Source organism: Kogia breviceps, chromosome 8 (assembly GCF_026419965.1).
Source record: "Kogia breviceps isolate mKogBre1 chromosome 8, mKogBre1 haplotype 1, whole genome shotgun sequence".
Lineage (NCBI taxonomy): Eukaryota > Metazoa > Chordata > Mammalia > Artiodactyla > Physeteridae > Kogia > Kogia breviceps.
The window spans coordinates 111,551,502-111,623,590 of NC_081317.1; the positions used below are offsets into that span (position 1 = coordinate 111,551,502).

General features: G+C 37.2%; 1 pseudogene; it reads right to left on the bottom strand.

Moving 5' to 3' along the window:
* Positions 1-555: 555 nt before the first annotated feature.
* Positions 556-27,478, bottom strand: LOC131760879 (DNA-directed RNA polymerases I, II, and III subunit RPABC4 pseudogene; annotated as a pseudogene).
* Positions 27,479-72,089: the final 44,611 nt, after the last annotated feature.

The following is a 72,089-nucleotide window of genomic DNA, read 5'->3' on the forward strand; positions in this document are numbered from 1 at the left end:
CTTGATCAGACCTTTAGAGGCCCTAGAAACCTTTAATTTTAACAAGGGCCCCAGATGATTATAGGTTTCAATCAAAAGTGTGGTTTGGCAATTCAATTTTAACCTTCATTGTGTGTTAGATTACATATATAATAAAATTAAATTACAAATCATGTAGTTGAACAAAAAGTAATTTTCTTTTTTTTTGTGGTACGCAGGCCTCTCACTGTTCTGGCCTCTGCCATTGCGGAGCACAGGCTCCGGACGCGCAGGCTCAGCGGCCATGGCTCACGGGCCTAGCCGCTCCGCGGCATGTGGGATCTTCCCAGACTGGGGCATGAACCTGTGTCCCCTGCATCGGCAGGCGGATTCTCAACCACTGCGCCACCAGGGAAGCCCAAAAGTAATTTTCTTATATAAGCTATTAATTGATACTTAAATATAATATGCCTCTTAAAATGAAATAATGTTGGTAGTTGTATTCCTAAAGTTAAGGATGCTAATAAAAAAGCCATACAGCAAAGAAACATTGACAGCAAATCAAAATACAAATGATGTTCCTCGGAATTCCATGTTTCATCCAGCATCAAAAACCACCAGTCTTTTAGTCCTTCTCTCTTACATTATTCTGTATCCCTATGCTCTGCATCTGATTGCATCCCTGGATTTTATTTTATTTTCTGTGACATATTTTCTACAGATGTATATCATTGTCTGTTGCTTTGGGGGTTGAACGTCCTTCTGGATGTCCACTGTTAGTCTCCATGTAGCATGGAGAAACTTCTCACTCTGCACTTCCAAACAGATTCTGGCTCACTGCTTTGTCGCTAAGATATTTTATTTTTATCAATATTGCAAAATTATCTGCCCAACACCTTTCTCATACAAACACAATTCCAGACATTCTCTCCATAACTTTTTTTATATTAATGCAATTCCACACAATAAAGAATACAAAAATAAATCATGTATTTCAGTATAATGTTGAACATCCAGTGAAATTCTCTGGTTTTATTTATGTTTCTTATAGACTTACGCTAAATAATGGATGCAGAGACATTTGTATTTAAATGATTTTTACATGCTGATAAAATCCCATGACTTTTGGACATTGAGGTAGTGAAAAAACCCTACATCAGATACTACTCTGTATGGAGTCTATAAAAGTAACTCACAGAGCAGCATATAGTTCAGAGGAGACAAAAAAAAAATCCTTTTCTTTTTAATGTCAGTTGGCTAGTTGGTAAGGAAACTGGTTTAACATTATTCATTTATTTTCCTTTATCTCATAGATTCTGATTTTCTACAGTAAGTTAACATTATCAATTCTTTGTGTTTTCTAAAGACTGCCTACCTTTCTATATACACAAAACAAAGTCAGTTATTTGTGTATTTGGTTACAGTAGACTGTTTAAGTTGAAATAAACATTTGGATTGTGACACTTTCTGTTTTTTTTTCCCTCTTGATGTTGAACAATTTTGACTGCTTTTAAAGGGCATACAGCCCTAGCTGTCTTCATTTCTGCTCTGTCAAAATCATCACTGTCAGGGATAGACAGGTCACCAGTACATTTTATGTGTTGGAATTGTTTGTTCTGCAGATTTGGTACTATGTGGAACACAGACTTGGAGTTCTAATTCTGATAAAAACTATGTGCTATGAACATCCAAACCCAGAAAGGACAAAATGTGATTTGGCGTCTGGTAACATGCTGAAAAAACAGCATTCACACATTTGTGTCTTATATCAAACATTGAAAAGATGGCTTTTGATATAAAATTTAAAATGATTGAAATTGAAAATATGTTTAATATTATTAAATGATTAAAAACTTTATTCTTTAAACTCAGGTAGGTGGTAGCCTCCAGTTAAGATGATACTTTTAATGTATGAAATTACCTTCTGACACATGTCACATTTATATAATCGAATCCCTTTTTACAGGAAATAGAATACTAAGCAAGAATTTTAGCTGTCAGCAAAAAATTTCACTATGATACTTGTATCTCTAGGAGTAAAAGAAGATGTAAGAATAATAAATCAAGAATATTCCCATAAGGAAGACCTTCAAGTTGGCAGAAGAGTAAGACGTGGAGAACACCTTTCTCCCCACAAATACATCAGAAATACAGCTACATGTAGAGCAACTCCTACAGAACACCTACTGAATGCCGGCAGAAGACCTCAGACCTCCCAAAAGGCAAGAAACTCCCCACGTACCTGGGTAGGGCAAAAGAAAAAAGAAAAAACAGAGACAAAAGAATAGGGATGGGACCTGCCCCTCTGGGAGGGAGCTGTAAAGGAGGAAAAGCTTCTACACACTAGGAAGCCCCTTCACTGGCAGGGACGGGGTTTGGCAGCGGGGGAAGCTTCGGAGCCACGGAGGAGAGCGCAGCAACAGGGGTGTGGAGGGCAAAGTGGAGAGATTCCTGCACAGAGGATCAGTGCCGACCGGCACTCACCAGCCCCAACGGCTTGTCTGCTCACCTGCCGCGGTGGGCGGGGGCTGGGAGCTGAGGCTCGGGCTTCGGAGGTCAGATCCCAGGGAGAGGACTGGGGTTGGCTGCGTGATCACAGCCTGAAGGAGCTAGTGCACCACAGCTAGCCAGGAGAGAGTCTGGGAAAAAGTCTGGACCTGCCTAAGAGGCAGAGACCATTGTTTTGGGGTGTGCAAGGAGAGGGGATTCAGAGCACCACCTAAATGAGCTCCAGAGATGGGCGTGAGCTGCGGCTATCAGCGCGGACCCCAGAGACAGGCATGAGACGCTAAGGCTCTTGCTGCAGCCACCAAGAAGCTTGTACGCAAGCACAGGTCACTATCCACACCTCCGCTTCTGGGAGCCTTTGCAGCCCACCACTGCCAGGGTTCCATGATCCAGGGACAGCTTCCCCGGGAGAACACACGGCGCACCTCAGGCTAGTGCAACTTCATGCCAGCCTCTGCCACCGCAGGCTCTCTCGACATTCCAATTATAACCACCATACCCCTCCCTCCCCCTGGCCTGAGTGAGCCAGAGCCCCTGAATCAGCTACTACTTTAACCATGACCTGTCTGGGTGGGGAAAAGATGCCCCCAGGCGACCTACAAGCAGAGGCAGGGCCAAATCTAAAGCTAAACCCCAGGAGCTGTGCGAACAAAGAAGAGAAAGGGAAATCTCTCCCAGCAGCCTCAGGAGCAGCCGATTAAATCCCCACAATCAACTTGATGTACCTGCATCTGTAGAATAGACAATGATCATCCCAAAATTGAGGCAGTGGACTTTGGGAGCCACTGTAGACTGGGGGTTTGCTTTCTGCATCTGATTTCTTTTGGTTTTATGTTTATCTTAGTTTCGTATTTAGAGTTTATTATCATTGGTAGATTTGTTTATTGATTTGCTCGCTCTCTTTCTTTTTAAAAAATATATAGATACATTTTTTCTTTTTCTCTTTTTGTGAGTGTATACGCTTCTTTGTGTGATTTTGTCTGTATAGCTTTGCTTTTACCATTTGTCCTAGGGTTTTGTCTGTCTGTTTTTTTTTTTTTTTAATATAGTTTTTGGCGCTTGTTATTATTGGTGGAATGTTTTTTGGTTTGGTTGCTCTCTTCTTTCTTTTTTTATTACTTCTTAATTTTTTAATAATTAAAATTCTTTTAATAACTTTATTTCTTTTTCTTTCCTTTCTTCTTTCGTTCTTTCTTTCATTCTTTCTTTTTTTCTCCTTTTTCTTCTGAGCCGTGTGGCTGACAGGGTCTTGGTGCTCCGTCTGGGTGTCAGGCCTGTGCCTCTGAGGTGGGAGAGCCGAGTTCAGGACATTGGTTCACCAGAGACCTCCCAGCTCCACGTAATATCAAACGGTGAAAGCTCTCCCAGAGATCTCCATCTCAATGCCAAGATCCAGCTCCACTCAATGACCAGCAAACTACAGTGCTGGACACCATATGCCAAACAACTAGCAAGACAGGAACACAACCCCACGCATTAGCAGAGAGGCTGCCTAAAATCATAATAAGGTCACAGACACCCCAAAACACACCACTGGATGCAGTCCTGCCCAACAGAGGACAAGATCCAGCCTCACCCACCAGAACACAGGCACTAGTCCAGGAAACCTACACAACCCACCGAAGCAACCTTGGCCACGGGGGGCAGACACCAAAAACAACGGGAACTATGAATGTGCAGCCTGTGAAAATGAGACCCCAAACACAGTAAGTTAAGCAAAATGAGAAGACAGAGAAACACGCAGCAGATGAAGGAGCAAGGTAAAAACTGACCAGATCTAACAAATGAAGAGGAAATAGGCAGTCTACCTGAAAAAGAATTCAGAGTAATGATAATAAAAGTGATGCAAAATCTTGGAAATAGAATGGAGAAAATACAAGAAATGATTAACAAAGACCTAGAAGAACTAAAGAGCAAACAAATAATGATGAACAACACAATAAATGAAATTAAAAATTCTCTAGAAGGAATGAATAGCAGAATAACTGAGGCAGAAGTACAGATAAGTGACCTGGAAGATAAAATAGTGGAAATAACTACTGCAGAGCAGAATAAAGAGGAAAGAATGAAAAGAATTGAGGACAGTCTTAGAGACCTCTGGGACAACAATAAATGCACCAACATTCAAATTATAGGGGTCCCTGAAGAAGAAGAGAAAAAGAAAGGGACTAAGAAAATATTTGAAGAGATTATAGTTGAAAACTTCCCTAATATGGGAAAGGAAATAGTCAAGTCCAGGAAGTGCAGAGAGTCCCATACAGGATAAATTCAAGGAGAAACACACCAAGACACATATTAGTCAAACTATCAAAAATTAAATACAAAGACACATTATTAAAAGCAGCAAGGGAAAAACAACAAATAACATACAAGGGAATCCCCATAAGGTTAACAGCTGATCTTTCTGCAGAAACTCTGCAAGCCAGAAGGGAGTGGCAAGACATATTTAAAGTGATGAAAGGGGAAAACCTACAAACAAGATTACTCTACCCAGCAAGGATCTCATTCAGATTTGACGGAGAAGTTATAACCTTAACAGACAAGCAAAAGCTAAGAGAATTCAGCACCACCAAACCAGCTTTACAACAAATGCTAAAGGAACTGCTCTACACAGGAAACAAGAGAAGGAAAAGACCTGCAATATCAAGCCCAAAACAATAAGATGGTAATAGGAACATACATGTCGATAATTGTAAATGGATTAAATGCTGCAACCAAAAGACATAGACTGGCTGAATGGATACAAAAACAAGACCCATATATATGCTATCTACAAGAGACCCACTTCAGACCTAGGGACACATACAGACTGAAAGTGAGGGGATGGAAAAAGATATTCCATGCAAACGGAAATCAAAAGAATGCTGGATTAACAATTCTTGTATCAGACAAAATAGACTTTAAAATAAAGACTATTACAAGAGACAAGGTAGGACACTACATAATGATCAAGGGATCAATCCAAGAAGAAGATATAACAATTGTAAATATTTTTGCACCCAACATAGGAGCACCTCAATACATATGGCAAATGCTAACAGCCATAAAAGGGGAAATCGACAGTAACACAATCATAGTAGGGGACTTTAACACCCCACTTTCACCAATGGACAGATCATCCAAATTGAAAATAAATAAGGAAACACAAACTTTAAATGATACATTAAACAATGTGGACTTAATTGATATTTATAGGACATTCCATCCAAAAACAAGAGAAGTGGGAGAGTGGCATGGACTTATATATACTACCAAATGTAAAATAGATAGCTAGTGGGAAGCCGCCACATAGCACAGGGAGATCAGCTTGGTGCTTTGTGACCACCTAGAGGAGTGGGATAGTGAGGGTGGGAGGGAGACATAAGAGGGAGGAGATATGTGTATATGTATAGCTGATTCACTTTGTTATAAAGCAGAAATTAACACACCATTGTAAAGCAATTATACTCCAATAAAGATGTTAAAAAAAGAATGTCCCCATAACTGAATTATAAAAGTGTGATAAAGTAAATGAATTTTAAAGTAGTTTTTATGTTTTAAAAATATACTGATGTATTATTATCTTTAAAAAATCATGTAAGTTTACTCCTAGGTATTTTATTCTTTTTGATGTAATTGTTTCCTTGATTTCTCTTTCTGATCTTTTATTGTTAGTGTATAGAAACACAAAAGATTTCTGTGTATTAATTTTGTATCCTGTGACTTTACCGAATTCATTGATGAGCTCTAGTGGTTTTCTGGTAGCGTCTTTAGGATTGTCTATGTATGGTATCATACATCTGCAAACAGTGACAGTTTTTCTTCTTTTCCAATTTGGGTTCCTTTTATATCTTTTTCTTCTCTGATTGCTGTGGCTAGGACTTCCAAAACTGTGTTGAATAAAAGTGGCAAGAGTGGACATCCTTGTCTTGTTTCTGATCTTAAAAGAAAGGTTTTCAGCTTTTCACTGTTGAGTATGATGTTAGCTGTTTTTCATGCACAGCCTTTATGGTATTGAGGTATGTTCCCTCTATGCCCACTTTCTGGATATTTTTGTTAAAATGATTATAGTACCCAAGGCAATGTACAGATTCAATGCAATCCCTGTCAAATTACAAATGGCATTTTTCACAGAACTAGAACAAACATTTTAAAAAAATTTGTATGGAAACACAGAAGACCCCAAATAGCCAAAGCAATTTTGAGAAAGAAAAATGGAGCTGGAGGAATCAGGCTCCCTGTCATCAGACTATACTACAAAGCTACAGTAATCAAAACAGTATGGTGCTGGCAGAAAAACAGAAATATAGATCAATGGAACAGTATAGAAAGCCCTAAAATAAACCCATGCACTACGGTCAATTAATTTACGACAAAAGAGGCAAGAATATATAGTGGAGAAGAGACAGTCTCTTCAATAAGTGGTGCTGGGAAAACTGAACAGCTACATGTAAAAGAATGAAATTAGAACATTCTCTGACACCACACACAAAAATAAACTCAAAATGGATTAAAGGTCTAAATGTAAGACTGGATACTTTAAAACTCCTAAAGGAAAACATAGGCAGAATGCTCTTTGACATAAATTGCAGCAATATCTTTTGGATCTGTCTCCTAGAGTAATGGAAATAAAAACAAAAGTAAACAAATGGGAACTATTGAAACTTAAAAGCTTGTGCACAGCAAAGGAAACCATAAACAGACTGAAAAGACAACCTATGGCATGGGAGAAAATATTTGCAAAAGATGCGGCCAACAAGGGATTAATCTCCAAAATATACAAACAGCTCATACAGCTCAAGATCAAAAAACAAAGAGCCCAATCAAAAAATGGGCAGAAGATCTAAATAGACATTTCTCCAAAGAATGCATGCAGATGGCCAAAAGGCACAAGAACAGATGCTAAACATCATTAATTATTAGAGAAATGCAAATCAAAACTACAATGAGGTATCACTTCACACTGGTCAAAATGGCCATCATCAAAAAGTCTACAAGTAATAAATGCTGGAGAGGGTGTGGAGAAAAAGGAACCCTCCTACAGTGTTGGTGGGAATGTAAATTGATACAGCCACTATGGAGAACAGTATGGAGGTTCCTTAAAAAACTACAAATAGAACTACCATACGACACCTCAATCCCACTACCAGGCATATACCCTGAGAAAACCATCATTCAAAAAGAGTCATGTACCACAATGTTCATTGAAGCTCTATTTACGATAGCCAGGACATGGAAGCAACCATAGCAGCACTATTTACAATAGCCAGGACATGGAAGAAACCTAAACATCCATTGACAGATAAATGGATAAATTTATCTGTGGTACATTTACACAATGGAATATTACCCAGCCACAAAAAAGGACGGAATAAATGCCATTTGCAGCAACATGGGTGGACCTGGAGATTATTATGCTGACTGAAATAAGACAGACAAAGACAAATATCACACAACATTGCTTTGTGGGATCTAAAAAAAATAATACAAATGAATTTATGCACAAAACAGAAATAGATCCACAGACATAGAAAACAAACTTATGGTTACCAAAGAAGAAAGAGGTGGGGATGGGTAAATCAGGAGTTTGGGATTAACATATATAAACTACTATATATAAAATAGATGACCAACAAGGACCTACTGTGTAGCACAGGGAACTATATTCAATATTTTGTAATGACCTATAAGGGAATAAAGAATCTGAAAAAAATACGTATGTATAACAGAATCACTTTGCTGTACAGCAGAAAATAACACAACATTGTAAATCAACTATACTTCAATTAAGAAAAGAATAAATAAAAAAAATTTAAAAATCATGTAATGATGTCAACTAAACCCATCAGAGGCAAAATTTGCTTTTCCTGCATCTACATTAGAATTGATTGGCCTAATAGCCTTATGCTAGTGAAAGCCTTTTATTTCCTTGGTAGGCATAAAAGCTCCTATATGTAAGTCACTTGTGTGATCATATAACTTTTAAAAACACAATAATTCTAAATATACTTATTCTATAAAAATCAAATTCACTTAATTTATGAAGGGTAAAGAGTCATTTAATGATAGAGCAAAGTCCTATTTTATATTTGAAAAAAATGCTGACTGTTGGGTTTGAAGTTCTTGATCAAAGTTTATATGATGATGTGTTTGTTTTTAGGGGATAGGAGTGGAAGGCTTTGCTAATTGTGATACTAGTACAGTGTTTCAGAAGTTCTTGGAATCACAGAAAGCACTTTTTTACAATTTGTTTTTTCTTCTTTTGTAGTATTCAAAAGGAAGAAATGACCTAAATGTGAGTTCCATTTCATGTCTACCTTTAAATGCTATATCATAGTTTCTTTATAAATATTTCTGTTTATTTAAAAATACCACCAAATTTAAAAAATATATGGAAGCTGATAATGTTTATATGAATTATCAAATGCAACTTAGCATATAATGGCACAGAAGTGCAATGAAAAAAGGGGCTAAGGATAAGTCAGTTATCCTTAATAACAGACTGTCTAAGGTTACCCCAATTATTACAAGGGTAATATTATTATCAGAGTATATGTGAAACTAAGGAAGTCAGGCTTCTTGGAAAAACAAGAGTAGACACAAATTGGTCCTAATGAGTAAAAAAGGAACTTCAATGCAACCTTATTATAAAAATTAGGATGTAACTGCCGTCTAGTCAACAAGATTTAATTTGTACGTACTGTATTATTTAGCATTCCCTAGAGAAACAGAACCAATATAATGTGCATATGTACAGAGAGAATTCATTATAAGAAACTGGCTCACACAATTATGGAAGGGGACAAGTCCCAAGATCCACAACATGAGCTGGCAAGCTAGAGGCCCAGGAGAGCAGATAGTTTAGTTCCAGTCCAAGTCCAAAGGCCTGAGGAGCAGGAAAGCCAATGGTGTGGTTCTTGTCTCAGGGCTGGCCGACTTGAGACCCAGGGAGAGCTGATGTTTCAGCCTGAGTTTGAAGGCAGGAAAAAGCTGGTGTCTCAGTTTGAAAGCAGTGAGGGAGGAAGAATCGCCCAAGGTAATCGTCTTTATCATCCAGGCTCCATGATTTCTTTATTTCTTACTGAGAAAAGCTTAATAAGACAAATACCTTAAAATACTACCTTAGTTTTATGACATAAAAATTTCTTAGAATTCTTCTCTGTTTCCAGACTGTATAAGCAATGGTCTTGAAGGTCAAATTATTAGTACATAGAAAAAGGATTAGTAGATTCTATAATTTAGAATAGAACTCACCTATCTAACCATGTTAAATTCACTTTTGCTTCTAAACAAGTACAGTGGAAATTAATAATAGAGGGACGTTTCTATTTTAGATGATTTGTAGCTTTAGGAATTTATATTGTATGAGTCATCTATTTCGGGGAGGTCCTGTGTCTAAGTATTAAGCTTCAGTTGCTTATTACCTGACAAATACGCTAAGTGTGTTTATATAGACTCATCGCACTTAATAACCATGATAATTTTATGAGATAGATATTATGATTGTCCTTATTGTACAGAGGATGAAATTGGGCAAGAAATGTTTAATACGTTGCTCAACTTCCTGTACCTAACTAGTGCTACTAAAAACTGACAGTCTTATGTCCTGTACTCTCATACTTCTTACCCACTGTAACATATTGGGCAAGTGACTTCTCTGAGTCAGTTTTCTTAGTGTAATAGTATAAAAAATGAGATAACATGTTCAAAGCACTTAGTAGAGTACCTAGTAAATTAATTAAAAACAGGTGGTTGTATAGATAGTGAATGATAGGATTCAATTCTGATCCAACAGAGGTCATTGCTTACAGAATTGAAGGGAATATTTATAAAGATGGTAACTACTTGGCTAAATTATTTGTTCAGTTTGATGGATTAATTTTGCTTCAACTCTTGTTGAAGATAATTCTTAAAAAAATCCCTTGTCATCACAATGTTAATTATTTGCCTTTTCTCTTAAGAACTGAGTGGTGGTATTGGAGAAAGCTAGGGTAGGTAGATAAAAGAGGAAATGGAGAAAGGGGACAGAGAAATGTAAAAGGCTCTCTAGTTAATTTGTTTCCATTTATTTTTATAATAAAAGATAATTCCATTGAAAATAACAAAAAATATATTCTGTTACAAAAGAAGTTGTCACTTTAATATATTGTACATATGTATCTTTCTACATAAATGAGATAAAAGATAACATTCGAGGATATTACTGTCTTTATTAGGAATGTGTATTTCTGTGTGAGATAAAAATGGATAAGAAAGTGGAGTTTGGTAAAATCAATAATCTGAGACAGAAATATAATATATAAAATAATTTTTTTGACCAGAATAACTAACTTTCAATAACCAAGAGTGGCTGATTTTGCCTACTGGTGTTGCATGATTCATCACCGATGGCTTTAAACATTTCATTTTATTGACATACCTGTTAAATAGTAAAATCTATCTTCAATTATAGTTCAAGAGAGCACACTTTTGAGAAGAAATAGCATTTCAAACACACATTTCACTGCTTTCAACTTTCAGCAGAAGTTCTATTAGTTCCTGTCAAGTGTGTTTTTATAAGTATCATAGATTAGGTGTTTACATAGTTGATAACATCCATTGCACAGAATTTTTGGTTTTGGGAAGTAGAATGGCCATAACACAACTTGCATGAAAACTAAAGTCTACAAGTGCTTCGTGTCTTGCAGTATATTTTATTGTGACTTGTTTGTTTGAGTCTCAAGAAAATATTTTTCGTTTGTAGATAAAAACATCAAGCCTCACAGAATGTGATTCAATTGAGCAAATATATATTGCTAGTAAATGTCAGTGAGAACTTAAAATCTGGTGTTCAAATGATAAATTCTGCCTTTTCCCATAGATATTGTCTTTTGCCAATAAATGCTAAGTTAGAAGTAATGTAAACAAAATATAAAACATTATTTTCTTGGGTTACTTAAAAAATTTTTAATAAGATTTTTTAAACATTATTTTTCATATTTAAAAAATTAGATAGATTTGCTTTGTGTCACAAGTGGAATGGTAGTTACATATTACTTATGAAGGAGTTTACATTATGAGTTCATGAAGAAAGCCAGGTTAAATGATTTATGAGAATCTTATGAGAAATGATTAATCAGGGTCAGATTAAAAACAATACTGAATTTCAATCAGTCCATCTGTCCTTGGATTCCAGTGGTTGTTATTCTTTTTCTTAGATCTGACCTTTGAATACTAGAATTTTGGGAACACTTTGAAAAATTAAAAGTATCTAAAGGATATGAAATGTAGGCTACAGTGATATTAATCACTGTTACAGTATATGAATATCTCTAGGCCATATAAATTTATTTATAGCACCATTTACTTGAGTGCTTGATTTTTTTTCTCTTACTGCTTTCAAGATATTCTCTTTGTTGTTGGCTTCCAGCATTTTTATTATATGTTTGGTATGGTCTTTTCCCTTTTATCCTTTTAGAGTTTGTTGGGCTCCTTGGATGTGTAGGTTAACGTTTTTCATAAAATTTTTAAGTTTTTAGTCTTTATTTGTTTGAATATATTTTCTCCCCTCTTTCTCTCTCTTCTGGCATTCCTCTTGTGCATATATTGATACACTTGTTTGTGTCCCACCTTACTCTGCAGCACTATTTATTTTTCTTTAATCTTTTTTATTTCTCTGTTTCAGATTACATATCAATAATCCATATCAATCTGTCTCCAAGTTCACTGATTCTTTTGCCATTTCAGGTCTACTGATGAGCCATTTTAGTAATTTTTTTCTTTTCAGTTATTGTACTTTTCAACTCTAGAATTTCTATCTGAATATTTTTTATAATTTCTCTTTATTGATATTCTCTAGTCGACAAGACATTGTCATCATGCTTTCCTTTACTTCTTCAAGCACTCATTTAGTTCTTTGAACATACTTTTAATGGCTTTGAAATCAGTTAAGTCTGACATCTGAGTCCCCTTGAAGGCAGCTTCTGTTGCCTTTTTCCCTGTGTATGGGTCAGACTTTCCTGTTTCTTTTCATGACTTGTCATTTTTTGTTGGAGACTAGACATGGTTAGATAAGGCACTGTATCAAATCTGGATACTGATTCTCCCACCAGGTTTCTGTAGTTTTTCCCCTGCCTCCTCTCTTGTCTCTATGTGAGCATGAAAACTCAAGCCCCAGGTTCCTGTTTTAATATGCCCTCTGCCCTCAGGGCAGCTGGAGTGTCAGCAAAAAGATATACTGCTTTGGTTTGTGCTAGCTTTGGTGTATCCTTAAAAATTTTGATTCTGTCAATTATTTAAATATAAAAAACCATAAGGTTTTTGTTCCAGCAATATTATAAACAAATTCAGGCAGGCAAGGGTATGTATTCTCCAACTAAACATTCTTTAAAGTCAGGTGTCTAGAATAATTAAATGGAAAACTAAGCAAATAACAAAAATAGCAACTGATAAGAAGAATTATATCACAGTTAATGTTGTCCTTTAATTCCATTAATGTTGTCTTTTAACAAAGATTTAGTTCCAAGGAGAATGTGTTGGAAAAGTAAGTCCTTTCTCATCCTATCAACCTTAAAATCACACTTGGTAGTCACGTGATGGCAGATGCCACAGTGAGCCTATTCTCCTGTCCTACCAGTGTGTTTGTACAGAGAAATTTATCAGTTGTCTAACATTGGCAAATCTGTGAAGATTGGTGAGGTGTTTTTTTTTTTTTTTTTTTTTGTGGTACGCGGGCCTCTCACTGCTGTGGCCTCTCCCGTTGCAGAGCACAGGCTCCGGACGTGTAGGCTCAGCGGCCACGGCTCACGGGCCCAGCCGCTCCGCGGCACGTGGGATCCCCCCTGGACTGGGGCACAAACCCATGTCCCCCGCATCGGCAGGCGGACTCCCAACCACTGCACCACCAGGGAAGCCCGATTGGTAAGAATTTTGAAAGATGGTAGAAATTGCCATTTATATGATTTTTAGAGCATATCTACAAGCTTGTTGAATAATACAAATCTGAGTATTTGCCATGAAAAGCCTTACTGTATATTTTAAGTAGGTAAGGATTATATAATTTATGTCGTTTTATCTTACATTTATAAAGAGGATTTTGTAATATTACATTTACATTATTTTACATTTTATATTACATTTGTAATAGAGGAGCAGCAAAAGTTGGATCACAGCAAATCTTTCATAGTTTTGATCTATATAATGCTTGAAGGCATTAGTAAGGATGTCATGATATTTCAAAAGGGAAAAATTTCTTGCCACTTGCAAAAATATGGGTTTAAGTATTTATATTCTCATTTAAAAAAATGTAATAGATGCACATCTGGAATGTATTTCCCCAGTATAACTACTGTAAAGTTTCTATTTGATTTTCAGAATTTGGCTTATCTTTTTATTTTTATCCTTCTACTAAATCTTTTCTGCTCCTGATTAGTAGATATAAAACCTGAATATGACTCATATAACTATAAACAACGTTTCCAAAACTCAGACAGATACATATTTCCAGGAAACCCAAGACAAAAATCAAGAAAATATGGCTACTAAATATAGTTGACATATCTGACATTAAATTATATTAATTTTTGTGTACAAGATTCAGGACTACAGGGGAAGTATTCCCAGATTTGACATCAGAAACTTGACTGGTACGAGCTTTTAAACTCTGAATTTCAATATAGCCTTTGTGAACCACAGAAACACAGAGCTTTTCTTCCAGGGTTATTGGGAAGATTATAGGCAAGATCGTTCATGTGAATATTCTTTGGTTTTTATTTAGGATAGTCCTAGGGGTTGAATATTATTTCCCCAAGGAGAAATGTTGAATTACTACTAACTCCTGGTACCTGTGAATATAACTTTATTTGGAAATGGGGTCTTTGCAGATGTTATCAAATTAAAATGAGGGAATTAGGGTGGGCCTTAATGCAGTATGGCTGGTGTCCTTACACAAAGACTGAGTGAAGGCGGAGTGTGGAGATTTTTAGCTACAGCAAATGTTAAGTCCCTGATATGACTTCCCTGGCCCCCCCCTTGTAAGCAATAAAACAACAGTCTCCCCCAGCTCCCAGGGCCTTACAGTCTGTATCCCCTAGATAAGCCCTCTGCTGAGCTTACCAAAACCCTGCTCTTTCTGGTTTGACTTAGCCTGGGAACCCCAAAGCATGGTACCCACAGACCCTAATAAAAGCATGTGCCCCAGGTCCTGTCTCTCTGCCTGCCCTGCCTTGACCTCCCAAAATGGTCCCTCAAGTCATGCTGTGCACCTCCTCCAGGACGTGAGACTAATAAAGGTCTCTAATTCACTCTCACTTGCAGTCTTTCGTTGAACAGTGGCTCACCAGCTGATCTGGGAGCACTTAATAAATGTTAATCCAACACAGCCACAGCACAGAGGGAAGAAACCAGGTGGAGATGGAGGCAGAGGCTGGCCAGGGTGCCCCTGGGTCCACCACAGGCTCTAGAGGCAGGAAGGGTTTCCCTCCTGGGGACTTTGAATTCAGTTTTACAGGGTCCAGAACTCTGAGAGGATAAATTTGTTGTTTTAAGCCACCCAGTTTATGATGCCTTGTTATGTCAGCCCAGCCTGTAGGTAGGTTACTCTTGGTTTTGACAAGCTTGGGAACCACTGCTTGATCTTATATTATACTTTAATTTTGGCCACCCTGTAGGATGTTGACAAAGTGACATTGCCCAGAAAATAAGATTTATAGAATTTACAGATTATAAGGACTTAAAAGTAACTTTGAACCTTAATATCAAACCATTCACAGACCAAAGGGAGGAAAAACCTTTTCATAAAACTGGTGTTTCTGTTCATGTTTCACAGTAGGAGATTGATTGAGACAAACATTGCTTTGTTGTGTAAAGCTAGGAGAGATATTTTCAGTTTTTAGACCTTGGACAGTAAAAATCTATCAATCGAAATATGCTGCATATCTGTGAACAAACAATTTCTGTAGATAAGAAAAACATATCTCTATAAGACATCGTGTTGCTTTGTTAAGAAATGACCAATGATTCTTCCTGTGCTCATTCTAATCTAAAATATTCACTTCTACACAATTGTTTTCCTATTACGTTATTTAAAAGACATTTAGCATTCTAGAACTATTGTTCAAAATATAGATATTTGAAGAGCAATAAGTATCTACTCAGGTTAATGATTTCTTGAATCATATATTTAAACCCTTTGTACGTCTAATTAGATTAACCAAAACAGACTGAAATTTAAAAAGCCACTCCACCTTTTACTGACCAGCTAAAATGGATCAAGGCAGAAAAAGGGAAGGGCCCAGTCATGATAAATAGGAGCAGGTCATACCCCTGAGACAAATCCTTCCTCCTTCTTGAAGACTTTAAACATCACAAATTTCTGCTAAAATTAGCTCAGGAGCTCAAGGTATCCTTTGGATGTTACTTCCTTTTGAGTTAAAATGAGGGATCACATAGCAATACCTACAGTCCTACACTAGCCTTCCTTTGCTGTCCTTCTTTTGTTTTCATCCTGAGCAGGTTCACCATGTCCCTTTCTGGCAGAAGATGTGAACTTGACATAAATATAATGTAAAGAAGTTCTGACGTAGGGAAGAACTTCCTAATTTGGTATTTTTAAAATTACCATTCCATAGATTGTAATATTCTCCCCAACTTCTCCAAGTATTTAGATTTTAGTAAGATTTTCTGGAGAGGCTCTGAAAGCATGGCCCAGTGATATAAAGCACTTGTTAAAATCAATTGAGTAAGCAAGGTATTCAGGCTTCATTTTCCTTCAAATACAGAAGCCATTGGGAATACCCATCTGTAAGAGGTACATGTTTTCATTTCCTCTGGTTCAAAAACCCTAATTGCTTATTAAATTGCTTATTAAATGTGATATAATAAAGAATGGACTTTGCAGCACTGTAATTCTCTGCCATAAAAAAGCAATCAAATGAGTGTAGCTAACACTTGTGCCTGAACAGTACAAGCTGTCATGTAAAATTGGAAGGCAGTGTATGATGAATTATGCACCACGTACTTGTGCTTGCTACAGGCAAAAACTCTTTCACTCTGTTTCCTTTTGAAGTTAGCTTGCGCATGGCTGCAGCTTTCCTTATGCACTTTCCTTTCTGCATGCATGTAATCTCAAGTATTGTGTGTGTGTGTGTGCGTGGCTGGATAGATAGATAGATAGAGATCGATAGATAGTATGAAACCACCTAATCCAGGAATACAAGTTTAGAAATAATGCCACCACTATTACACCATACACCAAAGTAAAAACAAAAAAATTCTTAGTGTAGAGTTCTTCAAAAGTGCTTGTGAATGCTTTTGTACATTATTTTTTCTGTCAAATTGTATTCAGTGAAGGTTGTACCAATTTATATTGTCACCAAAAGTGCCCAAGAGTGCCTACTTCATGGAACTATTTTTGATAGTTTTAAAAACTTTGACAGTTTGATAACATGTAAGTAGTACTTTATTGTTGTTTTAGTTTGTGCTTCTTTGATAATGTTTCATTATTTTGGTGCATATTCAATAGTCATTTGTGTACCTTTTGGGGGGTAACTTTGTTAGCTACCTTTTACATTTTAAAGTTGTGTTTAAAAAATTTTTCTTTAACTGATTTTGTAGAATACTCCAATAAATATTTTTTTGTATCTATTTTAAACAAATATTGAGTTTTCAAGTTACTTTTTCATTATTTTTGTGATTTCTGCAATGTTGACTCATAACTTTTTATATTTAATATATAAAATCATCCATTTCTTATTTTTTATGTATAGAAAAAATACCCAACTCAAGATGAGACAAGTGTCCATGTAAAATTTTTCAGTTCTTTTATTAAAAAATTAGCTATTAAATCTTTTTGTAATTCACTGTAGACATAAGAATATTTTATTTTTTTAAAAAAATAAATTTATTTATTTTATTTATTTATTTTTGGCTGTGTTGGGTCTTCGTTGCTGGGTGCGGACTTTCTCTAGTTGAGGCGCGCAGGGGCTACTGTCTGTTGTGGTGCACGGGCTTCTCATTGCGGTGGCTTCTCTTGTTGCAGAGCACAAGCTCTAGGCACACGGGCTTCAGTAGTTGTGGCAACTGGGCTCAGTAGTTGTGGCTCGCGGGCTCTAGAGCGCAGGCTCAGTAGTTGTGGCACTCGGGCTTAGTTCCTCTGCGGCATGTGGGATCTTCCTGGACCAGGGCTCGAACCCTTGTCCCCTGCATTGGCAGGCAGAGTCTTAACCACTGCGCTACCAAGGAAGCCCAAGAATATTTTCTAATAAATATTTGTCCATTTACTAAATAATCCTCTTACCATTGATTGAAATCTCATCATTGAACATATTTCATTCTGATAAGGTTAATTTTGTCACTTTCTATTATGTTACAATGATTTATATAATCTAATTATAGAACATTACTAATTATGTGTTTCATAATAACTGGTGGTAAAATCAATCTCTATTATTCTTCCAAATCAAAACATTCTTAAATATTGTTAAAATATAATATAAAATTAGTTTTTCAAGTTCAAAAACATGTGTTGGGTAATTATTTGAAATTGCTTTATGTTTATTGATTCATTTCACTAATATGGTTTCATAGCATGATGTTAAGAGCCCAGAGTCAGGAGCCAGGAGGCAGACTGCTCAGGTTCAAATCCTGGTGTTGCTACTTCCTGTCTTTGTGATCTGGAGAAAGTTACTTAGCTTCTCTGCACCTCAGTTTTTTTCATCTATAAAAGCCAGAGTAATAATTGTATCTGCCTCCTTGGGCAGTAGTCAGAATTAAATAAAGTAATATTTATAGATAGATTATTGTCTGGTACATAGTAAGTGTTATTTAAGAATTTCTTATTCAAGTCTATTTTTGTATCTTTCAGTAGGACATTTCTACTGGATTCATAGAAATACTGTACTTTTCTTGTTACACTGAATTCTAATTTCACCCCCTACCTCCTAGTTCCTGACAGCTTTATTTCCTTCGTTTTATTTCTTTGCTTTAGCTTTATATAGTTATTTTTCATTTTTTAAAATTGAAAATTGGTCAAGTTCTTATTGTTACTTTTTACATGAACTGTTGTGGATGTGAATTTCTCTCTGAGTGCAACTTTGGCTATATTTGTTAAATGTTATTTATAGTAATCACATTCTTATTTTTCTTTTTTTTAATGTTTTTATTTTTTTTGGCCACGTCAGGTCTTAGCTGAGGCACGCAGGATCTTTGTTGAGCCATGCAGCATCTTTCGTCGTGGTGCGCAAGCTTCTCTCTAGTTGTGGTGGCAGGTTTTCTCTTCTCTAGTTGTGGCACGCAAGCTTCAGGGTGCGTGGGCTCTGCAGTTGTGGCAAGCGGGTCCCAGGGTTCCAGAGTGCATGGGCTCTGTAGTTTGCAGCATGCAGGCTCTCTTGTTGAGGCGTGGGAGCTCAGTAGTTGTGGTACACGGGCTTAGTTGCCCCGCGGCGTGTGGGATCTTAGTTCCCTGACCAGGCATGCAACCCACGTCCCCTGCATTGCAAGGCGGATTCTTTACCACTGGACCACCAGGGAAGTCCCTCTTACTTTTCTTTAGCCTATAATTTTGTTGGCCAGTCTGTAGTTTCTAAGTTCAAATTCACTCAAACTTAAATATGTGCATTTGTAAATATGTAAATTTTTAATGCTAATTTGAATTCTGCTGTGAGAATTTAATTGACATATCACATTCCCATTCTGTATCCAGTTTCTTTTTTTTTCTTTTTCACATATTACTTATTTTCATCCACAGTGTTTGCTTACCATTTCACTTTTCATTTCTCATTTCCCAAAGGCTAAATTCTTTGAATTTTATGGTAACAAATTTATTCTATTTTTAAATTTATTTTGGCTGCGCTGGGTCTTAGCTGCGCACCCAGACTTCTTAGGTGCAGCACGCAAACTCTTTAGTTATGGCATGTGGGATCTAGTTCCCCGACCAGGGATCGAACCTGGGCCCCCTGCATTGGGAGTGCGTAGTCTTACCCACTGGACCACCAGGAAAGTCCCAACAAATTTATATTTTAATAAATATTTTTATTTTTCAAATGTGTGTATTTCTTCTAAAAGTTGAATCTTGTGCTCTTTTTTAAAAAAAAAGAATTACTCTATATTTTCACAGACCTGTTAGTCTTTGAATTCATCTGACCAATCAGAGATCTGTCCAATTCTACTTTTGTATTGAAGGGAGAGGAGAGGAGTCATCTCAGTTTCTCTCAGTTGCTACCTTCCATTGTTAACATTATCTTCCAAGGAATTAAACCCAAGGCCTGGCTGATATGCATAGGCTCTAGCCAGCTTCTTGATATTTTATTGCCATTTAGTAACTATTGGTCTGAAAATATATCTCTTGATCCTAACAATTAATTCTCTTGCTATGGATTGTAAAATTTATTCCTAGAGAGTTTGAAGCAGTTTGTCACATTTCCTTCACCAGAAAGTGTAATTAAAATACAAAATTTCCGGGCTTCCCTGGTGGCGCAGTGGTTGAGAATCCGCCTGCCGATGCAGGGGACACGGGTTCGTGCCCTGGTCCGGGAGGATCCCACATGCCGCGGAGCAACTAAGCCCGTGAGCCATGGCCGCTGGGCCTGCGCGTCCGGAGCCTGTGCTCCGCAACGGGAGAGGCCACAGCAGTGAGAGGCCCGCATACCGCAAAAAAAAAAAAAAAAAAAAAAAAAAAAAAATACAAAATTTCCATGGTGATTTGCCCAGGTACTGCTTCTTCTACTGCCTACATTTCTTTTTTCTTATAACAAAGCATCAGCTCCTGTCTTCAATATAAAAGTTATTGGAAATGTAGCCTTTTTTTTTTTTTTTTTTGCGGTATGCGGGCCTCTCACTGTTGTGGCCTCTCCCGTTGAGGAGCACAGGCTCCGGACGCGCAGGCCCAGCGGCCATGGCTCATGGGCCCAGCCGCTCCGCGGCATGCGGGATCCTCCCGGACCAGGGCACGAACCCGTGTCCCCTGCATCGGCAGGAGGACTCTCAACCACTGCGCCACCAGGGAAACCCTATAGCCTTATAAGGAATATACAAACGTGAGGTATCAAACAGGAAAATGAAGAAGTGAAAGAGCCCTGGCTGCCTGGGAAATCAGCCCCCAGATGGATGATAGCTCTCTTTCCTCTGGTCCGAGGAAGGACTGGCTGCCACAGTGCATGGGCTTGGTGCATTGGGTTAGGTAGTATAGCATGGAATATACTTTTAATTGCCCACCTAATAGTCATTTCCCATTTCTCAGTATAATCCAGCCCCTGGCCATAGATCATGATTTGCCTAAGTCAGTCACAACTATCCTCTTGTCCTTTGTCAGACTGTCCGCAACTTATCCAATGACATTTTAGGGTAAGTGTGATGGGGAGTTTCTGGGAAGGCTTTTGCCTGACTGATAAAAGAAACAAATGTAGCTGACACTTCCCTTTTCTTTGCTCTTTTTTTTTTTTTTTTTTTTTTTGGCCTGAACTCAGTCCTGATACTGTGGTGTAGCAGGCTGCTTATGACTATGAGGTGACTAATGTGATTATGAATGGAAACCATAGGCGAGAATATAAAAAGCTCCCAGCTCTGGGTCTTAATGACATTGTTGGGTAATGAACTACAACAACTGTCAACATCAGACTTCACTTTATATTTAAAAAAATAAGTAAAATTTTAAAGCCACTGACAGTTGGACATTTTACTTGAATTTGAAAGCATTCCTGCTCAGACAGATATGTGCTACCATTTTCTCCATCATTTTATCTCAAGGTTACCTTAGTATTTGGGTAATACAAATTCATGATAAATTCTAGTAAATTTTTGACTTATATTACATTTTCCAGATTGAGAAAACTTTATTTTGCAAATATATTTATAGATTTTTGTAACCAAAAGCTAAAGGAAGGAAAATTAGTTGTCCATAGTTTATAAGCAGTGTAATTCCAAGTTGAGTTGTAAGCAAATAACTCATGTGACTAAAATTTCCACTCTGCAAGGGTATCACAGTTTAGGATTTTAATCTGGAACACATGTATTTAATTTTATATCCCCACATCCCATTGCCACTTCTCTTATGGGGAGAAAATTCTAAAAACCATGTTTGAGTATAAAACTCTATTGTCAATTTACATAATCCACTCTAGATTTAGCCATCATGTGTGATATTGTGATAGTTTTCCTTTCATGGAGAGGGATAATTTCAAAGAACTGCTGCAGAAATACAAAAATAGACTCCCTGACTTCAGACTATACTACAAATATACAATAATCAAAACTGTATGGTACTGGAACAAAGACATATGGATCAGTGCAACAAGGTAGAGAGCCCAGAAATAAACCCATGCACTTATGATCAATTAATTTATAACAAAAGTGGCAAGAATATACAATGGAGAAAAGACAATGTGTTGAGTAGGGGATGCTGGGAAAACTGGATAGCTACATGTAACATTCTTTAACAGCATATACAAAAAATAAACTAAAAATGGACTAAAGACTTAAATGTAAGGCCGGATTCTATTAAACTCCTAAAGAAAAACATAGGCAGAACATTTTTTTGACATAAATCGCAGCAAGATGTTTTTGGATCTGTCTCCTAGACAATGGAAATAAAAAAACAAAAGTAAACAAATAGGGCTTAATTAAACTTAAAAGCAAAGTTCTTCTTTGCTGTGTAGCAAAGGAAACCATAAACAAAACAAAAGACAGCCTACAGAATGGAAGAAAATATTTGCAAATGATGCTACTGACAAGGGATTAATTTCCAAAATATACGAACAGCTCATACAGCTTAATATATGAAAAACAACACACAACCCAATCAAAAGCTGGACAGAAGATCGAAATAGACATTTTTCCAAAGAAGACATTCAGATGGCCAGCAGGCACATGAAAAGATGCTCAACATCACTTAATTATTAGAGAAATGCAAATCAAAACTACAATGAGGTATCACTTCATACCAGTCAGAATGGTCTCCATCGAAAAGTCTACAAATAATAAATGGTGGAGAGGGTGTGGAGAAAAGGGAACCCTCTAACACTGTTGCTGGGAATGTAAATTGGTGCAGCCACTATGGAGAACAATATGGAGGTTCCTTAAAAAACTAAAAATAGAGTTGCCATATGATCCTGCAATCCCACTCCTGTTCATATATCCAGAGCAAACCATAATTTGAAAAGATACATGCACCCCAATGTTCACTGTGGCACTATTTACAATAGCCAAAATAGCAACATGGATGGACCTAGAGATTATCATACTAAGTGAAGTAAGTCAGACAAAGACAAATATCATATGTTATCACTTATACGTGGAATCTAAAAAAAAGATACAAATGAACTTATTTACAAAACAGAAATAGACTCACAGACCTAGAACACAAACTTATGGTTACCAAAGGGGAAAGGTGGTGGGGGAGGGATAAATCAGGAGTCTGGGATTAACATACACACACTACTATATATAAAACAGATGAATAACAAGGACCTACTGTATAGCACAGGGAACTATACTCAATGTCTTGTAATAACCTATAATGGAAAAGAATCTGAAAAAGAATATAGATATGTGTATAACTGAATTACTTTTCTGTACACCTGAAACTAACACAACATTGTAAGTTAACTATATCTCAATTAAAAAAAGCAATAGAAAAAAGATATCTCTGGATTTAACCACATAACTTTGAATCTTTATGGTTATGGATTTTGGAGACTGTCTTCTGTAAAATATATCATTTTTTAATGTAATAATAACTACACAGTTCATCATTTGGTTTATTGTTTTTTCCCCCTGCTCTACAGTATCAGTTACAAGGCAGGGGTCATTGTACCTGGCACATAGTACATACTCTCTAAAGGCATTCATGCTGAATAAGTGAATAAACTAGACAGTCTTCAGGGTGTTTTTTAAAGGTAAGCTTTATTTTTTAGGGTACTTTTAGGTTCAGAGCAAAATTGAGCAGCAGGTACAGAGATTCCCTTTATACCTCTGCCACCACATGCACTACCTGTCCCACAATCAACATCTTGTACAAGATGGTACATTTGTTACAACTGATGAACCTACATAGGCACACCATTATCACCCAAAGTCCATAGTTTACATTACGGTTCACTCTTGGTGTTGTACATTCTAGGGTTTTGACAAATGTATCCACTATTATAATAGCCTAAGAATTATTTTACTGCCCTAAAAATCCTCTGTGCTCCACTGATTCACCCCTCCCTCTCCTCTGACTCCTGACACCCACTTATCCTTTTAATGTCTCTATAGTTTTTTCTTTTCCAGAATGTCATTTAGTTGGGAGTCATACACCGTGTAGCCCTTTCAGGTTGTCTTCTTTCACTTTTTTTTGGAAAGAAAAAAGTTTGCAATTCTTTTGGGTAAATACCAGGAGTTCAGTTGCTGGGTTGACTGGTAAGAGTGTGTTTATAGTTTTGTAAGAAACTGTCAAACTGTCTTTCAAAGTGGCTGCACCATTTTGCATCCCCACCAGAAGTGAATAAGAATTCTTGTTGCTCTACATCCTTGCTAGCACTTGGTGCTGTCAGTGTTTTGGATTCTGGCCATCCTAATAGGTGTAAAAGAATATGTTTTCAATCTGTGAACTCCTGGGAATGATTATCACTCAAGATTTTCTTTCTTTACTTTTCTAGAAGACTGGAAAATGGAAGATGAAATTCTTAAATTTTTCTTGATTATTTTTAACCTTGAGACAGATTTCAAAAACATTAAGAGGCTGTTGATCTTTGCACGTGAATTTTCCTAATCTATTTTTTATCATATTTGTTCCTCTTAAAAATTAACAGATATTGAATATATTTGGCTCACTATGAATTGTAAATTAAAAGATAACTTTTCACAGGTCTGATGAGTTTTTAACATCTATATTTATTTATATGATCCTGAAAGCAAACATAAAGTTTTCTGGATATGAGACTTATTATTACTTAAAGCAAGAAGTACTAGGATCTGTACTGTGGTAGAGGAACCCTGAAATTATAAACCTGCTAGTTCATATCGGCTACTTGCTGCCCTTTTTCCCTCCTGAGGGAGGGAGAGAAACCCTTGTACCCTAGTCCTTTACAATCCTTTGTTATGTAAACGACCAATTCTGCAGATCAAAGTTCCATTCCCCATTTGAAAGGTAAATAAATAAGACTCCAAATCTCTCCCATTGTCTATGGCTATTCAGTTATCTTTAAATTTCAAGGCTTGTCCTTTCAGCCAAGTTCCAGTGTTCTTTCCTCAGAAAACAGAAAGATGAAAATATTTTCTCTAGATTACTACAAGGTCAGTAGCCAAAATAATGTTATGTTTCATTAAAGTTTTTATTTTCTTCCCTGAGGGGAAAAAAAGATAATTGATCTGAGAATAGTTAGACTCAAAATGCCCTGCCAGAGTTTTCAGAAGAAATAAGCCAGTGACTACCCCAAATCTGAAGTAGCATCCACATGAGTAAGGCATCGTCTAGAAGCTTGACAAAACTGGTGGGAAACAGCAGAGAAAATCATGCGAAGCCAAATCACAGCAGACCTTCACCTTACCTTGAACTTCTGACCATAACCTCACTTATTTAGCCATGATATGGGAGTCATGAAAACATCAGAGCTATAACTTTATGTAGCCTTTCAGACCACATTCATCAAAGTGTCCTACTCTCCATCCAGGATGACAGAACGGAAGCGTTGGGTCAGACGTACCATTTTGTTTTTTTAGTTTTTTGTGCCAACACCCAATGAATAGTCTTTATGTATTTAAAAGTACGTTCCCTTCAAGTACTTATGTATTAAAAAATGTTATCTTCAAGTACATGTTAATACATGAGTACATTAGTACAATCTTATTTGTACATTATGTCGACAAAAAAAATTAACCAGTCTAAAAACGAAATGGAAAATTTTATTTGAGCCAGACTGAGGATTATTAGAGGTCAAAGCACAATTATATAAGTTATATAAGTTTTTGAGACAGAGGGTTATACCTTAAATGACATATTATTGACAGGTTATACAATCCAGATCTACACGTACAAAGCGAATAGTGGGCCCCTTACGAGATTAAAAAGGAAGTTACCTCCTAAGAAGTTGTGACCCTTGATGAAATTAAGAAAGAATATTATCTCCTAAGGAGGTTTGATTAACGCAGATGCACAGTATACACTAAAGGGGAGGGAGGAGGCCTGAACAGGCAAAGAAAAATTTTATGTTTAAATTTTTCTCATCTTGCCCTAAAATGTGAATTTTATTCCATCAATTATAAGATATAAAATAGTCTGTTGAAAATTACAGATATGAGCTCATAGCCATCTGTACTGGACAGCTCACTATTTATATTACATTTTTGTGGTTTTACACTAGCAGCTTCTAGTAGCGTTCAAGTGACATAAAGCTACTAGTCAAGGGAAATGAGCTCTGAAAAAAATGCTGTCTTATGGAATGAGTGAGTTGTGGATATTTTTTCAGGCAGATTTTTAATTAAAGGAATGAGTTAAGTTTCCTTACAAGAGAGTATGAGGCATTGAGAAAACATGATTAAAGACAACTGGTTAAGATAGTGATGAGTGGAAGCAAAAATGTGAGTATGAAATAGAAAGGAAATAAAAATGAGCAAACAATAAAAGGCAATGCTGAGTATAAAGTCCAATGTTACATCTTTTCCTATTCTGACCTTGCTGCATACAGGGAAAATGCACACTGAAGTAAAGCAGGAAATAATAAGGAAAAACAATTTAGAAGCTTATTCTTTAGCAGGATATGTTGAAGAAAGAAAAGATCAGTGTGGGCTAATGAAGTTTAATACGATGCCCCTGCTGTCAGTTTATTTTAAGAAAATCTAGATGACAAAGCAAATAAATCAAGGCTCTCTCCAAATGCAGATTCACTTCTGCAATGTGTAGTACTTGGATGGTCCCACGGCTTGTGTTACTAGGCCCAGGGGCTGCCCAGCGCACAGCAGCCTGAGGCCGCTAAAGAGGACCTCTGCCTTCCAATCCCCCAGGATGCTGTGGTCTGAGCACTGCTGCCCTGGGATATAGCGTTATACAGCCTCCTGCTCTGACAGCCAACGCACGAACACCATCTAAGGAGAAATCTTAAGAGTGTCAGAGTGCCAAATGAAAATGAGGCTAAGAAAGTAGAGCAACAGGCCATTTTACTACAGCTTCATTAACACGTTTATAAATCCATACTTTTGTAAGCCCATTTATTTTTTCACAGTCCCTTGTTAAGGTCACAGTTGCTCAGAAACTGCTCGTGGCACCCTGGAAGAACAAGAGAAACAGAAGCAACTAAAATGTATGAACAAGAACGGAACAGTTGGTTTTTGAATCTACAGCCCCGCTGAGTAGTTACTGTGGAAGGAATCTAGGAGAAACGAGAAGAGTTTCTTAGACATACATGTCCTCTCATCGGAAGAACTAAAAGTATATGCCTTTGCGCCGGAGAGTAATCTGGAATAATATTCATTGCAGAATTACAAGAAATGGAGGACTGTTATCGATATATGATTCTTTTGCCTTATGAATAACCACAATGAAAAACAAGTGACGTATTTCTCTTTTGATATTTTATGATCCGGGGCTTGAACCCCTCAGTCTCTGGGGAGAGCATCTGCAGTTACAGCCATTCGCCCATGTGTGGGCTCCTGACCCAGGGGTGTAGGTCTTGACTGTGCCACCTCTCTGCCCCTCCTATCTGTCTCCTTGTGGGCCCTTCTTTTTATTTTATTTTATTATTATTATTTTTTTGGTGGTACGCGGGCCTCTCACTGTTGTGGCCTCTCCCGTTGCGGAGCGCAGGCTCCGGACGCGCAGGCTCAGCGGCTACGGCTCACGGGCCCAGCCGCTGTGCAGCACGTGGGATCCTCCCGGACCGGGGCACGAACCCGTGTCCCCCACATCGGCAGGCGGACTCTCAACCACTGCGCCACCAGGGAAGCCCTGGGCCCTTCTTTATATCTTTAGTTTTGGAAAGTTACTCCTGCTGTCTTCAGGTTGTTCTCACAGTTACTTGTGAACCGTTGTAGTCTTGGTGTACCGGTAGGAGGTGGTGAGCTCAGGGCCTTCCCACTCGCCCATCTTGGCCCTGCCTCTCTGTAGGCAGCTTTATAAGTGGAAACACAGGTCGCTTCACTTTCCTATTCAGAGCTCTTCATTCATATCAGATGCATTTAAAAGTAATCAGGTTTCTCATTTAAGCTCTGCATTATCTCCTCCATCCTATTCCTTGGGCTGACTTTCTGCTACTGCCACAATTATTATTTTTTTTAACTTTTGCCACACTTATTTTTAATACAGCTATAATGAAATACTAGCAGTTCCCCAAATGTATAATGCTTTTTTCTCTCTATCATTATCCGTGGTATTTCTTCTGGTTGGAAGGCTGTTCCCTTTTCACCTCATTTATTACGTTTATTCTTTCTCAAATTTCAGTTTAAGTATTGCCTCTTTCAGAGAGCATTCTGGATTTTTGCCAGACCCCCTTTCTCTACTTTTAGCCTTTCCGTCACAATGCATTGCAGTTTAGTTAACACCAGTTACTTGTCTCTTTTTCCTCAGGAAACTCTAGCTCTTTGAGGGCAAAAGCACATCTTCTCCTGGTCTGATTTTAGCTTCTGGTATCATGCCATAGTAATACTTTTACATAAATTTTTGTTGAATGACTGATTAAATAAGAACTCAGGGGACTTGTGAGGAAGTGCACTTTTTGAGAGGGAACACGTGAGGTAAGTGGAGAGGTAGAAAAGATGCACTCTTCCTGTAACTTTACCAAAATGGTCTTCATCAGGCCAGATAACCAAGCTATGAGGGTTCAGGGTCTATGATTGCTAGTCATTGGGAATAGCATATCTAGGATTCAACATATGCATTGTCATTGAATAAGTTTCTTTCGTATTTTCCTGAGTTTCTACTCAAGCAAAATTTCTAAGTGGATGGAGTTTAGGAATTTTTGCAACTTTTCTGTCTCTATTTTACAATCTTAAGCTGTTTTCTGATTTGTTTTAACTCATCATTTCACTCATTGAAAATACATCAAAAATTTGATAGTAATACAAAATGCTACTTAATAGCAATTATATTTAAAAATGTGATTTTTGGATGGAAGAGAGGGATTAGATTTTTCTAGTCTAATTCCTTCATTTTGAAGAATCTGAAGTCTCAGTGGTTAAGTTGGTTACCCAAATCACACAGCACACTAGCGATTAAGGGAATTCATCTTGGAATCCACTTAAAGGAATGAATTTTTACTACTTGTTAATGAAATTGTCTGGCTATAGTAAGAATCAGCCACACACATTATCACCACAGTGTTCATCTGACAAGTTTTGAAACACCTGGATAACATAAATAGCTGCTGCTGTTAGTATGGTCAGACATTATGAGATTCAATGTTTGCTGAAAGATAATGTTTTCTAAGATCCATTAAAGTACACTAAAGCATGTTTTTCAAAAACGTTAAAATCATGACTCTCATGCAAATATGGAAAGAACACATGCCAAAGATTTTATTTCGCTCATTAATTGATGAAGTATCAGTAAGCTGGGAAAATATTCTAAGGAGAAGTCAAGAATGGAGACTTACATAGTCATTCAAAGACATGATGAAATGAATTAGCTAATATGTACAAACTGGTCAGGGCCCTACGTGGCAATAAAATGGTAATCTTTGGGATTACCTTTTTGGTTGAACAGAAGAATACAAGATAACAGTATCTGAGCTCTAAAATAATTTACAACAAAGACACACATAGGTGACATGTATATATAATTAAATAACCCCTGGGTTACTCTGTCAAACAAATGCCCCATATGACTTTCAACCATAATTTAAAAATATATATATAGTATAAGTTTTTGCAATATCCTGCTGTATCTAATGACATACTAAGCTTTCCAGTTTTATATAAACATTCGAGTGAAAACTATATGAAGAGACTTAATATCCAGCAGAAACCCTTAAAACTCCTGACTTGTTATTCAGGGTGTGTGGGAGTATTGCATACGGTAAATGAAGGAAAAGAAAATTCCTGCAACAACGATAGCTTACCATTTATTAGTCTCATTATCCAAATTTGACAACATGCTAAATGTCTTGAGTATATTTTTATCACCCTCACTATAGCATTGAAGTTAGGAATTATTTATACACAGTTAACAGATGGCAAACTACGAGAAAGTAAAAAAAGCAGATTTGAATTAAACTCGACCTGCCTCCAGTGTTCATTTTCTTGCTGCTTCACCTTGATGCTTTTTTTTTTTTTTTTAAACTGTGGCTTTTCTCTTTTGCTATAAACCTTTGGAAGAATTGGGGCTGAAGTTATTTAGTATATGACTGATATTTTTATCTCCTGGAACATAGCACTTAAATGGCCGAGGAATAAAGTCATATTAATTGATAATAACATTAATATTTTTTGAACACATGCTTCTTTCCAGATCCTGTGTTAATTATATAACCTGCATTATCTTATTCAGTTTTCAAAATGGTGTTATATGAAAGACGATTTTGAATCATCAATGATAGCACCTGACAGTAGACTTTGTTTGACTTAGGCAAAAAAATAAATGAATTAAAATGATGTTGGAGAGCTGACAGAATTCCCCAGGTGCCTAGAAATCCAGTCTTGGAGGATATATATGAAGGAATTAAGCTTTATGTAGCCTTAATTCCTACGATAATACCAGGTAACTGGTGCAGTGATAAAATGGCCACCACCACTGGCACACAGGCGCTGCTGCACATTGCATGGCTGGGGCTCTGGGCACTGCTGCCCTCTGGGTCGTAGCAACATGGCCACTGCTCCCCGAGGAATGAGGAACAGGTCTTGATTGTAACTGCCTCCACTCCCAGAGATAGTCATCTGAGGTCCTTAGTCCAGAACAGGTGCCTGTTGCTAGCATCGAAGTAGGCAGGGCAGAATCTGGCATTTTAAGTTCCTGCATTGAGAGGAGGCTCTGTTTCCCATCAAGATCGTATGGTGGGGAATTTTCATCAAGCTTGGAAGACTCAGATGCTAAGTGGTCTAAAAGAACAACTAGTGACCATTGTACAGGTAAGAAAATTGAAGCCCAGAACTACCAAATAATTTTCAAAGAGACACACATGTTATTAACTGGCAGAACCTTGATTGGAAGCTAAATTTCTCAAATCTCTGCTCCTAGCCCCCTTGTGTTCTGGTAGTTTCCTGCCATCCATTTCTGGTTTGGTGAGCTATTCCCCTAGTCCTCATTTCTGTTTCTTAGAAGTCACACGTATACACTTCGTATTACTTTCTCTCTGCCTTGCTGCTGAGGGGTCCCTGCTACTGCATCTCTGTTTCATTTTAAGGACCAAAATAACCACCCACTAGAGTTTGCCCATGTTGCTCATTCTAATAGCAGCTCTGAGTGCTTTGAGATTCTTTACACAGGAAATTTGCACATACTTCAAGCTCAGCCATGAAATATTTTATTTTTAAATGTGAATTTTCAATCCTTTTTATACATTACCTTCTATGAAGCTATACACAGATTTAATGACCTTCAGTCTTAAATATTTTGAACATTGAGTAATTACTGAATTTTTAAAGTAGAAACTTTTGAAAAGATAAACGTAAAAAAAGCTAAAATATGAGAGAAAATATTTGTAGACTGTAAACATGTTTGAAACAGAGGGAAGAAGCTTTTAGGCATTGTCAGTTGCTAGGAAACCCTATCTTGGTTATATAGTTTCAAAATTACTGATTGTCTCAAGCCTTGTTTCAGGTCCATAGAGGACTAACAGGAACAAAAGAAAATCTGATGCAATAAAAGGCTTTTAAAATTTTCATTGCTTAAAAATGCAATTTTTAATTAATGGAAGAAAATGCTGTACCAATAATAAGGTTCAAATCATATAGTGTCCATTATTTGGAGACCTGGGCTTAAATTACTATATATATATGAAGCTATGAGGGTGTGAATTAATTATATTTTTGGAGGATTAGGGTCACCATCTTAGAATTATACATACTATTAACTACTTCATAGGGTTTTCATGTAAAATCAATAATAGCATTTTGTACATCACATGACATGTATTTAGCAGATGGTATCTGAACCAGAGATGCATTTGTTTTGCATGTACAGGCTTTTTTTTTTTTTTTTTTTTGCAGTACTTTGGCCTCTCACTGTTGTGGCCTCTGCCGCCACGGAGCACAGGCTCTGGACACGCAGGCTCAGCGGCCATGGCTCACGGGCCCAGCCGCTCCGCGGCATGTGAGATCCTCCCGGACCAGGGCACGAACCCGCGACCCCTGTATCGGCAGGCGGACTCTCAACCACTGCGCCACCAGGGAAGCCCTGGACTGGATAATTTTTATACAATTTCTGTAATTTGAGAACACCATTTTTTGGTAACTTCTGACAGCCAAATCTCTTCAACCTAAAACTGTAATAAATGTAACTATTCTTTTTTTACATTTATTACATTTTAAATTTTTATTTATTAATTTTTTTTACATTTATTACAGTGTTTTAAAATAACACTGAATATTCTTTCTTACTATTTGACAAGATGTTGACCTAGTTCATTTTTTGATTTACATGCATTCCAAGTAAACATAATCTTCCCATGCTCTCTGGACTCTTCTGGACCTTTGCAGGGTCTCAAAATATTTTGGTCTGATAACTCATCAGGTTTAGAAGTCTCTAATAGAAAAAAGTTTAGAACAAAACTGTTATGTAGCCTTTAGTCCTGGAATAGGCTAGTTAGGATCTCAAAACATTTCTTTTTTTTTAAACATCTTTATTAGAATATAATTGCTTTACAATGGTGTGTTAGTTGCTGCTGTATAACAAAGTGAACCAGCTATACGTATACATATATCCCCATATCCCCTCCCTCTTGCGTCTCCTTCTCACCCTCCCTATCCCACTCCTCTGGGTGGTCACAAAGCACAGAGCTGATCTCCCTGTGCTGTGTAGCTGCTTCCCACTAGCTATCTGTTTTACATTTGGTACTATATATATGTCCATGCCACTCTCTCACTTCGTCCCAGCTTATCCTTCCCCCTCCCCCACCCCGTGTAGGATCTCGAAACATTTTGATCATTAAATTAAAAATGTATCAGTTTGACACAGACTTACTAGAGCATGGACTTGAGGATATGGGGAGGGGGAAGGGTAAGTGGTGACGAAGTGAGAGAGTGGCAGGGACATATATACACTATCAAATGTAAATTAGATAGCTAGTGGGAAGCTGCTGCATAGCACGGGGAGATCACCTCTGTGCTTTGTGACCACCTAGAGGGGTGGGATAGAGAGGGTGGGAGGGAGGGTGATGCAAGAGGGAAGAGATATGGGAACATATGTATATGTATAACTGATTCACTTTGTTGTAAAGGAAAAACTAACACATTATTGTAAAACAGTTATACTCCAATAAAGATGTTAAAAAAAATATATCAGTTTGAGAAGCATTAATTATGTCAATTGTATGTTCTATGTAATTTTCTATAAAAGTTATTGGGAGTGTGATTTTGAAAAAAAACAACCTGCCTTTCAGTAAGAAAGCTGAATAGAATTATGGTGCATTGTACCAAGCCATAATGAAAGACCACAGCGCATATCAAGTTAATGTATGTTTTCACCAGATGAAGCTGCTACTGCCCTTTGGGTGTTCCCTATTTTTGCACAAATTGCTCATCTTAAAATTGCTGCTATGTTTTACTGAGCGGTATAATTGTGTAATCAGATTACTTTTATTCAAAATACACTGCATTATTCATGAATATGTGTGCATTTTGTCATTTGGGCATTTGTTTGCTAAGGCCATTTCATCTAGCACTGTCAGAGGTTGTCAGAACCAGGTGTGTCAGATCTGCTAAGATACAATCCAATGCCTTGGCATGAATAAAACATAAATATTCACACACAGAAATATCTGCTGTTTTGTTACTGTTTAAAATTTGTTCCCTACATACACAGGAATTCTGATAAATTCTATTTCATGTGATTCTCATAAAAATATGGAGCATTTATAATTGTATTTATTGCATTAAGTATATTTCCACCTGCATTCAATTCCTGCTCTAAGTATTTCTTTTTAAATTGAAATACAGTTGATGCACAATATCATGTTAGTTTCAGGTGTACAACATAGTAATTTGACACTTGCATACATTACAAATTGATCAGCGCAATAAATCTAGTAACCATCTGTCCCTATACAAACTTATTACAATATTATTGACCATATTCCTTATACTGTATATTATACTGTATATTATACATCCCTGTGGCTTATTTATTTTATAACTGGATGTTTCTAGCTCTTAGTCCCCATTTATGCATTTCACCTTCCCCACCCTCTTCCCCTCTGTTAACCACCTGTTTTGTTCTTTATATCTATAAGTCTGTTTTTGTTTTGTTTCTTTTGTTGTTTAGATTGCACATAAAAGTGAGATTGTATGGTATTTGTCTTTCTCTGTCTGACTTATTTCACTTAGCATAAAACCCTCTAAATCTATCCATATTGTCACAAATGGCAAGATTTCATCCCTTTTTATGGCTGAGTAATATTCCATTATATAAATATATATACACCACATCTTATTTATCCATTAATCTATTGATGGACCTTTAGATACCTTCCATATCTTGGCTACTGTAAATAATGCTGCAATGAACTTTCAAGTGCATATATCTTTTCCATTTTAGTGTTTTTGTTTTCTTTGGGTAAATACCCAGAAGTGAAATTTCTGGATCATATGGTAGTTCTACTTTTAATTTTTTGGGGAAACTCCACACTGTTTTCCATAGTGGCTGCACCAATTTACAATCCCACCAACAGTGCACAAGGGTTCTCTTATCTTCACATCTTTGCCATCACTTGTTATTTGTCTTTTTGGTGATAACCATTCTGACAGGTGTGAGGTGGTATCTCATTGTGGTTTTGATTTGCATTTCTCTGATGATTTGCATTTCTCTCTGATGACATCAATCATCTTTTCATGTCTTCTCTGGAAAAATGTTTATTTAGGTCCCCTTCCCATTGTTTAATTAGATTGTTCGTTCCTGCTCTAAGTATTCCTTAATTTCCAGCTGGTTATTCATTCTCTGTTTCCTTAAGCCAGTAAGACTGCATCATTCTCTCTGAATGCCCTGAGGAGTGACCAAGGGTAAATACTAATCTTATCCAGTGCAGATCCCTGCAGTGTCAGATTTCCTTAGTTTTTGCCCACTTTTATTCTTTATCTGATGCTTTCAAGCAATTTTCTTTTAGTATATCAGCATCCTGGAATTTTTTTTTTTTTTTTTTTTTTTTTTTTGCGGTATGCGGGCCTCTCACTGCTGTGGCCTCTCCCGTTGCGGAGCACAGGCTCCGGACGCGCAGGCCCAGCGGCCATGGCTCACGGGCTCAGCCGCTCCGCGGCATGTGGGATCCTCCCGGACCAGGGCACGAACCCGTGACCCCTGCATTGGCAGGCGGACTCTCAACCACTGTGCCACCAGGGAAGCCCCCTGGAATTTTTAATTGTTTTTTTCTGGGAGAGTTGGTTAATGCAAGTTCTGCACCCACCCCAATTTTTGCTCTTTTTGTAAACTGGATTGTCTAGTTCTCCATATTGCATATGATACAGGAAACATTAAAAAATTACTTAAAAATTTTAAAATGTCTGAGATACTACCTAGATCCTCTCCTTAGTTTGCATTTGTCTTATCTCTTGCTGCCTCTTCACATTGTTGTCCTTTTGTGGGTATGCACGCCACTGGTGTTTCTCTTTTGTGTTCAAATTTCCTATTCTTATAAAGACACCAGTCAGATTATGTTAGGGCCCACCATAATGGCTTTATTTTAACGTATTGACATCTTTACAAGTCCTACCTCCAAATACAGTCACATTCTGAGGTACTGGGGTTAGGATTTCAGCATATAAATATTGGGGGGACAAAATTCAGCTCATAACACCCTACTAGATTCAAATCCAGGAAGGTGTACATTGTGTCTGTTCTTGATCATCAGTATATTCCCAGCAACTAATATGCAGAATAGAAATTTAATAAATATTTATTAAATTAAAGAATGAGTGAATAAGTGAAATATTGAATATTTATGTATTCTTGGAAAACATATGTTTTGGGGTCTTTTTATTTTGTATAAATAGTATTGTGTTACATACTTCATTCTGGTTTTGCCTTTTTTAAACTCTGTGCTTATAAGATAGATCCATGTACATCTACGCGGTCATTCTAACTGCCACATAGTTTTTCATAGGGCATATCTACTATATTTTATTTATCCATTCTCTTTATGATGAACCTCAGAGTTTCCACTCTCACAACACTGCTGTAATTAATTAATGTCTTATATTGGCAACTCATGATTGTGTGAGAATATCTTGAGGATAGAGAGTGGAATTGCCACATTATAGGGTTTACAACTTCTTAATTTTAGTATGTCCTGGATTGCATTTCCCCATATCCCTTTTTTTTTTTTTTTTTTTTTTTTCGGTATGCGGGCCTCTCTCCGCTGTGGCTTCTCCCACTGCGGAGCCTATGCACAGACTCAGCTGCCATGGCCCACAGGCCCAGTTGCTCCGCGGCATGTGGGATCCTCCCGGACCGGGGCATGAACCTGTATCCCCTGCATCGGCAGGCGGACTCTCAACAACTGCGCCACCAGGGAAGCCCCCCATATCCCTTTAATAATGCTATTCTTTTGTTTTCTAATTTTTGCCAACCTAATAGGATTTGAGTATTGTTACATTTCAGCTTGTAATTGTTTTTATCATCATCCTCACCATTATCATCATCATGGATATTAGAATGCACACCAAAGTCTGTTTTTGGCCTGTCTTATTGGACTGTTTCTTGCTTTTTAAAAAAAATTTAATTTTTGTTTTGTATTGGAGTATAGTTGATTTACAATGTTGTAATTTTAGGTGTACAGCAAAGTGATTCAGTTATACATATACATGTATCTATTCTTTTTCACATTCTTTTTCCATATAGGTTATTACAGAATATTGAGTAGAGTTCCCTGTGCTGTACAATAGGTCCTTGCTGGTTATTTTATATATAGTAGTGTGTATATGTTAACCCCAACCTCCTAATTTATCCCTCCCCCTACCTTTCCCCTTTGGTAATCATAAGTTTGTTTTCTAAGTCTGTGAGTCTGTTTCTGTTTTGTAAATAAGTTTACAAAAGTTTGTGTCATTTTTTAGATTCCACATATAAGTGATATCATATGATGTTTGTCTTTCCCTGTCTGACTTACTTCACTTAGGATGATAATCTCTCCATCCATCCATGTTGCTGAAAATGGCATTATTTCATTCTTTTTTATGGCTGAGTAATATTCCATTTTATGTATGTACCACATCTTCTTTACCCATTCATCTGTCACTGGACACTGAGGTTGCTTCCGTGTCTTGGCTGTTGTAAACAGTGCTGCAATGAACACTGGGGTGCATGTATTTTTTCAAATTATGGTTTTCTCTGGATATATGCCCAGGAGTGGGATTGCTGGATCATATAGTAGCTCTATTTTTAGTATTTTAAGGAACTTCCATATTGTTTTCCATAATGGTTGTACCAATTTACATTCCCACTAACAGTACAGGAGGGTTTCCTTCTCTCCACACTGTCTCCACCATTTATTATTTCTAGACATTTTGATGATGGCCATTCTGACCCGTGTGAAGTGATACCTCATTGTAGTTTAGATTTGCATTTTTCTAATGATTAGTGATGTTGAGCATCTTTTCATGTGCCTTTTGGCCAACTGTATGTCTTCTTTGGAGAAATGTCTATTTATGAATAGATCTTCTGCCCACTTTTTGATTGGGTTGTTTTTTTGCTTTTGAGCTACATGAGTTGTTTGTATCCCTTGTTGGTCACATCCTTTGTAAATAGTGTCTCCCATTCTTTTGGGTTGTCTTTTCATTTTGTTTATGGTTTCCTTTGCTGTGCAAAAGCATTTGAGTTTAATTAGGTCCCATTTATTTATTTTTGTTTTTATTTTCATTACTCTAGGATGTGGATCCAAAAAAAGATATTGCTGTGATTTATGTCAGACTGTCCTGCCTATGTTTTCTTTTAGGAGTTTAATAGAATTGGGTCTTTCATTTAGATCTTTAATACATTTTGAGTTTATTTTTGTGTATGATGATATATAAGGTTCTAATTACATTCTTTTACATGTGGCTGTCCAGTTTCCCCAGCACCACTATTGAATAGAGTGTCTTTTCTCTATTGTGTATTCTTGCCTCCTTTTTCATAAATTAATTTACCATAGGTGTGTGGGTTTATTTCTGGGCTTTATATCCTGTTCCACTGATGGATAAGTCTGTCTTTGTGCCAGACTACCATAGTGTTTTGTTTACTGTAGTTTTGTAGTATAGTCTGGAGTCAGGGAGCCTGATTCCTCCAGCTCTGTTTTTCTTTCTCAAGATTGCTTTGGCTATTCAGGGTCTTATGTGTTTCCATACAAATTTTAAGATTATTTTGTTCTAGATCTGCAAAAAATGCCATTGATAATTTGATAGTGATTGCACTGAATCTGTAGATTACCTTGGGTAGTATAGTCATTTTGACAATATTAGTTCTTCCAGTCCAAGAACATGGTATATCTTTACTTCTGATTGTGTCATCTTCGATTTCTTTCATCAGCATCTTACAGTTTTCAGAGTACAGATCTTTTGCATTCTTTGGTAGGTTTATTCCAAGGTATTTTATTCTTTTTGATGTGATGGTAAATGGAACTGTTTGCTTTATTTCTCTTTCTGATCTTTCATTGTTAGTGTATAGAAATGTACAGAAAGTGTATAGAAACTAGTGTATAGAAAGTTGTATCCTGCAACTTTCCTGAAATCATTGATGAGCTCTAGTAGTTTTCTGGTAGCATCTTTAGGATTTTCTATGTATAGTATAATGTCATCTGCAAACAGTGACAGTTTACTTCTTTTCCAATTTGGATTCCTTTGATTTCTTTTTCTACTCTGATTGCCGCAGCTAGGACTTCCAAAACTATGTTGAATAAAAGTGGTGAGAGTGGACATTCTTGTCTTGTTCCTGATCTTAGAGGAAATGCTTTCAGTTTTTCACCATTGAGTATGATGTTAACTGTGCATTTGTCATATATGGTTTTTAATATGTTGAGGTATGTTTCCTCATTGCTCACTTTTTGGAGAGTTTTTATCATAAATGGGTGTCGAATTTTGTCAGAAGCTTTTTCTGCATCTACTGAGATGATCATATTGTTTTTATTCTCCATTTGTTAATGTGGTGCATCACACTGATTTATTTGAGGATAGTGAAAAATCTTCAACTCCCTGGGATAAATCCCACTTGATCATGGTGTATGATCCTTTTATTGTATTGTTGGATTTGATTTGCTAGTATTTTGTTGAGGATTTTTGCGTCTGTGTTCATCAGTGATATTGACCTGTAATTTTATTTTTTTTGTGGTACCTTTGTCTGGTTTTGGTGTTAGGGTGTTGGTGGCCTCATAGAATGAGTTTGGGAGTGTTCTTTCCTCTGCAATTTTTGAAATAGTTTCAGAAGGATAGTTGTTAACTCTTCTTTAAATGTTTTATAGACTTGTTCTGTGAAGCCATCTTTTCCTGGACTTTTGTTTGTTGGAAGTTTTATAATCACAATTTCAGTACTTGTGATTGGTCTGTTCATATTTTCTGTGTATTCCTGGTTTAGTTTTGGGAGATTGTACCTTTCTAAGAATTTGTCCATTTTTTCAAGGTTGTCCAATTTATTGGCATGTTGTTGCTTGTAATGGTCTCTTATGATCCTTTGTGTTTCTGTGGTGTCAGTTATAAATTCTCCTTTTCATTTGCAATTTTATTGATGTGAGCCCTCTCCCTTATCAGTTTAGTTTATATTTTCAAGGAACCAGCTTTTAGCTTCATTGATCTTTTGTATTGTTTTCTTTGTCTCTATTTCAGTTATTTCTGCTCTGATCTCTATATTATTTTCCTTCTAACTTTGGGTTTTGTTTGTTCTTCTTTCTCTAGTTCCTTTGGGTGTAAGGTTAGGTTGTTTATTTGAGATTTTTCCTGTTTCCTGAGGTAAGATTGTATTGCTATAAACTTCCCTCTTAGAACTGCTTTTGCTGCATCCCATAGGTTTTGGATCATCATGTTTTCGTTTTCATTTGTCTCTAGGTATTTTTTGATTTTCCTTTTGATTTCTTTAGTGATCCATTGGTTGTTTAGTAGCATATTGTTTAGCCTCCACTTGTTTGTGTTTTTTAGTTTTTTTTCTTGTATTTGATTTCTAATCTCAAAGCCTTGTGGTCAGAAAAGATGCTTGTTACTTTTTCAATGTTGCTAAATTTACCAAGGCTTGCTCTGTGGCTTAGGATGTGATCTAACTTGGAGAATGTTCCCCGTGCACTTTAAAAGAATGTGTATTCTGCTGCTTTTGGATGGAATGCTCTATAAATATCAATTAAGTCTATCTGCTCTAATGTGTCATTTAAGGCCTCTGTTTCCTTACTGATTTTCTGTCTAGATGATCTTTCCATTGATGTAAGTGGGGTGTTAAAGTCCCACACTATTATTGTGTGACTATCATTTTCTCCTTTTATGGCTGATTGCATTTCCCTTATATATTGAGGTGCTCCTATGTTGGTTGCGTATATATTTACAATTGTTATATCTTCCTCTTGGTTTGATTCCTTGATCATTATGCAGTGTCCTTCTTTGTCTCTTGTAACAGACTTTATTTTAAAGTCTCTATTGTCTGATATGAGTATGGCTACTCCAGGTTTCTTTTGATTTCCATTTTCATGGAATACCTTTTTCCATGCCCTCACTTTCAGTTTGTAAGTGTTCCTAGGTCTGAAGTGGTTCTCTTGTAGACAGCATATATACAGGTCTTGTTTTTGTAACCATTCAGCCAGTCTCTGTCTTTTGGTTGGAGCATTTAATCCATTTACATTTAAGGTAATTATTAATATATATGTTCTTATTGCCATTTTGTTAATTGTTCTTGATATGTTTTTGTAGGTCTTTTTTTCTTCCCTTCCTCTTTTGTTCTCTTGTGATTTGATGACTAACTTTAGTGTTGTGTTTGGATGCCTTTTTCTTTTTTGTGTGTATATCTATTGTAGATTTTTGGTTTGTGGTTAACATGAGGTTTTGATATTGCAGTCTATATATATATACAAGATTGGTTTAAGTTGCTGGTTTCTTAACTTCAAATGCATTTCCAATATCCAGAACTTATATTCTCCTCTTCTCATGATTGCTAGTTTTGATATCATATTTGTGTGTGGATGGTTTTCTACCTTTACTGTATGTTTGTCTTTACCAATGAGCTTTCCCATTCGTAATTTTCTTGTTTCTAGTTCTCGCCTTTTCTTTTCTGCCTAGAGAAGTTCCTTTATTATTTGTTGTGAAGCTGGTTTGTGGTGCTGAATTCTGTTAGCTTTTGCTTGTCTGTAAAGCTTTTGATTAGTCCATCAAATCTGAATGAGAGCCTTGCTGGGTAGAGTATTCTTGGTTTTCCTTTTCTTCCCTTTAAATATACCGTGCCACTCTCTTCTGGCCTGCAGAGTTTCCACTGAAAAATCAGCTGATAATCTTATGGGGAGACCCCTTTATGTTATTTGCTGCTTTTCCCTTGTTGCTTTTAATGTTTTCTTGTTAATTTTTGTCAACTTGATTAATATGAGTCTCGGTGTGTTCCTCCTTGGGTTTATCCTGTATGGGATTCTCTGCGCTTCCTGCACTTGGGTGACTATTTCCTTTCTCATGTTAGGGAAGTTTTCAGCTATAACATCTTCAAATATTTTCTCAGGCTCTTTCTCATTCTGGGACCCCTGTTATGTGAATGTTGCTGCATTTCATGTTATCCCAGAGGTGTCTTAAACTGTCCTCATTTCTTTTCATTCTCTTTTCTTTGTTCTGTTCCATGGTAGTGATTTCCACCTTTCTGTCTTCCAGCTTACTTATCTGTTCTTCTGCCTCAGTTACTCTACTACTGATTCCTTCTAGTATATTTTTCATTTCAGTTATTGTATTGTTCAACTGTTCTTTACATTTTCTAGCTCTTTGTTAAGCAATTCTTGTTATTTTCTTAGTCTGTGCCTCCATTCTTTTTCTGAGATCTTGGATCATCTTTACTATCATTACTCTGAATTCTTTTTTGGGTAAATTGCCTAACTCTACTTCACTTAGTTGTTCTTCTGGGGTATTATCTTTTTCCTGCATCTGGAACATATTCCTCTGCCATCTCATTTTGTCTAGCCTTTTGTCTTTGTGATCTCTGTTCCACAGGCTACAGGACTGTAGTGCCTCTTCTTTCTGGTGTCTGCTCCCCTGGTGGGTGAGATTGGTCTAAGAGGCTTGTTCAGGCTTCCTGGTGGGAGGGACTGGTGCCTGCCCACTGGTGGGTCGGGCTGGGTCTTGTCCCTATGGAGGGCAGGGATGTGTCAAGGGGTGTGTTTAGAGTGGCTGTTGGCTCCGGAAGACTTAAATCAGCCTGTCTGCTGATGGGTGGTGCTGTGTTCCTACCCTGTTGGTTTTTTGGCCTGAGGTGTCTCAGCACTGGAGCCTACAGGCTGTTGAGTGGGGCCAAGTCTTGATGACAAAATGACAGCCTCCAGGAGCACTCACGGCAATGAGTCCTCCCCAGTATCTCTGCCACCAAGGTCGTTGTTTCTATAGTGAGCCACAGGCGCCCCCCCCACCTCTGCAGGAGACCCTCCAGGACCAGCAGGTAAGTCTGGCCCAGTCGCCTATGAAGTCACTGCTTTTTCCCTGGGTCCTGGTGTGCCCAGGACCTTGTGTGCGCCTTCCAAGAGTAGAGTTTTTGTTTCCCCAGTCTTGTGGAGTTCTGCAGTCAAGGCCCACTGGCCTTTAAAGCCAAGTGCTCTGTGGGCTCCTCCTTGCAATGACAGACCCAAAGACTGGGGAGCCTGATGTGGTGCTTAGAACTCTCTTGTGGGAGAACCTCTGTGATATAATGATTTTCTAGTTTGTGGGTTGCCCACCTGGCAAGTATGGGATTTGATTGTATCATGACTATTCCCTTCCTACCATCTTGTTGTGGCATCTTTTTTGTCTTTGGATGTATGTCTTGTTTGGTAGGTTCCAGTCTTCTTTGTCAATGATTGTTTAGCAGTTAGTTGTGATTTTGGTGTTTTTGTGAGAGGAGGTGAGCTCAACTCCTTCTACTCACCATCTTGTCTCCCACCCAACAGTCTGTGTTTCTTAAGGGTGAGAAGAGAGTCTTATTTTTTTTTGAATCTCCAGTACTCAGTTAAACTCTTGGTACATGGGCAATATTACATATAATCATATGATTAATTAAGACAGAAAAATCAAGCAAGTATGTATTCTCTTATGGTTTATAAGTGAGTATCTCAGTTGTATGAACAGTGATCTGGTCTGACACTTTTTATTATAGCTTTTTTTTTTTTTCCCCCGGTATGTGGGCCTCTCACTGTTGTGGCCTCTCCCGTTGTGGAGCACAGGCTCCGGACGTGCAGGCCTGGCGGCCATGGCTCACAGGCTTAGTTGCTCTGCAGCATGTGGGATCTTCCCCGACCAGAGCACGAACCCGTGTCTCCTGCATCAGCAGGCGGATTCTCAACCACTGCGCCACCAGGGAAGCCCTATTATAGCTTTTTTTTTTTGTAAGCTGATGATGCTCATCAATTTTTGTGTACAGTTGAATTTTGCAATTTAAGAGACTAACTAAAATAAGTTAATTAAGTCTATTTATACTATTTATTTATACTAAAGGAAAGAATAAATATAGAAGAATATTTTCACCATTATTTTGCCACAGTTGGTTATTAAAGAGTTTTGCCTTTTTAATATATATGGTGAAAAAGATCTACATTTCATCATTTCAACTGAATTTTCTTCAAGAGTTGGTATTTTTCTGATGTCATTAACATAGTCACATATAATTTTCCTGACTTTTTTCTATAATTAAATAGGAATACTTATATGTATTTTTATACCTATATGTATTTATAATTATAGTTATGGTATTAATTTATAGATTTTCCACCAAATTTATGTGCTAGAGAACTTGCAGTTCTAAAATCCTGCTTTTTTGAAACCTCAAACAATCTGTTGCAAATAATTGACATTAAACTTTGAGACTTTCAAAATATTCTTCAGAGGAGAGGTTTACACCTCTAGAATGGTTAAGTCAGAAAGGTCTCTTTCAGCTCAGTTAATCATCTTTTCTAAGCAGCGCCATCCAGTCCATCATCTCCTGAGGGGACTATTCTTGCCAAGTATACTTTAGCAAGTACTGTTTAATTTATTTTTTCATATAATTGAATATTTCATTCATTGGTGAGATTGCTTTGCTGCTTTACACAGTTCTTTCTCTGCATCTTCAAAAGGCAAGTAACTTTACCCTATTAAGTTGCTTCTCGATAGGATGAGGAGAGGTGAGTGCAGCCCAGAGGATTAGCTGCTAGCCAGGCTCTTCCAGATCACTGAACATCATCTTTATAAACACACATCTGACTGCTAAAAGCTCAAAGTCCATTTTCACTTTCATTTCATGAATTTCATTCACGTAATTTCTTTTCATTTATTCTTTTTTCAAGGTGAGGATGCATTCTGAATTTGATATTTTCATTCCAGAGAGTAGCTCTAAAAGTACTATTAAAATAATGCATTCTTGCTTTTTTTCCTTTCACTTTCAGTTTTATACGGTTTTAAACATAGTGGTTATTAATACACTTTGGCAATAATAATTACATTTGCATATGTGAAAAAGTAAATATTGGTATACAGAAATATTGAAAGTTCTTAGAAAGAAAGAAAAATATCCCAGCTATTTTTTCACTACTGTCTCAATTTAGTATGCAGATATTTAATCTGGGTCAGTAAATATCTAGAATGAAAATTCAACATAATTTATACTAAAAAGTAAAGGTGTTCATAAAAAAGTTAATGCACCTGGCTTATGTCTTTTCTTCATAAGATGACTTTTTATATTTCACACTAAAGCCACAAGTAAATCCAGGATTCATGAATTAATGAATTGTGTAGGCATAGAGAATTAAGTTAGAATTAACATATGCATGTTCCTAATCTCTCTAAGAATAGATATTTTCCATTTAGTAGAGGAATGTGGAATAATAAAAAGTTACTTAAATTTGATGTAAGTGGATTGAAATGTGGTTAAAATGATGGTTTATCATGTGTGTATATTTTTCTGTCTTAGAAAAAACCTCCACCGTAAGGAAAAACATTGTCAAAGATTTCTCATTGTAAAAGAAATGTAATATAGATGTAAACTTTTCCATTGGTTTGCCAGAATCCATTTCATGCTAATTGTCTGGATTCCTTCAAGGAATGTTCTTTTATTTTATGTTTCACAAAAGTCAGGAAATGGTGTACTAGGAGGACACAGAATTCGTGTCTCTGTACAACTAGGGCACCTACCAGGCACCGGTGGGGAACCACGGACACCTAAGGGGATGGGAGGAAACCCCAGCGACTGGTTGTTTCAATTACAGTTTTATTTTTCCCAAATATTTTTTATATCTGTCCAGTTTTATTTTGATTTTTATTCTTTGATATCGTACTGCTCCTTTTTTTCTATCTTTCCTTTTTTCTTTTATTTTTTTTCTTTCACAGCACCACAAAGCTTGCAGGATCTTGGTTCCCAGACTGGAGGTCAGGCCTGAGCTTTGGTGGTGGGAGCTCTGAGTCCAAACTGCTGGACTAACAGAGAACCCCAAGGAATATTCATCAGAGTGAGGCCTCCCAGAGGTCCTCATCTCAGCACCAAGACCAAGCTCTATCCAAATGCCTGCAAACTCCAGTGCTGGATGTCTCAAGCCAAACAACCAGTAAGACAGTAATACAGCACCACCCATCAAAAAAAAAAAAAAAGAATAAAATGAAAAAAAATATGTTACAGACGAAGGAGCAAGGTAAAAACCTAGAAGACCAAATAAATGAAGACGAAATAGGCAACCTACCTGAAAAAGAATTCAGAGTAATGATAGTAAAGATGATCCAGATCTCAGAAACAGAAAGGAGTAAATAAAAGAAACATTTAACAAGGATCTAGAAGACTAAAGTGCAAACAAACAGTGATGAACAACATAGCTACTGAAATTAAAAATACTCTAGAAGGAATCAAAAGCAGAATAACTGAGGCAGAAGAACGGATAAGTGAGCTAGAAAATAAAATGGTGGAAATAACTGACAGGGAGCAGAATAAAGAAAAAAGAATGAAAAGAATTGAGGAGAGTCTCAGAGACCTCTGGGACAACATTAAGTGCACCAGCATTTCAATTATAGGGGTCCCAGAAGAAGAGAAAAGGAAAGAGTCTGAGAAAATATTTGAAGCGATAATGGTCGAAAACTTCCCTAACATTGGAAAGGAAATAGTCAATGAAGTCCAGGAAGCACAGAGAGTACCATACAGGATAAACCCAAAGAGAAACATGCCAAGAAACATATTAATCAAACTATCAAAAATTAAATACAAAGAAAAAATATTAACAGCAGCAAGGGAAAAGCAACAAATAACATACAAGGGAATCTCCATAAGGTTAACAGCTGATGTTTCAGCAGAAACTCTGCAAGCCAGAAGGGAGTGGCAGAACATATTTAAAGTGATGAAGGGAAAAACCTACAACAAAGATTACCCAGCAAGGATCCATTCAGGTTGGACAGAGAAATTAAAAACTTTACAGATAAGCAAAAGTCAAGAGAATTCAGCACCAACAAACCAGCTTTACAACAAATGCTAAAGGAAATTCTCTAGGCAGGAAACACAAGAGAAGGAAAAGACCTACAAAAACAAACCCAAAACAATTAAGAAAATGGTAATAGGAAATACATTATCAATAATTACCTTAAACGTAAATTGATTAAATGCTCCCACCGAAAGACATAGACAGCCTAAATGAATACAAAAACAAGACCTGTATATATGCTGTCTACAAGAGATGCACTTCAGACCTAGGGACACATAGAGACTGAAAGTGAAGGGATGGAAAAAGATATTCCTTGCAAATGGAAATCAAAAGAAAGCTGGAGTAGCAATTCTCATATCAGACAAAATAGACTTTAAAATAAGGATTATTACAAGAGACAAAGAAGGACACTACATAACGATCAAGGGATCAATCCAAGAAGAAGGTATAACAATTGTAAATATTTATGCACCCAACGTAGGAGCACCTCAATACATAAGGCAAATGCTAACAGCCATGAGAGGGGAAATCAACAGTAACACAATAATAGTAGGGGACTTTAACACCCCACTTTCACCAATGGACAGATCATCCAAAATGAAAATAAATAAGGAAACACAAGCTTTAAATGACACATTAAACAAGATGGACTTAATTGATACTTATAGGACATTCCATCCAAAAAAACCCAGAATACACTTTCTTCTCAAGTGCTCATTGAACATTCTCCAGGATAGATCATATCTTGGGTCACAAATCAACCCTTGGTAAATATAAGAAAATTGAAAGTGTATCAAGTATCTTTTCTGACCACATCGCTATGAGACTAGATAGTAATTACAGGAAAAAAAATTGTAAAAATATACAAACACATGGAGGCTAAACAAAACACTACTTAATAACCAAGAGATCACTGAAGAAATCAAAGAGGAAAGCAAAAAATACCTAGAAACAAATGACAATGAAAACACGATGATGCAAAACCTATGGGATACAGTAAAAGCAGTTCTAAGAGGGAAGTTTATAGTAATACAATCCTACCTCAAGAAACAAGAAACATTTCAAATAAACAGCCTAACTTTACACCTAAAGCAATTAGAGAAAGAAGAAAAAGAAACCCCAAAGTTAGCAGGAGAAGAGAAATCATAAAGATCAGATCAGAAATAAAAAGAAATGAAGGAAACAATATCAAAAATCAATAAAACTAAAAGCTGGTTCTTTAAGAAGATAAGCAAAATTGATAAATGATTAGCTGGACTTACCAAGAAAAAAAGGGAGAAGACTGAAATCAACAGAATTAGAAATGAAAAAGGAGAAGTAACAACTGACACTGCAGAAATACAAAGGATCATGAGCGATTATTACAAGCAACTGTATGCCAATAAAATGGACAACCTGGAAAAAAATGGACAAATTCTTAGAAAAGTACCACCTTCAGAGACTGAACCAGGAAGAAATAGAAAATATAAACAGACCAATCACAAGCACTGATATTGAAACTGTGAATAAATATCTTCCAACAAACAAAAGCACAGGACCAGATGGCTTCACAGGCAAATTCTATCAAACATTTAGAGAAGAGCTAACACCTATCCTTCTCAAACTCTTCCAAAATATAGCAGAGGGAACAACAGTCCCAATCTCATTCTACGCGGCCACCATCACCCTGATACCAAAACCAGACAAAGATGTCATGAAAAATGAAAACTACAGGCCAATATCTCTGATGAACATAGATGCAAAAATTCTCAACAAAATACTAGCAAACAGAATCCAGTAGCACATTAAAAGAATCATACACCATGATCATGTGGGGTATGCAGGAATGCAAGTATTCTTCAATATACACAGATCAATGTGATACACCATATCAACAAACTGAAGGGTAAAAACCGTATGATCATCTCAATAGATGCAGAAAAAGCTCTTGACAAAATTCAACACTGATTTATTATAAAAACTCTTCAGAAAGTAGGCATAGTGGGAACCTACCTCAACATAATAAAGGCCATATATGAAAAGCCAACATCGTTCTCAATGGTGAAAAACTGAAACCGTTTTCTCTAAGATCAGGAACAAGGCAAGGTTGCCCACTCTCACCACTATTATTCAACAAAGTTTTGGAAGTTTTAGCCACAGCAATCAGAGAAGGAAAAGAAATAAAAGCAATCCAAATCAGAAAAGAAAAATTAAAGCTGTCACTTCTTGCAGATGACATGATACTATACATAGAGAATCCTAAAGATGCTACCAGAAAACTATTAGAGCTAATTAGTGAATTTGGTAGAGTAGCAGGATACAAAATTAATGCTCTGAAGTCTCTTGCATTCCTATACACTAATGATGAAAAATCTGAAAGAGAAATGAAGGAAACACTTCCATTTATCACTGCCACAAAAAGAATAAAATACCTAGGTATAAACCTGCCCAAGGAGGCAAAAGACTTGTACTCAGAAAACTATAAAACACTGATGAAAGAAATTAAAGATGATGCAAACAGATGGAGAGATATACCATGTACTTGGATTGGAAGAATCAACATTGCGAAAATGACTATGCTACCCAAAGCAATCTACAGCTTCAGTGCAATCCTTATGAAACTACCAATGGCATTGTTCAGAGAACTAGAACAAAAAATTGTGCAATTTGTATGGAAACACAAAAGACCCCGAATAGCCAAAGCAATCTTGAGAAAAAAAAAACGGAGCTGGAAGAATCAGGCTCCTGTACTTCAGACTATAGTACAAGGCTACAGTAATCAAGACAGTATGGTACTGGAACAAAAACAGAAATATAGATCAATGGAACAGGATAGGAAGCCCAGAGGTAAACCCATGCATTTATGGTCACCTTATCTTTGATAAAGGAGGCAAGAGTATACAATGGAGAAAAGACCACCTCTTCAATAAGTGGTGCTGGGAAAACTGGACAGCTACATGTAAAAGAATGAAATTAGAACACTCCCTAACACAATACACAAAAGTAAACTCCAAATGGATTAAAGACCTAAATGTAAGGTCAGATACTGTAAAACTCTTAGAGGAAAACATAGGCAGAACACTCTATGACATAAATCACAGCAAGATCGTTTTTGACTCACCTCCTAGAGAAATGGAAATAAAACCAAAAATAAACAAATGGGACCTAATGAAACTTAAAAGGTTTTTCCCAGCAAAGGAAACCTTAAAAAAGACCATAAGACAACCCTCAGAATGGGAGAAAATATTTACAAATGAAGCAACTGACAAAGGATCAATCTCCAAAATTTACAAGCAGCTCATGAAGCTCAATATCAAAAAAACAAAAAACACAATCCAAGAATGGGAAGAAGACCTAAATAGACATTTCTCCGAAGAAGATATACAGATTGCCAACAAACACATGAAAAGATGCTCAACATCACTATTAGAGAAATGCAAATCAAAACTACAATGAGGTATCACCTCACACCGTTCAGAATGGCCATCATCAAAAAATCTAAAAACAATAAGTGCTGGAGAGGATGTGGAGAAAAGGGAACCTTCTTGCACTGTTGGTGGGAATGTAAATTGATACAGCCACTATAGAGAACAGTATTGAGGTTCCTCAAAAATCTAAAAGAATTTAGCCATAAAAAGAAATGAAATAGAGTTATTTGTAGTGAGGTGGATGGACCTAGAGTCTGTCATAAGGAGTGAAGCAAGTCAGAAAGAGAAAAACAAATACCGTATGCTAACACATATATATGGAATCTAAAAAAAAAAAAAGGTGCTAATGAACCTAGGGACAGGACAGGAATAAAGATGCAGACATAGAGAATGGACTTGAGGACACGGGAGGGGGAAGGGTAAGCTGGGATGAAGTGAGGGAGTGGCATGGACATATATACACCCCCAAACGTAAAACAGATAGCTAGTGGGAAGCAGCTGCATAGCATAGGGAGATCAGCTCGGTGCTTTGTGACCATCTAGAGGGATGGGATAGGGTGCGGGGGAGGGAGACACAAGAGGGAGGGGATATCGGGTTATATGTATATGTATAGCTGATTCACTTTGTTAGAAAGCAGAAGCTAACACAACATTGTAAAGCAGTTATACTCCAATAAAGATGTTAAAAAAAATAATGTGGAAGCAGCTTGGCAGAGGATAATTGCTAGAGAGGGCTCTTCCTCTCTGATAACCTTCACGCTCCAAAACTGTCCTCAGCTGATGCTGAAGAGAAAATTGTATCACATTTTTTTTAACAAGTTCTTCTTGTGGATACAACCCAACACAGCTCCTAGTTTCACTGTTAGAGTCAAATGTCCATATTTAGTTTCGAAAATGCAACATTATTTCCATGACTACAGTGTTATTTCTTATGGTTGATCTTGTAACGGTTTCTGGCCCTTTCACTATAAAGATCATATATCCATTTTTGACATTTAGATTTGCCTACACTAAAAATGAATAGCAAGTATAAGTAAACAATTTTCATTTATTTGCATCTGCATTCTTGTTCTTTTGCAATCACCAACACATAGAGCTAATTTTAGTCACTGCCAGCACTGTAGCCAAACTCCTCCAGGCCCTCCCCAGGACTTCACTTTATTCTACTGATTCTTCTTGACCTAGTGGTGAACAACTTCTTCTTTCAAGGGAGCTTCTCATAGCAGAGGTTTTGGAAGCCCTTACCCATTGCCACAGACCTCATCTTGCCATTAACATCAACATTTGGGGAGAGAGGCAGAGTCTGGCTAGGGGAATAGCAATGCACAGCCCACCCCTATTCCTCTCTAAGAACCAGACCAAGCTTGTCAGTCCAACTTAGTTTCCATGGTTCCTTACTTTGTCATTACTCATAATGACCCTTTGGGGTATTTTCCTCACAAGCTGGTTTTCCTATCCCACAGTATGACCTTCTTTACGACCTCTATTCAAGGGTGAACTCCAATTGTGGATCAGGTTAAAGTCCCTCAAAGTTTCTTAAACTCTTCCAAATCAGGACATGTGTTGGAGCCTCTGTGTTTGCATATTTGAACTTTCCATAGTAGCTAAACATTTTTTTCAGAACATACTCAGATATGAAGCTCATCCACCCACCACAATCTGCTGTCCTTTAGGAGGGCTGCTGATTAAATCCTTAGGTTAACACAAACCAGCAAATCAAACCCTCAAAGGCTGGAATATTCCTGGTGAACCCTTGTGAAAATGGCAAATTGAAGGTTGGAAACTGCATATAAAAATAAAACAAAATGATTGACTCTAATAATCATTCCTTGTAATTCAGCAGCACTGAGTTTTGCAATTACCAATTCTTCTGACCCAAGTCTGACCACTCTAGTACTCAGCATCATAAAAATAACCCCTCAGCAGGAGGTATATCTTAGTCTAAAAATGATATGGTCATCAAGAGAAAACTAGGAGACCAAAAGGGCAACAGGAGCTCACAAAACTCAGTAGGTCCACTGGTTTTGATGGCAGCTGAAACCAATCTGAAAGCACCTGATAAAATTCAGCACATAGCTTTTTTAGTTTTGTACTTTCATCCTGTGTTTATAATAATATAAAGTCTGTATAAATAATAAACTATATAAATATAACAATATAAATAATAATTCCATCTATTATAATATCACCTTATTCTGGTACTTGCCTGTCTCTAACCAAAGGTACTCTATTTTTCTAGACACTTTTGTGCGGGTAATTCCTTGTGTTTAGCTCTTTCACCAGTTTAAATTGATTTTAATGAGCCTAACTATATTTTCCTTCCTTTGAACTAATTCAACATCTAGTATTACACACCAGGCACTGGGGAATCATAATGAAAATACAGACATTGCAACTGTCCTCAGCATTTCCTGCCACCTAGCAAAGAACACTGATAAGCAGCAGGCAGTTGTTCATTATTGCTGTAATCGAGGACATGGTGACATAGAGCATGACTGCACACAGAGTGGCGTATACAGCGCCTAACCTGAACTTGTTGCATCAGCAGACCTTTGTGAAAGGGAGTGATGCTTCTGCTTTCTGTGTCCTTGGATCTTTCCACAGCTTCTTCCTCTCACAAGTATTTTGATGGAATGAGTCAGAGTGCACGTGTAGCTATTCCCAGAGTGGTGGGAAACATGAATCACCCTCTGCCCTTAACAATTCCACCACAATCTGCTAGGGATAATATTTTTTCCTGCTTATATGGTAAGATGGTTAATTTTGGGTGTCAACTTGACTGGGCCATGAAGCGCCTAGACATTTGGCTAAACGTTATTACGTATCTGTAAGTGAACCCTAATACACGTGGATTTATAAATCCTCCCCCTAGAGCCTCCAGAAAGAACCACTCCTGTCACCACCTTGATTTTAGCCCAATGAACCCCATTTTGGATTTCTGAACCTCCAGAACTGTAGATAATAGATATATGTTGTTTTCCCACTAAGTTTGTGGAAATTTGTTACAGCAGCAGTAGGAAACTAATAACTTTCTTGAAATAACTCTTCTTTCACTTGCATACCAAATAACTACTTTTAATTTTTCAAGTATATCACATTCAGGGTCCCCAAGAGAAGGTATCTGAGTAATCGTATTGGTTATTTTTCTTTGGGGGCAGAGTTATTGCCCAGGTAATCTTAAAAACCTTTGTCTATCCTATGGATTCCTGCTTATGGCCTGGGCTTAAAAAAATTTTTTTTAATTGAAGTATAGTTGATTTACAATGTTGTGCCTATCTCTGCTGTACAGCAAAGTGACTCAGTTATATACATATATACATTTTAAAAAAATATTCTTTTCCTTTATGGTTTATCACAGCACATTGAATATAGTTTCCTGTGCTCTACAGTAGGACCTTGTGGTTTATCCATTCTAAATGTAATAGTTTGCATCTACCAACCCCAAACTCCCAGTCCGTCCCTCTCCCTCCCCCGCCACCTTGGCAACCACAAGTCTGTTCTCTATGTCTGCGAGTCTGTTTCTGTCTTACAGATAGGTTCATTTGTGCCATATTTTAGATTCCACGTGTAAGTGATACGGTACTTGTCTTCCTGTTTCTGACTTCACTTAGTATGATCATCTCTAGTTGCATCCATGTTGCTGCAGACGTGGCCTGGGCTTTAATCCCTGGTCCATTCGTCCAGGTTCAGGAGAGTCCCTTGTGTTCACAAGGATGGCACGGGAGTCACCTGGAGCATCATATGTTTCTCTTTGGTGTAGCATTGGTATTACTGATCTTTTAGAAAAATGAATTGTCTACCGAATGCAAGCCAAGCCTCTCTGCATTTTGCATGCACTGATCTTGGTGTGCGCTATTATAAATGACTGTACGTGTCCTGTGTCATCTGACAGCTCTGTGCTTTATTAGCTTTTGCATAAATAAGGTTACATAATAACAGGTGATTCTTAATTGTTGTGACAGTTTTGAACTTCATTCTACCGAAGTCTAATGAGGTTTGAAAGGCATTCTCTTGCCTCTTAGTCTAGTAGTTGAGATCACAGACTCTGGTGTTGTATTGCCTGCACTTGAATATGGGCTCCCACGTCCTGGGAACATTTACTAACCTCTCCTCCTCTCCGTTTTCCGTTTTCCTAACTATAAAAAATAGATGATGAAAGTACCTATCTCATAGAGTTATTGATTGTAAGGACTAAATATCTTAATACATTTAAAGTACTTCGAACAATGTCTGCACAAAATACAGGCGTACTTCATTTTATTGTTCTTTGTTTTATTGAGCTGCACAGATACTCTTTTTTTGTAGTTTTTACACATTGAAAGTTTTTGGCAGCCCTGCATCAAGCAAGTCCATTGGTGTCATTTTTCCAACAGCATTTGCTCACTTTGTGTCTCTGTGTCACAATTTGGTAATTCTCACAGTATTTCAAACTTTTTCATTATTATTATATTTGTTATGGTGATCTGTGATCAGTAATCTTCACTATTACTATTGTAAAAAAAAATTGCAACCCACTGAAGGCTCAGATGATGGTTAGAACTTTTTTTTTTTTAGCAAGAAAGCATTTTAAAATTAAGGTATGTGCATTTTTTAGACATAATGCTATTGCACACTTAATAGACTACAGTATAATGTAAACATAATTTTTTTTTTTTTTCGGTACTCGGGCCTCTCACTGTTGTGGCCTCTCCCGTTGCGGAGCACAGGCTCTGGACACACAGGCTCAGCGGCCACGGCTCACGGGCCCAGCCGCTCCGCGGCACGTGGGATCTTCCCGGACCGGGGCACGAACCCGTGTCCCCTGCATCGGCAGGCGGACTCTCAACCACTGCACCACCAGGGAAGCCCAAAACATAATTTTTATATGTACTGGGAAACCAAAAAATTTGTGTGATCTGATTTATTGTGACATTCACTTTAGTGTGGTGGTCTGGAACTGAATCTGCAATGTCTCTAAGGTCTGCCTATAAGTGCTGAACAAATATTAGCTGTTATTATTACTAAACATTTAAAGATCACTTTGGAAAGAAATTGGTCTTGTTGGACTTAATTTCATATACTGTAGAGCCTGAATGCAAATATTGATTTGTAGCACTGAACTCTTTGTTTGCCTGCTATAGATTTTTGTGTGTGTGTATGTTGGAAGCTGCTCCTTGTTGTAAATGTTAAAGTTCAGTAAAAAGGCACATGGGTAGATGTGCATTATGACTAGAACATAGTAGCGCCAGTGTTTAGACTGCACGGCTCTGTAAGCAGCAACGCCTTGACAATGCTTTTCATTCTCTCTTTTGAAATTTAAATCTCTGAACTTGGATGGTCTTAATGAGAAGCGTATCCTAGGAAAGGTGGTATCACAATGGCAGAGTAGGAAGATTCTGAGCTCCCCTCCTCCCACAGACATACCAAAACTATAGCTACACATAGAACAGCTGTCTCTGAGAACGACCTGAAGACTAGCATAACAGCTCTTCTACAATTAAGGATATAAAGAAAAAACCACGTTTACATGTGTAGGAGGGGCAGAGACATGATCTAGTCAGGACCCACACCCATGGCAAAGTAACTCACAAGCAGGGGGTGATATTACAAACTTGGAGGTCTTTTCTAAGGAGCAAGGAGTTCAAGCCCCACAATGAGTACCCCCATCCCTGGGAACCAGCATTGGAAAGATGAGCCCCCATAATTGACTTTGAAAACAAGTGGGGCTTAGGGAGAGAGCCAGAGAGCTATAGGACATTGAAACTTTACTTGTATGGGCTCATGCGCAAACTCACTTGCTCTGAGTCCCAGCTCAGAGGCAGCAGATGGAAAAGAACCTGGCATTCTAGCCAGCCTGCTAGGACCACCCTAGCATGCCCCCTGGCCCACAGCTGGCTCTAGCGCCAGCCCTTCTGCCAAGGTGGCGGCCCCTGGCCGGCCCCAGGAAAAGTCCTGGCCCATGTCAGGCTCCAGCGCCAGCCCTGTTGCCCAAACAACTGAGCATATGCAGTCTACATATGGGTGCACCTGCACAAGGCCATGCTTTCAAGACTGGGAAAGGCAACTGTATTGCCTAATTCATACAAGCAGACACAGAAAGTCAAACAAAATGAGAAGACAAAGGAATCTGTGCCAAAGAAAGAACAATAAAACCCCAGGGAAAAACCTTAAGAAAATGGAGATAAGTAATTATCTGATAAAGAGTTAAAAGCAATGGTCATGAAGATGCTCACTGAACTTGGGAGAACAATGGAGGGAGACAGTGAGAACATCAGCAAAGAGTAACTATTAAAAAGAACCAATCAGGGCTTCCCTGGTGGCGCAGTGGTTTAGAGTCTGCCTGACAATGCACGGGACACGGGTTCGTGCCCCGGTCTGGGAAGATCCCACATGCCGTGGAGTGGCTAGGCCCGTGAGCCATGGCCGCTGAGCCTGCGTGTCTGGAGCCTGTGCTCCCCAGCGGGAGAGGCCACAGCAGTAAGAGGCCCGCGTACCACAAAAAAAAAAAAAAAAAAAAAAGAACCAATCAGAGCTGACGCATGCAATAAGTGAAATGGAAAATACACAAGAAGGAATCAATAGTAGATTTGTGGGCCTTCAATTCACTCATATAAATGGACTGAGACCTTGAGGCATAGAACAAGTGACTGGGCAGTGAATGAACTGGGAAACAAAGCAATAAACCAAACATGAGTACAGACCACAAACCAATGAGTCCAGAGCCAAGGCAGTGAAATGGCTTGTTGTTTAAAGAGGAAGCTGAAGCTTCCACATGACATGGTTTTTATTCTGGGTGGCTTCCCTGCCATTCCTATACAGTAATACGTATATTGTCTGAATAGATTAAAACAAACCTGGTGAGGGCTTCCTTGGTGGCGCAGTGGTTAGGAATCCGCCTGCCAGTGCAGGGGCACGGGTTCGAGCCCCGGTCCAGGAAGATCCCACATGCCGCGGAGCAACTAAGCCCGAGCGCCACAACTACTGAGCCTGTGCTCTAGGGCCCGCCAGCCACAACTGTTGAGCCTGCATGCCACAACTACTGAAGCCCACGTGCCTAGAGCCAGTACTCCACAAGAGAAGCCACCACAATGAGAAGCCCGAGCACCGCAACAAAGAGTAGCCCCCGCTTGCCGCAACTAGAGCAAAGCCGGCCTGCAGCAACGAAGACCCAACCCAGCCAAAAAACCACATGAAAAACAAAAACCTCGTGAAATAGAATTCACAGTCATAAAGTATAAGAATAGCTGAGGCTGTTTTCCTGGATGAACACTATACTGTAAGTGAGTTTTCAGTGAGAGAAAATGTTTTTTGGCAAAAGAGCAGGTAGAGAGCAAGAAAAAATGCTTTATGTAAAAATAAAATACTGCTTCATTGTATAGGTTTTTTTGAACCATGGGTTCAAGCCCTGGTCCAGGAAAATCGCACATGCCGCAGAGCAACTAAGCCCCCTCTCGCCGCAACTAGAGAAAGCCCACACGCAGCAACGAAGACCCAACGCGGCCAAAAATAAATTTAAAAAAAAAATATATATATATAATGAGAAGTGGTAGGTAACACATGGTCATGCTCTCACAGTCACCATGAGAAAATGATATTCTTGTTAAAATAATGAGGAGAAAAGAGAAGACTCTTCTCCATGAGATACATCTTTTTTTCCCCCCAACTCCTTTTGCTTTCACATAATGAGAAGAGACAGAGAATGGCTTATTTAAATTTGCCATTGCAGCTACTTCCAAGCAATACAAATACAATTTTTCTCTCTTATACTCAAATCCTTTAGAGGCTCTGGAAAAATTCTAGGGCATTTAAAATGGATTTTATTCTACCCTTTTTGATTTTTCTGTCTTTACGCCTGCACACACACAGTGGTTAAACAAGCAAGCAAATTAAAAAATAAAACAAAACTAGTTGAATTTAGTAAAACAGCACATTATTTTGTAAACAAGTTAACCAATGGATAAAAAATTATGTATCGACTGATTAAATTCAAACTTTTGGGCAAGTTTTAGTCATTTTTGTATAAAAATAATTATGCATATTAGATCACTAATTGAGCAAGGAAAATGTCAGAAAGTTCTAAGAAATATATAAAAACAATGATTTCCGGTGATCCAAGGATTTATGTTTATTTGGGAAAGTAAAAAAAAGAAAAGGAACTCCACTGAATCTCAAAAAAAAAGAACATTTTGAGTATACTCTATCTTGAAATATTTTTGATCTTTCCTCCCATTTTGAATTGGGAGACAGGGGAGCAGAGTCAAATCTGCAGCACAGTCATGGCCATGATACTGAACTTATGGTTGTGTTTCTCTAAAGTCAGGAGTGTCAGCAAGGCTAGAGCTGACACTAATAGCTGTTCTTGAGAATTTCTGTTCGCCTGTTCTAATTTGTATAGGGTCTGTGTTATAGACAGAATGTGTTCCCCCCAAATTCATATGTTGAAGCTCTGAAGCCCAATGTGACTGTGTTTGGAGATAGGGCTTGTGAGGAGGTGACAAATTTAAATGAGGTCATAGGGTGTGCTCTAATCCACTGCCGTATGAGGACACACTAGGAAGATGGCTGTCCTCAAGGTAGCAAAGGAGCTCTCACCAGGAACTGCATTGGTCAACGTCTTGATCTTGAACTTACCAGCTTCCAGAACTTCAAGAAAATAAATTTCTGTTGTTTAAGCTACCCAGTCTGTGGTAATTTGTTATGACAGCCTGAGCGGACTAAGGCAACCTGGAAATTGAAGTATCAAACCCTATTCAAAACTCAAGTTGCATACACATATAGTGTCAAGTATGGTAGGTTGCCTTAGGATGAGGGAGTTCAGTCCCTGAGGCTGGGTTTCAGGGCCCCCCTTAGGAGAGTCACTGGAGGAAGTTTATAAAGTTCATTCAGGCTCAGGCACTGACTTAGATCACATATGAGAATTCTGGATAGCTAGCAGAAATGTTTTTTAAAACGAGACCTGGCAAGGGAGTTGTTTGCGTGTATAAGCTTCTAGAGTCTAGAAACTGCTGAGTTGCAGATATTAACGTAGAAATGACTTATTCATGAAAAACAAATACGCTAGAGGCCAGCAAAACTGTGGCTCAAACTGTGGCTCTTTCATGTATTTGTTATAAGAAATTGGTGAAGGTGTTAGAATTTTCTAGACCTCATTTGCCTTATCTATAAAATGGGGACAATACCTGTGATTGTTGTGATAATTACATGAATTCATGCTTATGATATGCTTAGTACCATGTCTGGCACTAATAAATTCTATATGTAAATTTAAACTAAAGAGTAGTCATAGTAGTAGCAGTATTATGTTCTTGTTTACTTGTTGAAGTATCCCTCTTATTTTTATTGGTAACTTTTTGGTAGAGCTCTTTTTTCATATCCTTTACCTCTCTGCTTTTAGACAGCATACATCTTCTTACTGATCGGAGGTGTTGCAGAAGAGGTAAGGCTTTCTTTAGGGCATGCAGGGATCTTCCATTTCTTATTGTCATCACAGGTTTTCTGGTCACTTGGCCATCTTTCCACAAAGCCCAACTTACTAGTCTTCTACAGCAGAAACCCTAAGCAAGAGAGTTTTTCTCCCGATTCTAACTGAAAGAGCCAGTCATCCCCTGGGGGTGTGGCTTTGGGCATGTGGAGTGTAGCTGATGACAGTCTGTCTATTTGACCACTTGACTTTCCTTGACCCACTTCACTTTCCTTGACCCACTTCTTTCTCAGCTCTGCTTCTAATCTTGTGATACTGTAATTGCACTGCAGCTTTCCAGGTCTTCCAATGTTGGTTTGGACTTAATTTTATTTTTATAAAAACCCTTGTCATCTCAATGACATTTTTCAAGGAGTGACTGTTAAAAGCGGTTTGCAGGTTAAAACTGAAAAATAATAATTTTTTTAAAGATAAAATAACAATGATAAATAACAAGAATGTAGTCCCAAAACCCTTTAAAGTCCGTGGTTTAAGGTGTTGGCAAGTAGAGCAATAAATGCTTTAGGAGGAGGGGGAATGAGGCAGATAGCAAAGTTGTAGCATAGTGGGGGGACCACAACTCAGTCTTTACAGCCTAGGTTGTGGTTTGTAAGGCTGAGGTGAGGATTCTGAGTGGAGTAACAGGAAATGGTCTATGCGATGGATATGTTGAGATACCTGGAGAAATGAACCAGGTGTGAGAAAGTAGAAAAGCAGCAGCTCTGAAGCTTTACTCTTTTTCTCTTCCCCCTGCCCTGGCCCACATAGTCTGGACTGCTTCTGAGTGAAAGGCAGGAAAGATACAGTCTAGGAACAAGGAACAGTATATGTAAAAAGAAGGATGATGAGGTCAAGAAGAGCAAAGAAAAATGGTGAGTTTCTGTGGCCACTGGCTTGAATGAGCGGATTTTGGGTGAATTTGAAGATACTTAATTAAAAAAGAAACATGGTAATAAATCCCAACATAATTACTGCAAATATTTTCTTCCATTTTGAGAAAGGCATAGATCATCAAAGGCATAAGATATAATTCGTTGAGGTATAATTATTCAGTGCAGAACATCAGTCATTTGAACAACACATTTATACTTCTGTTTCCATGAATCACTCATACAGAACTGTATTCAGAATCTGTTGTACATTACCTTTCATATTTCCTAAGTTGGAAAATGCCAGATCTTTAATGATGCATCTTAATTTTTGAAATATCCAAAAAACACATAGAATCATGTTAGAGGATAAGATTTTGATCAAACTCATGTTATCAGTGTCATTTCCTCGTAAGGCTCATAAACTACCTTTGAAAACAAGTCCGAAAGAGGCCTTGCAGTAGTAGAAAATACGAATAGTGACGAAATAAATCTCTAAAGGTAAAACGCACAGCTTTCTCACCAGTTCTCTGCCTGTAGGTAGGTATTCAATATGTGCCGAATCAATAAGGAAAGGGAGAGAGAGAGAAAGAAAAAAAGAAAGAGAAGAAGAAAAATAAGGAGTATAAAAAAGAAAGAACACATAGGCTAAATGATGGTTAATATCATTACATTGCTTTATACATTACAGGTCCCTTCTGTGCATGTTACCTCTGGGGCGTATACAAGTACAATGAAATAAGGACTTTGTAGAAACAGTATTATTCTGACGTATTTTAGTGAGTCATTTGGTTTTTATTCTCATGTAGTTGTAGATTCAGTTGTTAATACTTTAGAAAGATATATAATACCTTAGAGCTTAAAGCAAAGTATGATTTGGATTAGCATAATGAGATTTTTAAATTTTGTGGCAGAATTTGTTTAAGGACGAACAAGAAATGTGGTTGATTTCATTTCATCAGAAAATTTCATTTATCCAATTCACGGAGCTCTGAATCCAGATAAAGAATAGCAAACCTACAGCATCATTGTTTCTCATTTTAATGTTAATTTCTTTGTTTCCTCTAAAATATAGTTCAATTAGAAACTATTACTGTTTTATTTCTTTTTGGTTGCCTGGATAAAGTAAATGGAGATTATCTATCTATCTATCTATATTTGACTCATTTCTTTTTCAGATTTTCCTTTCTACTTAATTGTTTTTCCCAGGTCTTTCTGGTTTGACCATCATCCTGAATATAAAGTATACCAGTGGCTACAAAGCTCTGAGATATTGACACTTTATATTCCTTATTGGTGATGAAATTCCATGATATCTAAACTTTCTAAAAGCTCACAAAAATGGAACGTTTGTCATATGAAAGAGAATACTGAGGACTCACTCTTCCCAAACTGAAATTGTTCACAAGACTATTCAAACATTTTTGTGTGATATTGACACTATTACTCTAGGTTTTATTTTTATTCAGAGTGAAGTTATATGACATAGACATTGTTTTGAATTTAGGAGTATCTTGGGCAAAGCATGTTTGGAAAATTAAACTCAGCTTTCTGTAATATTCACATTTATATTCACATTCACATTAACATTCAATAAGATGTGTGAGTTTAGTTCAAGTGCCTATGTATATATGTTAAAATAGCTACATGTTTTCATTTTTCTCTAAAAATAAAAAAATAAGGATTCCAGAAAATAGTGTCATTGATTCAAAACTAACTTACACACATTGAAAAGAATTAACCGTGTTTCATCCACTGGGAAAATGTCTTCTTTTGAAGTCAGTGGATTAGTTTAAAAATACGACTTTTCACCGGCACCTAATATGTAGCAAAATTTCACAAGGATCTACTTTTTTATCATAAAGGAAAAAATGTGAAATATTTATTGATTTCTAGTGAGAAGGCAAGAATAAGAATTAAATTTTTTTGTTACTGTACTAGCCCAGAACTGCATGAGGCCTCTTGTAACCATTCTGGGTTGAGTAGAAATCTCAATGAGATTAATTAACTAGCCTCAAGTCACACAAATTGAATATAGGTGAATGGGAATATGCATTTAGATTTATCTGCATATAAATCTGCATATAAAAATTTATCTGCCTCTGCTGTCGCTGCTGTATTGTGTTATACTCTCTCCTTCTCTCTTGTTTCTTTTTTTTTTCTGGCATTTGGATGCATTTATCTTGATGGTAGCACCATTCTAAATATGTAATTTCCATTATTACATGATACATAAATTTATGAGAAAAGAAGAAACAATGAAAGGGAAATGCTAAGGAACAAAGAAGCAGCTAGGGAGTGAGATCAAGAGAGAGACTGTGAGCTCATTTGCTTTCAAAAGGTAAAACCAGGGCAGCCAGTTGACTTTTATTTTTCTTTAGGCAATGTTTTCAGTCATTTTGAGAAAAAAACCCCTTATTTCCCCCATATTTCTGAAGCCACCAGAATGCCCTTTCTCCTAGTGTACAAAAGAATTCCTCTGTCGTTTGCTTAAATAGTCGAGGGAATAGAAGGGCCTCTTCTCTACACATCCTTTCTCAAGTTGATATGAATACCCAGTGACACTGTGTAGAAGCTTCTCAATGCCTTTGCATAAAAGGTTCTCTCTTTCTCTGAGGCAATGTTCTACCAAGTCCTTATATTATCCAGTCTAAAAATGTCCTCTGCTCTCTTTTGTTGTTTTTTATTTGTTTTTTATATAGATAAGAACTATAACATTTAAAAAGTTTCACTTCTACATTGTCATTTGACATACATGGACAAATCCACAAGTGTCAGGGTTTTAGAAGGCTTAATAAAAAAGTATCTGCATGTATCATCCTTACTCATTAAGCCATGTTTATGTAAATACCACGGCTTATCCATATCTTCCCCAGCCTTCCAGAGTACAGAGATCTCAACCTGCCCATGAAGTCCTTCAAGACAATTCCAACCGCAGTGACTTTTGTCCTCTCTGGAATTTAGTTGAGGGAACTACAGACAATGGTCACTTAGGGACTTCCCTTTACCTTCTGGAATTATTATTTATCCTCTAGCTATCAGTTTCTCATCTCCCAAGTAAGCTGTTATCTGATGATTTTAATGCTCTTCCTACCCATCCCACCTCTAAAAGCCTAACCCAGCATCTAGCAACTAGTAGGCAAGTAACAAATATTTTCTGTAATATTTTTTCTCAACCAGTATCTAACACAGTAAAGATGATGATGATAGAGGACAATAGTCTCTTCTGCAGCTCCTCAGTGATAATGTGTAAAGAATTATTAGGTTTGGAGAGCTGTGATACAGTGGAAAGCATATTAACTTCAGAATCACAGGGGGCCCTTCACTGTTGTGGTCTCAACTTGTCGACTCAGCTCAGGAACTTAGTCTCCCTGATACTTTTCCTTATCTTTAAAAAGAGAATGTGGAGACACATGTTCTTTAGTTTTTTTTTTTTTTTCTGCACCAGCCTTTTGAAAAAAAAAAAAACCTCATTTTTTCCCCCTTGATCTCCATAAGCTGTAACTTTGGTCGCTGTGCTGTCAATTTGTAGTCAATAATATTGCTCTTTCCACACGTTAATGGATTTTCCCACAGGTTCAAACAGGCTCTGACGATGAAACGGCACTGTTGGCTACTGCGCAAAAGGGATTTGTGAGCTTTAAACTTAATGTTGCCTAGGGGTTTCTTAGAAGAATTTAAGGAGCAGCTGGTGTGCTTAGAAATTCTCAACTAGTCTGAGCCACCAGATACTACTTTACAGCTCTAGGAGAGAACTAATGTGGAGGAACATAAAAAGGACCATTTCATGTACACTGTGGGGCTGGGTTTTTCTATCATGTGTTCTTTACAAAGGTTACCTCTCCCCTGATTACTCTGTTCTGTCCCTTTCATTGGCAGTAAGGGACTCGGACATAGCTATAGCTTCCTGGAAGTTCTGTTTTCCTTGTCTCTTCTGAATACCCAGCATTGAAATGGGAGAGAGTGGTTGAGGGTGTGGGGATAGTGAATTATCAGGAAGGAGCGAGCCGAAAGAAACATGTGAACTGCGTTCTTCAGCTGGAGTTTACAAAGCACCAGCACCAGTGGGAGATGTGACCTTCTCTGTGAAGGGTGAGAACTGTGGGAGGGGTCCAGGGGTCCAGCTTCCTTCCTTCTTTCCTTCTCTTTCTCCTCTCTTCCCTCCCTCCTTCCCTTTCTCTTCCAATCCTTCCTTCATTCCATCCTTCTTTCCTATCTACCTTCCCTTTTTTCTTCCAACTTTCTTTATTAAAAAATTATTATTTCCTTTCTTCCACAGCCATTTGTTCTTGGAATTCCTATGAGGTCGAAAATTCTATATTTCTGATTTGTGCATTTTTACCTTATTCTTCACAGGCTCCAAATAATAAATTGAATTAAGAGTGAGCTGTTCTAGGATCTTGAAAAACACCATAATTTGGTTATTGTCTTGGTGTCTTGAGAGATACAGTGATTTGCTCAATATTTTTAAAACCCAAATAGGAAACACATAACCTAAAATAGTGTGTATGGTTGCGTCTGTGTGTGTGCTGTGAGAGATTAACTTTCTTTTTTTCCTAACTAGAGGTAAAGAAAGGCTTTTCCATTTTTCTTAAAGAGTATAATTCCTTAGTAATTATTCATGGTGCCTGTCATGTATTAAATTTAATAAAAATTAAATGTATTTATATCAATAAAATGTTTCTCCCTTTTTCAGTAGAGATATCTCTCTTTAACAGTAGGGGATAATTTGGCTGTTGGTTCCTTAAATTTATAAAATTAAGTCAAAAGAGAAGCTCACATCATTTTCCATTTAGTGCACTAAAAATTCTAATAGTTTTTATTTAGAAACTAATAAGAATTACTGAATATTAATTATATAATCCGAATTGAGCCAAGTGTTTAAAAAGATTCAAAGAACCAAATAATCTGGCTCTTGGTACAATAGATTTATATTCAAGTTGCGGAGATAAACTGACACACAAGCCACCATTAAGGGGTTGACAAACTGTAATAAAATGTAATATATACTTAGAACGTTTTATGGTAATTCCGGGGGAGGTCAATATAAACCTGATTTATAAAGTTTTGCACTTCAGATAAACAGACATTAAAATAGATGAGGGCTTCCCTGGTGGCGCAGTGGTTGAGAATCTGCCTGCCAATGCAGGGGACACGGGTTCGAGCCCTGATCTGGGAAGATCCCACATGCCGCGGAGCAACTAGGCCCGTGAGCCACAACTACTGAGCCTGCGCGTCTGGAGCCTGTGCTCCGCAACAAGAGAGGCCGCGATAGTGAGAGGCCCGCGCACCACAATGAAGAGTGGCCCCCGCTCGCCGCAACTAGAGAAAGCCCTCGCACAGAAATGAAGACCCAACACAGCCAAAAATAAATAAATTAATTAATTTAAAAAAATAAAATAGATGAAAAATAATAAAGTTTTTTAACTGTAACTTTTCCCTTGTCAATTAATGTTACTTGAGAAAAAGGTAGCTGGATTTGAATGATTCTGATAAAATTCCTAGTATTAATTCACATCACTGTCATATACCTTAGTTATAATTGAGGATTTCTATGGCTGTCCTTTTTAATGCTTTCCTGTTTCCTAAACAAGTAAGTCTATTATAATAGGTATTTATCAGGGAAGCAATGCTCTTCTTGATGGTGACACCATAGGAATCCCTTTCTTTTTCAGAGAGTGGTTCCTATTTTGCCATTTCTTCTTCACAGATGGTCATATACACACCCACAGCTTCAGTTACTATCTGCACATTCATATATTTATGCATCTCTACTTTAGGGCCCATTTAACATCCTTCTTTTGGTGTCTCATTCAAGCTCATCATACGAGAAACAACACACATGATCCTCCCTCCTCCACCTGACATCCCGAAAGCCAGTTTCTCCTCCAGCATTTCCTGTGACCGTGGTGGGTTCCATCTTCCAAACATGTAGATAAGCCAAAACTGGGTTTGTTGAGCTGACCCTGACATTTCCCTGACATTTCCCTCACTCTTACCCCTTTTCATATCATATACATCAGTAAATGGCGGCCATTTTTCTTTCCACATTTTCCTCAAACCTATATTCTTTCCATTTACACCATCACCATCCTAGTTCTAATTACCAAGACAATTGCAACTATTAGCTGGACCCTCCATTCAGTCTTCTTCATGAAAACCAATCTCTAGAACCAGTTATTTTTTTCTAAAACATATATCTGCTCATATCAATTATGTTTGAAGACTTTTATGCCTACCCCTGATCTTAAAGTCCCAAATTCTTTTTATAGCCTACAAGACCCAACACGATTTGGTCCTTGCATGTTTCTCCAACCTTATTTTTTGGTCACTTTTCTCCATGCTTCAGGCATATTGACTTTTAGTTTTTCATTTTTTGAAAATAAAGAGATTCCACATAGAACTGTGCAGGATCCTTTTTTTTTTTTAACCTCATGTTTTTTTCAAGCTGAAAACAAAGCAGCAACTACCTCAGAATTGTTAAAATGAAACAACCACCTCAGAATTATAAGGAATATTTTAAAAATGCATACTTCTGAGTTCCATTCCAAAACTACTGGACCAGACTTTCTGTGAGTGGACTGTATTTTATCATATACCCAGGGAAATTTTATACACAAAAAAACTGAGAGCCCTTATTCCTTTTTTTAAAAAACATCTTTATTGGAGTATCATTGCTTTACAATGGTGTGTTAGTTTCTGCTTTATAACAAAGTGAATCAGTTATACATATACACATATTCCCATATCTCTTCCCTCTTGCGTCTCCCTCCCTCCCACCCTCCCTATCCCACCCCTCTAGGTGGTCACAAAGCACAGAGCTGATCTCCCTGTGCTATGTAGCTGCTTCCCACTAGCTATTTTACACTTGGTAGTGTAAAATAGATATATATGTCCATGCCACTCTCTCACTTTGTCCCAGATTACCCTTCCCCCTCCCCATATCCTCAAGTCCATTCTCTAGTAGGTTTGCATCTTTATTCCTGTCTTGCCCCTAGGTTCTTCAGGACCATTTTTTAGATTCCATATATATGTGTTAGCATACGGTATTTGTTTTTCTCTTTCTGACTTACTTCACTCTGTATGACAGACTCTAGGTCCATCCACCTCACTACAAATAACTCAATTTTGTTTCCTTTTATGGCTGAGTAATACTCCATTGTATATATGTGCCACATCTTCTTTATCCATTCATCTGTTGATGGACACTTAGGTTGCTTCTATGTCCTGGCTATTGGAAATAGAGCTGCAGTGAACATTTTGGTACATGACTCTTTTTGAATTATGGTTTTCTCAGGGTATATGCCCAGTAGTGGGATTGCTGGGTCTTATGGTAGTTCTATTTTTAGTTTTTTAAGGAACCTCCATACTGTTCTCCATAGTGGCTGTATAAATTTACATTCCCACCAACAGTTCAAGAGGGTTCCCTTTTCTCCACACCCTCTCCAGCATTTATTGTTTGTAGGTTTTTTGATGATGGCCATTCTGACCGGTGTGAGATGATATCTCATTGTAGTTTTGATTTGCATGAGAACCCTTATTTTATATGTTAGGTTCCTTTATAGTTGATGGTGGGTCTTCTCTTTCAATCAGTACTCTCAGCTTTGGCAATCTTATCTATTCTCTGACTTTAAGCATAATCAGAAGAACCCACATGTAAATCTCAAGCCTCTCTTTTGCACTTTCGACTTAGACATTTAATTCCCCCTCGACATCTCTACCGGACGGCTCACAGGCATCTCAAATTAATAAACAGGGATGTACTCAACTAGTCACGGTGTCCCTACAAATCTTTCCCTTCTCCATTGTGTTTCCTCAGAAATCCACCCATCCACTTGCTCTTGCCAGAAACTTTTCTTTCACCTCTCACCAATCAATCCATAACAATTTCCTGTCTTTACCTCAAAAAGTTCTGGTTTCTATTCACTCTTTCTGTATAAAAAACTTGGCCATCTACCGGCAGGTTTTGTCTCTACTATTTTATACTTGGTTTCCCCACCCTTATAATTACCTCCCAGGCCCACCCTAATAATTGAATATATTACAGTGAAAGGAAACCTGCTGCTCTACTATTTTAAGACCCTTCAGAGCCTTCCCATTGCATTAGTATAAAATTTAAAATCACTAATACAGCCAATAAGGCTCTGCATAATCTGGCCTTGTACTCCATCCTGGGCTTACGTCCTGTGGGCTCTTTCTGTGCTGCAGCCACACCTGCCTTCTATTATTTCTGACCCGAGGCCTCTTGCATATTCTGTATCTTCCTTCCTCCCTCTTCTCTCCACCTTTGCTCATCTAACTCCTACTTATGTTAAAGTATCTATGTGTGTACATAAATATTATATATATATACTTATACATATTTATATATATGATCTCTACACATTTTAAAACACACACACAAATATATGTGTGTGCACAGTGTGTGTATACATAGAGACCTTCAACAAGAGTAGGAATTACCTATGTGTGACGCTCTCCCTGAGCCCTACATTTAAACCATACCTCTTTATTTTGTTAATTTATTTTTCTTCTTAGAATATATCCATCATTTTAAATTGTATATTTGGTTTGACAAATTAGTGATTTAGTACCTCTGTCTAATCAGATGGCAATTTCAGCTGGATGGGGGGGCATTTGCATTTAGTTTAGCACCATATCCCTGATACCTAGTCCAGTATTTGGTACATAACAGGAACTCAATAAATATTTACTGAATAAATGAACAAACATGCAAATAGAATAAATACGAGACTCCTGACATGAAAAAATGGATCATCCCTCATCTTTTTCTCTTGTGATTTAATTTTTTAAGCTTTAGGGGATGGAGGGGGAAACTTTGTGTATCAAAATTTCAATGCACATTTTGGACATTTAGGAAGTTGTGGATCAAGACATTTTCAGGTTTCTTGGTAGAAATATGTTCATTCTGAACAAAGTTTTATGCTGAAAACGTATCAGAAAAAATCTGCAGCAACAATGCTGGTCAGTACTGCCAATTGACAAAATTATAAAGCGGGAGCAAACAACTGGTTACGTATTTAGTACAGCAAAGTTATTATGATACCTTAAGGGCAAGATCAAAAGTGTTTACTTCATAGTTAATATATCCCTTAACGCAACTGTGCAGCCTGAATATATAATGAGCACACAGTTTCTCTTGTCTAAAAAGGTTTAACAGGTCAATAATGTGTGAGTTGAGGAAGGTGCAACTACTGAATATTTTTGGAATGCCTAAAATTTTACAGTATTTATGTGGGAAGGTAAAGCCATCAGTGATGATATCATTGATACCCAGTTGTCCCAAGTAGACAGAAAACTGCATGTGGTTTTGTATCACAGCAAGTAATTAGACTTACAGTGATCAGTAACTCTAGAATCATCTCTGCTAAAGATGCTCAGTTTTTTATGTTTTACCTTCCTCTCCACCTTTATTGGTGTAACTAGGGACAACTATAAGAGTTAATGCCAGCCTAAAAATTGTCCAAGGCTATCATTATTACATCTTAAAGCAATGGAAGGATAATCTAAACATGAATTTGGCTGAGTCTCAGCTTAGGAGAATTGGACTGGGAGGAATCTACTGACTTAAAATATAAAACTACAATATGATCTTCGCTATTTCCTCAGTATCAAAACTGATGCATTATGGCTCTAACATTAAAAGTGTTACCCTTGAACTATGTTAAAAAGAGAGATAGCATAGAGACAATATTCAAATATTGCATATCTGTCAAAGTAGAAAATGTTGTACAAATATTTTCTTAATTGTTTCATATACAATTTATGAATGCTTTCTCTCATGGCATTTTCATTTTTTAAAATATAAATTATATTCCTGAAATTGAGATAAGGCTGTTCAGAAAGTAACGGAATAAATAGAATGTGGGGAGAAACTTGATTTCTAGATGAACAAAATGTATATTTTTTAGTTCATTTCACTATTTCATCTGAAAAAATAGTTGTTATCTAAAACGATTTTCATTTTAACATGATATTTTATATACTTTTTTATAACTTCACTTCCCAAACCCTGAAGAAATACAATGATTACATTTTAAAATTATTTCTATGACATTGTCTTCCATCTTAACTGTTATCAAATGTAAATTTTTATAGTTTTATATGACTTTGATGGAAGTCCGTGCAGGTAAAATGAAGCTGAGACCAGCATTTTCATAATTTTTATTCCTTTTGGTTTTTTAAAAAGTAGTGTCCAGTAAAAATAAGATAATATTGCTCCTTTGCTTTTCTATAATAAATACAATTTACAGATATTATAGCCTTTTATTAGCTTTTTAAGATCAAAGTAATGTCAAGGTGAAAAATACCTAACCTGAATTACTTTGAAATAGCATGATATGCTATATTCAGTGCCTATCTTTTAATGATCATTGAAATACACATTTTGCTTATAAAATTGGTAAAAAGAAGTGGAAGAGGAACAAAACTCAATAGTACATGATTGTGATGAGCAGGAAAATATTAGTAAGATTAAAAAAATTGTATTGGGATTTGAAGCATCCTACATTTCAATTTTACTAATTCAGTAAAAACTTAGGACATGTTACAGTGGGTCAGCTAGTTTGTTAATTCCTGAGAATAGAAAGATAATTCATATGTAGGATAATGAGCTTATAGTTTGGTAGGGCAGACAATCTTCAAAGCAACTACTGAGGAAAATGCATTATAATGAGGGGTAAATAAATATGGAAATTATATTCAAAGAGTGGTGACATAAAAAAGCTGTTCCTCTGCCATGGAATTTCAAGGAAAGCATCTCACATAAGGTGCTATGGACTTGACATTTTTTTCTGGTGAAAGTAGGTGTTGGAATTTCTCGTGAGAGAAGGAACAGATGATAAGGCAAGGAAAGTGACACAGTTGGGGTAAGGTGGAGAGGTGTATTGGGGCCAGCTTATGAAAAACCTATGAAGGAGTTTGACTGTACTGAGTGAAACCCCTGGAAAGACTTTCAGGAGGGAAATAAACCTGTAAACTTATGCATGCCAGAGCATTTTTTGATTTTTGCTTGAACTTTATCATGGAATGAAAATAAATAGATTCTTTGTCAACAGTTATGTTTCTGGACTTCTGAAGTTTCTTGTTTGTTTTATTATTTTTGTAATTCTGTTTTATTTCATCTTGTATTATGTTCCTTGAATTTAATAGTAAGAATCTTTTAGAGAATTCCTTAGCTAAATCTTCCTTAGCTAAACCAAGGAAAAATGGAATTTACATACATCTAGTCAAAAAGATTGCCCTCGTGGGAAGGTGGTGGTGGTAGCAGCAGTTGTTAGAAATAAAAGAGAAGACACAAGGAAAATTTGATCGTGGAAAGCTATGCCTGCTTACATTTCCTCTGCAGTACTCCACAGAAGAGAGTATTTATATAAATATTGACTTCCCTAAAACTTTTCCATATATTGTGGGAAAAGTGCAACATTCAAGATACATATTGTCACCATCAATGTGTTGAGTAACTTAATTGTCACACAGCTGAGCAAATATCTTTCACTTCTCATGTTTTATTTTAGTAAATATTTTTTTCCAGCTTTATAGTACTTGAAAACATTGAAGGCATAGAGATAGTATTACTGTCCAGGCATGGCATAATTCTCATTGACGCTGAACAATCTTTGGGGACGTGTAAGCTTGTCTTACTACCCTCCTTTCCCCTCATCACAGTGCTTAAAAGAAAAATCTTCTCCTTCCTTTGGCACAGAGAGAAATTAATTCACAAGAGCTTGCCTCTGGCTCTTGGTTTGCTTAGCCTAAGCGTGTTTTGTTTTGTATGGTATTTGATGCCTAAGAGATACACCTGAATTGTTTCTCAGACTATTCGGTTTTCTGAGCTCAGTTAACTTATTTAGGCAAAGCATTTGGAGAAATAAATTACCTAATGAATAGATGATATTTATGCATAAATGCTGGTGGGTAGCATTTTCTGTTTTGCTTTTGCACTAGCAGTAACACAATAAGAGTTTTATCAGGGTTGAACTCATTTATTTTACTGTTTGTATATTTCCTGGTGCAACAGAATGTTAAAATAACTGCATCATTGATTTATTTTATTTATCTGAAATATTTAATTAATGTAAATAGATTATGAACTGTGGGTCTCCAGGAGAAGACAAATATGTATGTTTAAACTGGATTGTGTGTTGAGACTATGCAGAGTGAGATACTATGACATCCAAAATTAACCAAGGAAATGGGGAAATCAAGAAAAAATCAATTTTTCTTTTTTGCTAAAAAATAAGATAAAACCATAATGTGCTTTTATCACAAAAATAAAACATGCAGG